This window comes from Panicum virgatum, chromosome 8K (assembly GCF_016808335.1).
Source record: "Panicum virgatum strain AP13 chromosome 8K, P.virgatum_v5, whole genome shotgun sequence".
Taxonomy (NCBI): Eukaryota; Viridiplantae; Streptophyta; class Magnoliopsida; order Poales; family Poaceae; genus Panicum; species Panicum virgatum.
The window spans coordinates 52,665,110-52,735,265 of record NC_053143.1 but is presented as its reverse complement, the minus strand read 5'-3'; the positions used below and the strand labels follow the sequence as shown (position 1 = coordinate 52,735,265).

Sequence of the window (70,156 nt, the reverse complement as noted above, 5' to 3'; positions counted from 1 at the left end):
GCAGGGGGTATACACAAATGACTCGAAAACTCCCTGATTCAGTTTGATGGGGTGCAAAATACTGGGGTCTTTGAGGTGTTGAAGTGGTACGGCACTCCTATATGTATTCACTAGGTTCGTGCTCTTGTGTTGTTACGGCCTATAAAAAGATTAATGTATCCACAAAGCATATCTATATATATAGCATGGTATGAATCTTAACAATATACTATTTTAAGGCAAATTGAGATCAGTAGGAAAGATAGGAATGTAGCACACACAAAGATAGTTAATCAAGTTGGCTACCCCATGCCAGATCCTCCCCTTGCTGGCCATTGGCCCGGGGAGAACCACCCCTCACTCCTGATCACGCCACGGCCACCAGCCAGGCCTTGGGATGGCCGGAGCATAGTGCTTCGCGGCGGCTCCCATGGCCATGGCACAGCTGCGGCGACGCCCGCTCGTTCCAGCCATCCGGGCACGCAACAGGCCGGCAGACGACGGCCACTACACCATCATGACCTAAACCACGCAAGGCACCGGGATGTCCTTGCTCACCGGCGCCCGCCTTCTCCCATGGCTTGCGGCAGACTGGGGAGGATGGTGATGGTGTCCGGTGACGGCGAATGGCTCTGCTTGCATATGGTACAAACGGATTGCTAGGTTGTTGATGATTGTGTGGGTGCGAGGAATTGACAGGAAACGGCCAGGCGACGACGAATTTCTTTTTTTTATAGTAAATTATTTGGCTCTTTATTAACTTACCTCGGGATCAGTAATGCCACAAACCAACACCATAGTTACAAAATCAGGGAGGGGGTGCATCCAAACAGCAGGATGATCCGGGTCCCGACCTCGGCCTAATCGGGCCAATTCATGAGCCACACAATGACAAGAACGAGGGGCATGTACAACTGCCACAGAATTGAAGTTAATCGCCATGATAAATTTAGCTTCTCGGAAGAGCATCCCACCACGTGCACGATCATACATATCAGATTGCAAAGCCATCTGTGAATCGGTCTGAAGTATAACATTCTGAAGTCCCTAATCAGCCGCAGCCTGAAGAGCTGCTAAACAAGCATGCGACTCCGCAGTCTGCGCGTCACAAACCGTCTCCAGGGAACCAGCTCCTGCCATAGTTGCAGGCCCCAGCTCATCACGCACAACAAAGCCCCACGCTCCCTTCTTCTCTTGCTCCCAAAAAGCACCATCAATATTAATCTTCCATGTTCCCTAAGGTGGAGGCTTCCATCGCTGACAAGACCCTCCTAGACCAGGAAGCTTAACAGTTGGAACAACATCACCCACATCAGCAACAGACCGGGCCTTGTACACAATAGCATTCACTGGCTTGAGTTGTTCACCAGCATTAACTTTATTTCGTGCATCCCACCACGCCCACAGCACAAGGCCATCAGTTTCTCTTCTTCTTTCAGAGTCAAAATATGTTCAATAACTTGCATGGCTGATGCCTGAACAGAAATTTGCCTATTTGAGAGTACAAATAATCAGGGTTGCTCATTTGACATCAAAACTTCAGATCTTACCTATATGCCCCCAACTCAAAATTGTGTTGCCAATTTGACACTTCTGTCACTTCTATTAGCGTGCACCATTAACTGTGTGGGCCAGGCAGCGGGAAAAGACAAAAATGCCCTTTGAGTCAAAAAGAAGGGGAGAAGTCTTATCTGCACGAGGCCAGTACTCGCCCAGCCCTTCCTCTCGGCCTCCCCATCGCGGCTCCTCTGCGTAACCCTAGGCAGCGGCGCATCCATGGAGGGGGGCGGCACGGCCGCCGGGATGGCAGGCGTGGCCATGGAGGCGCCCTACGCAGGCACGGAGGAGGGCAACGCCACAAAGGCAGTCCGCCCGGGCAGGGAGGTGCCCCGCGCAGCCACGAGATCTGGTGGCGCGGGCAGGGAGGCGCCCCGCGCAAGCTCGGAGGCGGGCCGCATTGGCAGGGAGGCGCCCCGCGGGGCCTCGGAGGCCGGCGGCGCTGACAGGGATCCACCCCGCGCAGGGGACACGGGATCCGCCGCCGCCAGAACAGAGGTGGCCTGCGCGGCCTCAGGGGTGCCCTGCGCGGCCGAGGAGATCTGGCGGCACGGGCAAGGAGGCGCCCCGCGCAAGCTCGGAGGCGGGCGGCGTTGGCAGGGAGGCGCCCCGCGGGGCCTCGCAGGCGGGCGGCGCTGGCAGGGATCCACCCCGCACAGGGGACACGGGATCCGCCGCCGCCAGAACAGAGGTGCCCCGCGCGGCCGAGGAGGCACCCGGGGACGCGGCCGGCGCGCCCAAGGCAGGTCGACACGTGGCCAAGCTGAGGGGTAGCATGGCATCGCTGGTGAGGCGGCCGGCCAAGCAGGCGCCAGTCAAGCAGGGCCCACCCAAGCAGTGGAGCCAGCCAGCCACGCAGCCAGCGCAGCCAAAGAGACAGGGTATGTTTGGTGATGTCCTTGTCCTCCATAGCTTCACCATTGCAACCATAGTTTCATGCCATTGTTATTGTGCTCTTACAGGATGGATTCAGCTAGTTGTTATCTATTGAAAATTCATTTGCTTGGCAATCACAAAAAGGCTAGAAAGGATGTCAAATGTTTTACTTTCAAGATGGTTGTTGATTCAGATTTGTCGAATTATAAGGATTTCATAGAATCAGTTACAGGCAAGTACCCTGTAGATTACTTGGAAGTTGCACATGTCCAGTACTATGATATTGTTCTTAAGAATTTTTCAGAAGTAAAATCAAACCATGATTTGATGTCTATGTTTGATATACACTGTAAGGAGAAAGTTGTGCAGATGTTCGTCTCTTATTGTGATCCCTCTAAGACATTTGAGCCTATCACTGAGTGGGAGTTTGTTGGTGAAGGGCAGCCTGAAAACACAGTGTAGAATGAGGATGATTACCCAGAGGATGAACGTGTTGGTGTTCACGAGGAGACCATGTACTTGACATTGCCCCTGGATGTTCTGAGAAAGGGAAGGAAATTGTACCAGTGGAGACTAATCCTACAGAGGCTGAGGATGACTCAGAAGATGAGTTTGAGGATAACTCAGAGGATGACTCAGAGGAAGAGGCATATGAAGAAGTAAATCCGCACCAATTCTTGATTTTGATCAAGAAGATCCTCCTATGGAAGTATGCAGTACTTATCGTGACATGTCAGAATTCAAGTTAGCTCTTTGTCAACATGCAATCAAACATGAGTTTGAATTTAAGACCAAAAAAAGTTCAAGAAGGAGGTTCTGAGCCTATTGTGCAAGGAAATTGGAGGATAATTGTCCATGGAGGCTTCATGCATCTACAACAGTGGACAAGTGGTAAGGACAATTTCTTAATTGGTACTACAAGTTCAAGTACAATGTTTGTTGCTGTTTTGTAGGTGAAGATCTCTACTAAATATCTACGTTACTGTTTTGTAGGTGAAGAGGAATAATTTTTCTCATGCTTGTTCTAGCAGTAGAAGGAAAAAAGACCGTACGAAATGCTGCCAAACATTGGATATGTTGGAAGATGAAGGATTTTCTGATACAAGAGCCTACTTTGGGAGCAAGAGCTTTGCAAAAGAAACTTAAAGAGCACCACAAGGTGAGCATTCCCTATCACAGGGTATATAAGGGTCAACAACTTGCATTGAAACGACTTTATGGTGATTGGGACAGCAGCTTCGATAACTTGTTTAGTTTGAAAGCAGAAATTGAGAGACCTTGTCCTGGTAGCTCAGTCATTATTGATCATTATACAGTAAATGGGAAAATCAGATTCAGGAGATTTTTCTTTGCCAGAAACCTTGTATAGATGGGTTCCTCAATGGTTGTAGACCTTACTTGGCAATAGACAGCACATTCCTGACAGGCAAGTTCAAAGGGCAATTGGCTAGTGCTTCTGCAATTCCTGACACGCACATATATGCTAAGCATCACCAATCAAGCATGGTGTATACACAAATGCTTCACGTTCACCACAATTGTAGGTACCTCCTGCCAGGTTTATGTCTCCTAAATACTGAACCTTTGAGCTGTTCAAACAACAAGCCATGGCCGCGGACCCTCCGTGACACAGGAAGATAACCTCCTTGTACGGATGAAATCCGAGGAATTCGACATACCACCAGGAACCCTTCTCTTCATCGTCCGAAGCGTCGACGGTGCTGCCATCGTCGACGTCCGAGTTCCAGCAAGCATCTTGTTGCACGGATGATGCCACCTCTTGGCTCCTCTTCTTATTACGAATATCCAAGATCCATGACGCATTCAGCTCGTCACATTTCTGCTCATGCAACCACCAAGAGTATGTATTGAGTTTGCTGTGATACCTTGACACCCACCCTGTCTGATCACTGGATTCACTGAGGACCCATACACAAAGTATTCTCTCCGTTCCAAAATATAGGTCGTTTTGACATTTCTAGATTCATATATTTTACTATGTTTCTAGACATATATTATATCTAGGTGCTTAGCAAACACTATTAATCTAAAAAAGCCAAAACGACCTGCATTTTGGAATGAAGGGAGTATGTCCATAGGATAAATAGCTGCAAAGTACACCCCCTTCTCTGATCTCCCTAGAAAAGACCGTACATCATCGCTCTTGCACTCAGCGAGGTCTATTGGCGATTTGATCACCTTGTACTTACCATCCTGCAAGGAAAACCTGTAAAACCACATTTTTTTATACATCCATGGATCAACAACATATATTAAGAAAACTATCCAAAAATAAAATAAAGGGAAAGTCCTAATTACACACTCGAACTATCGCAAAAGTCTAATTTTCAACTTTCAACTACAAAACCAGATAACACAAGCCATCCAACTGTCGAAACCGGGCAAATTTGGCCCCCGGTGGTTTTCAATGTGGTTTTGTATTTTTTAGAAAAATAAAAAATTCTAGTTAGATCTAAAAAGTCAAAACTAATTCATTTTAAATCAGAAAAAAATGAAACTAGCATCATTTTTTTCTAAAAATGTAATCTATCTATTATTGCTCTATTTTGGTCTTAGTTATTCAAAATAATATATATATAACTAAAAGCAACCAGATATTATGAAAATAAAAAAAATAGATCTAAATACTGAAAAGTATCGTGCCAATAGATATGTTATATTTTTAGAAAACTTTTGATACCCATTTCGTATTTTTTTTTCCATTTAAAATGAATTACTTATGATTTTAGATTAAATTTGAATATTTTAATTCTCACAAAATGGAAAACCACCTAAGATGCCAAATTTGTCCGGTTTCAATATTTGGATGGCCTTTGTTATCCGGTTTTGCAGTTCAAGGTTGAGAATCGAATTTTTGTGATAGTTGAAAGGTGTAAACCGGACTTCCTCCTAAAATAAAATACTTATGAAGAAAACCCCTTTTGAAAAAAAAAACTTATCAAGAAAACTTGCAACATGTTGTTGGAAAGCTAACAAGTGTGGATTCTCATCAACAAGGTTTGACAATTTAGTAACTTACCTTGAAACAAATTCACCACTGCAATGTATGTAGAGTGCTCCCTGCCAGTAGGCGGCGAAGCGCCATCGGGGCTCTAACTGGTAGTCCAACGAATTCAGCAGCGACCACAAGTCCCCAACCGTCCCCTCCGCCTCGCCGTCCGGGACGAACACCTTCTCCTCCCACCTCCCGGTCTCCGATGAGAACTCCTGCCATGCCCACGCTGCCGGCGGCCACTCCATCAGGCTCGACGGGCTCGGGCTCTAGCAGCACCTTGTAGTGCGCCGTCGATGCGGCGGGGTCAAACACGAGGAACGCGCGGCTGCGGCAGTAAGAGTAGACGGGGCACGGCGCACTACCGGAATTGGCTAATTCACCGTGTGCACCAAGCACATGGCAAAGGCTTAGTAGGCACATGGCGAAGTCTTCGCCGTCGGTGGCCGACGGCGAACACCCGACGGCAGCGCTAGGCACGGCAAAGGCCTAGTTTGCTGTGTGCCATTTATCGGGCACACGGCAAATACATTCGCCGTGTGTATCCAAGGGTACACGGCAAAAAAAAAGGCATTGACATCGTGACAACGGCCTAACGACATGACAGAAGACTCGCCGTGTGCCAGGAAGTAGGCACACGGCGAAATTTCCCACTTTGTCGTGCGCCACTTGGATAGGCACATGGCGAACTTGGTCACGCGGGGCCCAGCAGCAGAGCTCTTCGCCATGTGTCCTGGGTTTTGGCACACGACAAAGTGTTTAGGTTCGCCGTGTGCCTTTTTTCTGGCACACGGCGAACAATGGTCAGTTCGCCGTGTGTCCGGTCTTGGCACACGGCAAACTTGCTGTCCAGGGCTGGCCATATGGTCACTTTGCCGTGTGCCTAGTCCCTGGCACACGGCAAAGTGACCAAACAAATCTTTTTTTTTGTTTTTCACGTATAAAGGACTACATATCACAACATATATATCACAAGCATTACATATCACATATATATCACAACAAACATCACAGGCACTATATATCACAACTAGCCACAAATAACTTCAAACACATCCAGAAGTCCAATGCAAAGTCCTGCAAGTTCACAACATATCCAGAAGTTCACAAATACATATCTAGAAGTTCACAAGTCCATAAATATTGAAATAAACTAGTTTATGGCTGCGGTGGGCCGTCGAACGGTGGTGGGCCGCCGAACTGAGGTGGGAACAACTGCTGTGGGAGCGTCGGTGAGATGCCCGGCGACAAGTCTGGCGTATTCGATGCCGCCGATAGATTCTGCAAAAAATGTAAGACAGTAAATTGCAGGTGAGACAAAAACCAAGTTCTCAAGTTATAATATAAACAAGTCTAAATATGTAGGTCCCCTAAATCGTAAAGTGAGTAATATAAGTCACAATCTCTAAAGTCTAAAGTTCTTTAAGTATCTAATACTTCAAAAGAAACTAAAGGGTTTTCAAGATACTCACCGGAGGAGTAATAGGAGCAGGAACCACAGGGAAGACTGGGATGGGATTACCCATTTGGACAGAAAGACTTCGAATGTAGTTGTACATCTGGGCCATCTCGGCCGCCTGCTTCTGCTCGTTCTCTTCTCGTAATCTCCTCTCTTCGGCCAACGCCGCCTCGTACGCCGCCTTTTGCGCTAGCATTTGGTTCTACAATATTTAATGACAATGTTACAATGCAAATCAAATATATGTACAAAATGAACGAACTATGAATAAATAAGAAATAATCTGAATTTCCTGCACTTGGAGCTGCGACGCGGACAGCCGTGGGCATATGGCCGGGCTATTGGTCGTGCTCCTCGCTCGAATCTGGGAGAGGGTGGGAATGCTGGCCATGTCTACAAGGCAATCGCCAATGTAGTAGCACCCATGTTTCTTGCCTCCTCCCACCCTCATAATGACTTCTCCATCAAGGGGCTGGGTCCTCGGATCCCAGTCTGGCCTATGGACCTGTCTTCCCATCTCTGTGTATGCCTGGATACGACTGTGGACGGACGGGTTGCTGTATGCCGAGGGCGGGTCGTCAGGGTTGTAGGTGACGTTGGATGTCGCCTTGCCCTTGCGGGCCAGAGCTCATCGCACGAACGGGTTGCACTCCTAGCCTTCATGTGAGGACGACTGCGAAAAAGGAAGAAGTTGATTACAAATTATGCTGAATTGAATGTTAGATTAGAGAAATAAGTCTGTGTAGTGTGTACCCATCTAGCCCTGTACTCGTCGTTGTTGAGGCTGCCTTGATGGTGCGCTGGACCTGGCATCAGCAATCGCCACTGCCGGCCAGCGTCATGCAAAGCCTGCCACTCGGGGTTGAACCACTTGTCCACTATGCGCTCCCAGCACACGGTGTCATTACGACACCACCACGCAGGAACCTACACGTGATCAAATGCATGACATGTAAGAAGAGAGACATTTAACGATGTTTTTCATCTTACAATAAATTTGAACTTACCTGTAAATATTGCTCTCGGGTCAGCTTCAAATCACTCGCCTCAGTCTTCCCGATCTTCTGCTTTAGGAAATGTGCACAATAGTTGATGACGCACTGGACTTGCGCCTCATAATGCATGTCCTTCACGAGTTTAACGCATCGATTGTGAGCCACAATCGCCGCCCGCTCCTCGTATCCCTCGTCACACTTGTAAAAATCCCGCATATAAAGACGATGGATCATGTCATTATTAACAAAATGTTCAATGAATGTGATGTATTGACTATTTTTTGCCGGGGAAAACTTACCCAGAGCTCGGCCTTTACCCGCTCCGCCTTGTTCTCAAAGGCTCTGCCGCTCCGATCCAACTGATCGTTGTTGGCGGCGATGTAGTGGTCCCACATCCAGGCCGGCTCGTACCGTCCTTGATAGTGGACCAGGCCTGGGAAGTGCTCCCTGCACAAAAGACCCAGGATGTCGTTGACCTTGTGTTTGTGAGCACCGCCACTGAGGACAGTCCAACTCCTGCAAAAGTGATTAAGAGAAAATATTAGTTTGTACTGTGATTTCCGAGTTAGGAAATGAAAAAGTAGTAATAACATGTCAAATTACTTACATATCCCCGCTCGGTCGAATCAGCGGGCGCAAGGCAACAGGTATCGGCCTATCTGGGAATCGCGAAGGACCTCGTAACCAAACAGCCGGCGTAGAGGTATCCTCGGCCGTGTCCTCCTCAGACGACTCCCCCTCCTCCTCCTGCGCGTCCGCCTGCCACTCCTCCTCCTCCCGCTCCTGCTCCTGGTCATGGGCAGGCTCCTCCTCCTCCTCCTCCTCCTCCTCCTGAGAAGGCGGTACAGGCGAAGGCTCTCGACGCCTCCTGCCTCCACCCTTCCCTCGACCCCTCTTGGGTCCACCCTTCCCTTGACCCTTGCCTCGCCCCAACCTGGAACTCCTATCGGAGCCCTCACTAGCATCCGAGTGTGGCATCATTCTTCTGTACAGTGAGGCGACCGATCATTGAAGTCCGCCGCCCAGCATCTTTCTTCAATCACCTGCAATTAAAAATAGTAAACCAATCAGCACATATATACAAAACGATCTTATAAAGAGAAAAAAAATAAATGTGACATCATTAGAAAGTAACATTAATAAATCAATTAGTACGGATCATACATGTATTAGAAATAATCATCTTCATCGGGATTAGCTAGATCATATGTCTCATCATCACTATCACGCAAGTCGAGAAGTTCAAGCCCGTGCTCTAACGGTGGAATTTCATCCTCATTGTCATTGCCTAATTGTAATCGCTCAAGTAATTCTAGGTCCTTCGCATTACGAACCTCCTCACCAGCGTCCTCGTCATCAACCATTTCATCATCGTGTACTTCCATTTCGATCACTCCGGTTAAGTCTATCTCAAAATGTCCTTCAAGCCCATCTTCTTGAAAGAATTCCCCGTCATATGTGTTTGGGTCTATGTTGTAATCCTCATTATTTGGAATAGGTACTTTACCGTGTGGTGATACCTTATACACAACGTCCCAACCCATAAGGCGATCGTCAGTTTTGCACGGATATGAGAGATAATACAATATACACATCGTCTCCTGGATACACTGATGACTGGCGAATTTCGACTAGGCCGAGATGAGGGGTCCGTCGCACTTCGTTAGGATCAAACCAATGGCATTTGAATATGACAGGCTTAAGAGGTTTGCAACCATGAAATGTGAGTTCATAGATTTCTTCAATTATGCCATAATACTCGACCCCATCAAGGGCTGTCGTACAAACTCCGGAATTTGTTGTTCTTCGATTGGGCCGACTCTACTCGTGGCTTCTTGTGTGAAAGCGATATCCATTAACGTCATAACCGGAATATGACAAGACCCTATAGGCACAACCGTTGGCAACCTGTCTCAACTCGGGACACATAGACGTGTCATTTTGGGCCTGCAGGTAGAAGCATGATGATTTGTCATACTATTCGCACGGATAAGAAACTTCAAATGTCTAACAAGCATGATGGTTTGTTATACCTTGTGCTTGAACCAAGAAATGAAATCGGGGGCTCTTTGTCCCGCACCGGATTTAAGAAGGACGTCAACTTCCTGCGGAGTTGGATCTCTTCAGCGACGCCAGAATTATTGAGTAAATTCCCTATATAAACGAGAGGTAAAGGGGGTTGGATGCAGAACAGTTAATACTCGAGGAAATAGTTTGTTGAGAACTTACTGTATGTACGGCACGACTTCCACTAGGTTCGTCAACACATACATCATGATAGTGCGCAACTCTTCATTGAGCAAGGCCTTAGGAGTCGCACCACTTGCACTTTCAAGTTGCCCTTTGAATAGGCTAAGGTTCGTTTTATTTTCGGCTTCATTGTAACGAGTGAGTGGATTGTGCACGCTTGGAAGAGTTTCACTATAGTATTTTGTTGTGTAGTTCGAGACCTCATCCAGAATGTATGCTTCTGCAATGGAAGCTTCTATTTTGCATTTATTTTTGCATTTGGTTCGAAGGATTTTTTGTTGTCTCTCGATCGAGTAGCACCAACGTCCCTGAACAGTCCCCCCATCCGTGCCTCATACGGGAGGTGCAAAATCATATGCTGCATCGGATTGAAGAAGCCGGGTGGAAAGATTTTCTCCAACTTACAAAGCAACACAGGGGCCAATTTTTCCATTTGTTCAACTACAGCCCGAGACAACTCCTTAGCACATAGCTGGTGGAAGAAATTGCTTAACTCCGCTAGCACTTGCCAGACATGGTCAGGGAGATAGCCTCGAACCATCACCGGAAGAAGCCGCTCAATCCATATGTGGTAGTCATGACTCTTCAGCCCATTGATTCGCATAGTAGATAAGTTCACCCCTTTCATTAGATTCGCTGCATACCCATTGGGGAACATTGAAGTCTGGAACCATTCTAGTACTTCTTACCTTTGGTGCTTCTTCAGGACGAAATCAGCTGCAGGATTTTTCCATTTCTTACCATCTTTGGGTGGCGGAATATTCAGTTTTGGTCTATCGCATAAACTAGCTTGATCCACTCGGGCCTTAACATTGTCCTTTGTTTTATCAAGAATGTCCATGATTGTACCCCAGAGTGCCTCAGCAATATTTTTCCGAGTGCATCATATCAATGTTATGAGGAAGAAGATCATCCATGTAGGGGAGCCTCCACAGGCCCGACTTCTGAGTCCATGCATGTTCATCGCCATAACCCACAAAACCACCACCTTCTTTAACCCTCAGCGACTGTAACCACTCACGGACCGCGACACCTGACATCATCTGCGGTGGAGGTTCATCAACCACGACACCTTTCGTAAAGTTGTTGATGTCATGTCGGAATGGATGGTAAATAGGGAGGAATTGTCGGTGCTTGTCGAACGAAGAATACTTGCCACCCTTCGCCAACCAGATGAACCTCATAGCTGTTTTGCATACTGGGCAAGGGAACTTCTCGTGCACACACCAGCTGCAGAATATCGCATACGCTGGCAAGTCATGCAGGGAGTACATGTACCACACTCGCATTTTGAACTTTGTCTTTGTAGCTCGGTCATATGTCCATACACCTTCCTCCCAAGCATGGAGCAAATCGTCAATAAGAGGCTCCATATACACACTCATATTATCGCCCGGATATCCAGGAATTATCAACGACAAGAATATGTTCTGCCGTTGAAAGATAACTCCAGGGGGGAGGTTGAGGGGGATAACAAATACGGGCCAACAACTGTACGGGGCAGCCGTCATTCCATAAGGATTGAATCCATCTGTTTCAACGCAACATGTACATTTCGAGCCTCCAGAGCTTTCATTGTGTGACACCTGTCAAAATGTTTCCATGCTTCACCATCGGATGGATGTATCATCTTCTCAGGACGGTAGCGTTTGCCGTTTTTGTGTCATCTCATCTGTTGTGCTGAATCCTCGGTCATGAACAGACGTTGGATTCTCGGTATGAATGGAAGGTACCGTACGATTTTAACGGGGATTTTGAGCTGTTTCTTTTGACCATCACCAGAATCTACCTCCAGCCACCGAGATGATTTACATTTTGTACAGTAATTTGTGTCTGCATGTTCTTTCCTAAACAATATGCATCCCTTCTGACAAACATGTATCTTCTCATATGGCATCTTAAGACTACGAAGAAGTTTTTGTGCCTCGTACATGCTCTTTGGAAGAATGTGTCCTTCCGAAAGCAGACTACCAAAAACCGTCAACATTTTGTCGAAGCCATCTCGACTAATGCCACACTCAGACTTTAGGGCCAGTACGCGTGCAATAGCATCGAACTGAGAAACATTGGTATGCTGGTGAAGTGGTTTCTGTGCCGCAGACAACATGTCGTAATACTGCTTTGCCGTAGGCTCTGGCGGTTCCTCTCTAGGTCCTTCTTCGAAGTGTGCTTCATGAAAGTCTGCTAACATGTCTGCGCAACTAGCATCAGCATCATAATCATCGATGCGTTGTCTGACTACCTCTTCTCTCGCACGATGGGTTTCACCATGGCAGTTCCACCGGGTATAGTTTTCCACAAACCCATTTGGGATAATATGTTTACACATAGTGAGTTGTGATTGATGTATCCTATTTTGACACTTGGTGTATGGACACGGCATTCTACTCTGTCCTCTATCAAATGCCTTTTCCAAAAAGTCATTGACCTTTAGAGCAAACTCAATATACACTTGTTCGCTCTGCCAGCCCTTGTACATCCACTCACGGTCATCCATCCTTTAACATACGAGCAAGAAATTTAAAAATCGATTATGTCTAACAAACTCTAATAGGTGAAGATAAGTCCTAATCCCACCCCAGGATGCGTACTTATGGTTGGTTTCCATGATCCACTCCTAGCCGAGACAGAATTTCGGCAGCACCTCCCCGCTGCTCTCCAAATACACGTCCTGTCAAGGAGATTGTGTATCTGGAGAACAACAGGGAGGTGATGCCAAAACTCTGGCACGGATCAGAGTAGATCATGAAAACTAACCATATCTACACACACTTGGGCTGTCCAAATAGCGTGGACAATTCGAAACAGATACGGATATAGATATGCAAAGATTTGCATATTCCGTACCTATCTCTTTCGAACGGGAGACGCCTAAGTTACGTCAGCTACGAACATAATACGAAAAGCAAGGGTTGCTTATGCTTCTCACCTATGGGCTCGACGGCGTGCGCGGCGTGGCCTCCTCCTCGTCGTCGTCCTCCCTCCTCCTTGTCCCAATCTAATTAACAAAATTGTGTCAATTGAAAATTTCAATATCGCCACTCGAATTACTTCAATACATCACAGTGGGGACAGTGAGTTCGACCGGTTACTAATTGTGGCAAAGCAAAATTTCAATATTTCAGGAGCTATTTATTTTTGTTGATCAAAGTTTGAGCCATGGAAGTAAACAGTAGGATAAGCAGTTTGCTTAAGCTTAGCAATGCAAAATGATGGAGCACAGTAGCGAGTCTCTGATTACTATATTAAAGTATGATCTTGATCCCATGTTTAGTAGAGTACTAAATCTTTAAATCTTTAAAGAGCTCTATTTGTATTAACACCGGCCCATGCATGCATGGTCCCGAGTCCTTCTGGTATCAGAGTTAGTTTTCCAATTACTCTCAACAGTAGTAAAATGGAGTACGCTAAAGAAAACACACACAACATCAATGCTTCGCTGCTATATTTGTTTCAGATACTGCATTTCTTTCTGACAAGGCATTGGAGACTGGACTTTACTAATTAACCAAAGGGAATCGATAGATAATTATCAGCAAATAAATCTTCCATGGTCTACGCGCTGGTGCAGTGTGCACTACAAATGCAATGTGGCCTGCACTTTCGAATTCGCAGTCGGCAAGCATCACCATGCATGTAGCGATTTTCTTCTATCTTCCTAATTAACTCTGACACCAAAAAGATCAAGCAAAAAATCTGACCTAGCAGGGGCGGAGCTCGGCAGGGGCAGGCTCCGCGGCCGAGGGCGTCGTGGCGGGGGGCTCGGCTGCGCGTCGGGCCGGAGCCCGCCGGCCGGGCGCGTCGGGCGGCCGAGGGCGGAGCTTGACGGCCGAGGGCGGAGCTCGGCGGCCGGGGGCGTGTGCGGCCGGGGGCGTTGGGCGGCGGCGCGTTGACTGGGTGAGCTCGAGGGCGAGAGAGTGTGAGAGTGTGAGCGGACGCAGACCGAAAACGGCTAAGTGCCCGATAGTTCGCCGTGTGTCGGATCTAGGACACACGGCGAACAAGGGGGCACACGCGAAATGAGTGTTCGCCGTGTGTCCTGGATGTGTCCTGGATCTGGGCACACGGCAATCTTTTTTTTATTTTCAATTTCAAATGATTCTTTGCAAAAAAAAAACACGGCACAACCACTACTTTGCCGTGTGTCAAGTTGGCACACGACAAACCTTATTTCTTTTCATCCATTAATTCAACTAATTTGATTTCCAAACATGTTTCACTAAATTTAACGAAATATACATTGCAAAGTATTATCAAATTAACTAAACATATCACTAGAAGTGTTTATTTCAAAATTTTATATTTTTCTATGCATGTATATCTCAATTTGAATATTCCGACTTTAATTCTAATAGTACTAAAAAATTTAAAAATTGGCAAACAAATTCAGAAAATTATCATGATTGAACATGAACTACTTTTATGTGGTGTATTGCCCATATAAAAAGTTTAGAACTCAAATTAATACTTGCAAATCATTACGCATACACACGTAACTTAAATCTTTAAAAGTATATGGATCTTTTCCGGAGAAACAACAGATTGTAAGCAGCGTTTGTGAAAAAAGTTAATAAATCCAACCATATTTTTACCAGAGACTCCATATATGATGACATGATATCATGACAAATTTCATAATTTTTAGTTCACGTTTCGAATTTATATAATTTATAAACATTTATCCATAATATTTGTATTCATGAGCTAGTTCAGTGGGTTCGAACTGTTACTTTTATTTTGTCGTGTGCAAAAGGGTAAGCACACGGCAAAATCTAATGTTTGCCGTGTGCCTTACCCTAGCACACGGCAAACTCTTACCTTTGCCGTGTGCCTTACTCCAGCACACGGCAAAGGACACGTCGTCCACGAGCCGTTAGGAATGGGTTAACGGGGCCATCACGTCGCCGTGTGCTGCCCCGAGGCACACGGCAAAGAGCTAGGTTCGCTGTGTGCTAGCCTCTGGCACACGGCGAAAATTAACGGCGTTGAGCTGCAGCCCACGGCCGTTAACATCGGCGCACGTGGAGCCCGCTTCGCCGTGTGTCGTGGCTGTGGCACACGGCGAACTGTGGCTTCGCCGTGTGCCTGTCCAGGAGCACACAGCGAACTGTGGCTTCGCCGTGTGCTTTTGGTTCGCCGTGTGTTTAGTTTATACGCACGGCAAATTGGCTATTCGCCGTGTGCCCGGTGTGCCCGATGAATAGCACACGGCAAACCTTAGGCGAACTCGCGGTTTCCGGTAGTGGCGGCGGCAGGCGAGCCCACCGCCGCGTCGCGGGGTTGCACACGTACAGCACCTCGACAGTGTAATCCTGGTTTTGTGAGGTAAATCACCCTGTAAAAACTATCAGAAAGAAAGGGTAAAGAAGGCATGACATTAGCTCTCAAATAAACACAAGGCTACATATAGAGTTGTGGCAGTGGAGGTACCATGGAGTGAACACATACAGGGCAAGGGCAGAGTACAAGGGATGGATAATTGAACAGAATATGTTAAACAGTGACAATTGTAGTGAACCTTTCGCTTTGTTCATTTGTATCTTTGCTACTCCAACGCTTTGTGTCGATATACAGTTAAGCTGTCCAGACGCATATTCACAGATACTGCTTCAGAAGAGCTCTTCGGAATTGAATTTGTTCCATGCCTCCTGTTAAACAAAAAGGTAGTCAAAGATTTAAGTAAAAATGTCACAAGGGCAATCACATTGACAACAGAAATACCCTTAAGAGAATCAAACAAGATGTAAGAATGGATATCCAGAACTTGGCCGTAAATGCACTATCTATAATGTAATCGCATTAACCTTAGTAGTTACAAAAGCTAAATACCACTTCATTCCTTCAGAGCTCTTTGGTTTGTTTACAATGAAACACAAACATGTAGTAGTTCAGGAAAACTTATGTCAGCATATATGTTGTTTAACAAATTATTAGTAAGCAACAGTGATAATTCTCCTATATGGCTGTATAGCTGAACCTAACTTAGGTTTCATATGAAATTAGAGGAGTTGATACACACCTTAAGGATATCAAAGACTTTCTCGGCAATATATTTCTGCTGAAGAGTTGCACCCTTCTGTTGCACCTTATCAGGATGAATGCACAATGTCGCCTTCCTGTACTGCTTTTTAACAGCAGCACCAGTAATCAAATCAGTCAAGGATACAGCTTGCCACCCAGATTCTGGCCAAAGTATCTGCTCAGAAAAAAGGTTTCAATTAGTAAATGAAATATTTTTATGTAACTTACAGTCATCCAGCTATTTTGTAAGAAGTATTGAACCAAATGAACTGAGCTTATGAGGCATTCATTATTTATTTTTTAGCAATAATAATTGTGAAGTTAATGTTAGATTTACGGGACTTGAATCGACTGAGCAATTAGATCCGCATCAGAGACTACTGATAAATGAAATAAACAATTCACCAATAGAGAAAGTTTAGCAAATCCACCAATATTACTATTATCTGTGGACCATCAAGGATTTTCTTAATAGAGAGCTTACTTTTTATTGGGAGGTAAACTTTGCTTTCATTACTGTTCCAAGGTTGAAAGGTGAATATGTTCTTTAGTACAAACACGGAATATTATATTACAGTTCTAAGGCACATACAAATGAGGTTAGTATTAACTGGTATCAAGATATTGGCAGCATTAACCAAAACTAAAAGCCAAGCAAGCCAAATCTCTGCAGTGTTGAATCAATATGTAATGAATGATATTTGTAGCACAAAATGAAATATTTAAATAATCAAAAAGAATATTAGCACCAAAACACATGCAGTATAACTTCACACTTCGCAGTGGCAAAACCGCAAAAGTACCGCCAACTCACATATTGTAAAGTTGACAATAAAGCACGCAAGTTGCCCTCTTTTCCAGCAGACCACCTCTTAATTTCAGAATCAAGTGTGTCACCAATTCTCTGGAAATTCAGAAAGTACAAAGAAAACAAATGGAGTATCAGCAACCAAAAAGGTGTAGTTAGAGGGGGCCAGATGCACTGTGAGCATGTGAACTAAGAAACGCCACCAGGATTATGAAGTGAAATAGATTGACAAAAGCGGCACAATGAAGACTGTTGAGTGTTGACATCAACTAATACACAGAATCAAGTGCTACATATATTGGCAGCATAGCACTTACATCTCTCTCTGCCTGCTCCCTCTGAACCTGCATATCTCGTTCATTCTTCTCAGCCAGAGCTTTTGCCTGGAGATTACAGTATTGACAAAACGATAAATAGTAAGAGAGGACGAAAACTACATTTATTTATAACAAGAAAAAGGTAGGCTTATACAACATGGAAGAAGCCGACCGCATTATTGGAACAAATAATCATTGATAGCAAGAATAAAGACTATTCTTTTCTTTCTAATTTGAAATTAAAGAACATTACCGCTCGTTCATGGGTCCTCTGGTGACGTTCTAGCCTAGCACGCCTTCGTTCTTCACTCTCCCCCTCAACTTCTTGGAATACATCAGATGATGCAGGGGCTGAAAAGACGAAATATGATATAAAGAATCACAGAGACAGAAAATTTAGGAATATGATACTACAGAAAATTTATCGAACTAATAATTTCGGAAGAGTAGTACCTCCAAATAAGTCAGACAAATCATCCCCAAAAAGTGAGGCTGATGATGCTTTTCTTACAGATGCCGAGGTTGATGCTGCCCTCTGTGATCCATTAGCAGTTCCCCTAACTTGAGCTCCAGAACCGAACATAGAATCCTATGACATCAAATATTAGCAAAAGGTAACAGAATAACTGCTCTGCAAACAGTTTTTTACATGTGAACATTTTGATAGATGCACTTACCACTGTTGGGGTTGGAGCCCTCTGCTTCGGTGCACTACTGGCACGAGCATCCGCACCAAAGAATGATTCAAGATCATCTGGTGTGCTCTGTTTTTCTCTTGCCTGTTTTTCTCTTGCAGCAGCAGCTGCTGCTGCTGCCTGCCTTTCTCGAGCCTCAGCAGCAGCTCTTTCCACTGCAGCTCTTTCAGCTCTCCTCCTTGCTTCTTGCTGAGCTCTCTCAGCAGCAGCTCTTTCAGCTGCAGCCCTCTCCCTAGCAGCAGCCCATTCCCTCTCCTTAGCTTCAGCGGCGGCCCTCTCCTTCACCTCAGCAGCAGCCCTCTCCTTTGCTTCGGCAGCAGCCCTCTCCTTGGCTTCAGCAGCAACCCTAGCTGCTCTTTCTTTGGCCTCGGTCGCAGCTCTCTCACGGGCTTCCTGTTGAACCCTTTGCACAGCAGCACGCTGTGCACGCTGGCGGGCCTCTCTTTCAGCTTTTGCACGAGCTTCAGTGGCTGCTCTCTCCCGTGCCTCTTTTGTAGCCCTCTCCACTGCTTGTCTTTCTATCTCTCTTTCTCTTTGTTGTTCCATCTGTCTCTCCTTTTCAAGTCTTCTCCGCTCTCTCTCCATTTCCTCCCTCAGTCTCATTTCCCTTTCTTGTTCCAACCTTTCTTGCCTATCTTTCTCTTCACGATCAGATGAACTTATTTCAAAATCTTCATCAAAAACATTTTTATCATAAGCAGGCATTTGAGGTTTGCCCATGGCAAAACCTTCCAGGTCATCTACTGAAGAAACCTCTGGTTGCTTTGGCAAATCAGTGTAATGGTTGTGATTTTGACTCGACCGACGAACATGCCCATTCTCCTTTCCATTTGCATTCGCTCCCACTGTTTTTTGCTTAAGAAGAGGTGGTGATCGGGAAGGTGGCGGAGCAGTAGTTGGTTGTGTGAAAAGGGGAATCTCAGAAACTGTAAGCCATATATCATCTTCAGATTCAGTAGATCTTGGTGATTGATCCTCCATATCATTACCATGAATATCAGAATACCTTGCAGACTGTGACTTAGGCATGACGTTACCAAGGTCATCCATAGAAGATTGACGTGCTGGATTTCTATCCATTGAATGACTGGAATCTCGGTCTATGCTTGATGGGTTCCTGTCCTTGGCATGACCATTGATTTCAGAAGTAAACAAAGGATCTGATTTTGGGGCCTGGTCAAAAGCAACTGGTTCCTCAAATAAACTATCAGCAGCAGCCTTGCCTTCAGAGTTTGCAGGCTTATCCAGATCTTCCAAGGGATCTGCAGATCTTCCTGGGGATGTATACGCAGAACCTGAAGCAGAGGCTGTTTCTAGAACAACAAATGGGTCATCTACCATGCTAGCTGTCGATTTAGAAGTTGGAACTGGTGGCTTCATTTTGTTATCATCATTAGCGTTCCTGAAAAGTAAAGTAACCATGAGAAATTGTCAGGAGTAAAACACATTGGTTTAGAACAATTTGGAAAGTTATTGCAGCTAACTTTAAGAGAGAGGAAAAGATGTCACTGATTTCACAATCCATTCATTCAATAATACTGCAATAGATGTGCATACACACAAGAGAGTTCAAGGGCCAAAATGTGAGATACCACAGGGAATGTGGAATTATACTACCTGAATGATATGTAACAAATGAAAGACAACATTTTCTATTGAACAAGTATGTAAACCTGTTTTACCATTCAAGCATTTCAACGGTTACTTTAGTAAGGAAGCCTCCTCAAGTTCTCTGATCAATATAGAACTTTCATGTGGCGTCAGCAGGAGTTGAGCATATCAGTATTGAATCTAAAGCTACCAGACATTATGGTATGGCACATTAGAAAAGCTTTAGCAATGGATTGCAGACACATGGCAACTGGGGCAAAAATGTAATGGAACATAATTAAGATGGATTGTATTTCACAACATCAGCACAAAGCATGCAACAAAGGAATACTGCTAAAGCTGCTCAACTTAATCACCTACTTAGCACGAGCTTCTCGCACTGTAAATGGTAATTCGAGGCATAATTGGATCTAGCATTCTAGCTTGCACATTTCGCTTCAATCAATCCAACTTCACATTGCCCGAGAGCTCCGACCAAACTGAGTTATCACCCATGCCAAATGCAGATCCACATGACGAAAGGTTCGATCTTGCTCACCTGCTCCTCGGCGGGCTGCTCCCCGCGAACCTCGGGATCAGATCATCGAACCCGGCGCCCCCGGTCACCTCCTCTTCCACAGGCGCCGGCTTCCTCCCGAACCCCCCGAGCAGGTCGTCCCCCTCGTCGTCAACCGCAACCGGCCTCCTCTTCTCCTCGGCCCGTGGCGCGCTCGCGAACCCCCCGAGGAGGTTGTCGTCGTCGTCGTAGGCGGGCGGCGGCGCGGCGCGGGTGCCGGCAGCGAACACGTCGTCGTACGCCGGGGCCGCGGCCCCGAACACGCTGTCGTCGTACCGCGCGGAGGAGTTGGAGGAGGGCCGCAGCCCTGGGACCGCGTCGAAGATGTCGTCGTCGAAGACCGGGGCCGAGGAAGGCGCCGGCTTGGCCCTCGCCGCGCTGGTGGTGGTGGCGGGGCCCTTGAACGAGTCGAAGAGCGAGTGGAGGGAGGAAGCCGAGGAGGGGGCGGGGGCGCCGAAGAGGTCGTCGTAGGACGGCGCCGCGGAGGATGCCGGGGCGGATCTGCCGGGATTGGACGACCACGCGGCGGCGCCGGCGGCGGCAGATCCGGCGGCGGGGCGCGAGGCGGCGCCGGCCATGGGCGCCGCCTTGCCCTGCGGCCGCACGCCGAAGTCGCGGGCCAGGAGCCCCTCGATGCCGTCCATGGGAGCTGGAGCGGCGGCCCCGCCGGCCGCCGGCCGCCGGCGAGGTAGGGGAACGGGGGAAACGGGGAGGCCGACGCGGTGGGAGATCAGGAGAGAGAAAGCACCAACGCGGTGGGAAGAAGGGAGGGGGTGGTGTGGTGATGTGTCTTTTCTCCCTTCTTCGCTGGCTGCCTCGTTGGGTGTTTGTCGGTGGGACCCACCGGAGGTTGGCATGGAGATTTTCAAAAAAAAAGAATACATTTTTTTCTTTTGGGGCTTCAAGATTTGAAATTGTAATTTTAAACTTACGGGGTCACTGAATTAGTATCAAATCTGTTAGGCTACCTCCAGCGGTGCCCTCTATACGTCCCCCCACCCCACGTAGGGGGAGTTTGGGGGGAATCCGATTCAACAGTTCCCCGAAAGTTCCCCATATATGCGGGGGGAGTTGAAACTCCCCCTCGTATATAGGGTGAGTTCCAACTCCCTCTATATCTCTAATCACACCGTTTTTCGCGATATTAATTTTATTTGAGCCCCGTAACATGATGATAATGTGTATTATGACAGTACAAATATTGTATGATTTTTTTAAAATTCAAAAACAATAAATAAATAGTTAGTTAATGAGTGATAGTATATAGGGGGAATAGATATGGGAGGAATGGTTGGAGAGAAGGAGTTATAGGAGGAGGAATCTTTTGGAGGGAGGTAGTAAAATATAGTAGAAAGTACATATAGGGGGAGTTGGATGGGGGAATGGTTGGAAATAGCCTTAGGCCATGTTTAGTTCCAAAAAAATTCCAACAGTACATGTCATATCGAATCGTTGAACATATGTATAGAGCGTTAAATGCAATTGAAATATAGCTCATTACACAGTTTAACTGTAAATGACGAGACGAGTCTTTTAAGCCTAATTAGTCCATAATTAGACATCAATTGTCAAATAACGACGAAAGTGGTACTAAAATTCAAAAAATTTCGCAAACTAAATAAGTCCTTACTGGCCGGGAGATCGAATTTGGAAGTGGTTCAGTCGTTCAGGTTAAAGTGAGTAGTTAATATGAGCATAAAAAAAGCCAAGCTCACATGCTCGCTTCATTTTTGTATTGCCAATTGCGCCATCTTGGGGATACTTGCTGGCGTTTCTGGGAATTCGGGTTGATTCCAGCCAAGAAAATCAATTGGTCAGAGCATGTAGCATGACCTTGGTAGATCGCGTGGGAAAATTTTTTTTGCTATTATCCTAATCACTTAATTTTTCTCGAACATGGCAGCAATTATAGTAAACTAATCATGATGATTATGCCTGTCAGTTTTCTTACCCAAACTTAAGAATTATGGAGATTAACTAGCTTACGCAAACTCGGACACCAATTCTCATGACCATTTGTCCAATGGATTCCTTTGTATTGGACTAGGAAAACATGGCAAATTGGAGAGAGAGAAAAACTCAAGAGAAAAGGCGATGTCAGTTGTACACGTCTGCAAGAACTGGGGGGCATACTAGTGCCAAGTGGAAACTATAACAATGCAGAGAACACACAACCTTTTTTCTCTTTTTTGTGACCGACACTCACCAAATGAAGTTCAGGTCGACAGCAAAGAGTATTCAGTACTACTTTTGTGTGCAAAGTACTGTATGTACCATATGGAGAGCTAGGCCTAATGTTAGACTGTTCGTTCGAGTGTCATCCAAGAGATTGGGCTCTTTTCCATCCCAAAGTGATATCATTCAATAGCATGTGAGCAGGAATGCAGGACAGATTGGGCACAACCCGGTACAGATAGAAAAATAACCGAGCAATCTTTGTTAGAGTGCTGGAAGATAGAATTGAACTATTAGCAGCTTTACCAAATTTCCAGTCTTTGTTAGTGCCTTTGATTTGTTACTCCAAAGTAACAATGCGAGCTTGGAAATTTTGCATCTTTTTTTTATTTGTAAGCAAGCATCAGAAGGACAGGTGGGTGCTCTTTTCAGAGTAAAGCGTGTTCAGCCTTGTGGAACTGCAGAATGCTACACTCTGATCAGACAAGGCCTGGCCATGTACTGCGTGCGTATGTGACTACGCAAGCTATGGATTTTGCGACGCTGTTCAATATCTTTATGAAACATTTTTTAAAACAAACATCCCTAAGATAGAGCTTGGCGAGTTGCATCAAATACATCGTTATTCCTACATGCAGTCATTGTACAGTATGTTAAGGTTCAGACAAGGACATCTAAATGAGGCCCTGATGATTACAAAAGGGGCCCGACCAAGTAGGTTAATGGGCAAACTAATTGAATAGTGCGACGATGTTTATCTCAGAATGCAGTACTCCTCTGATCAAATGCAGAATTGGAATTGTGAGAAATGTGTTTTGTTCCCCCTACAGTCATTGTGCAGTTTGCTGGTGTTCAGACAACTACAGCGAAATCAATTATCTCATTCAGGTAATTGATTTCAGAAAACCAAGGATATCCAGAATAATGGGCCGTCACCAACCGAGCACTTTGAAGAGTGGAAAGGTGAGGTTAAGCCTCGGATCTGGTAACTCAGTCAGTAGTCTCCAGCAGTGAAGTGAAAAAATGGCACAAGTACAGAGTTCCACATGCTTCTTTTTTTTCGCGACTGTGCCTGAGCACATTTTTCATTAAGAAGGGAAGAAAAAAGTTTACAAAGGGCTGGTTACAGAGAAGTGGAACCAACCCCGGACTTAGCGCTGAACGATTACAAAATAACCGTGTTGCGACCTGGGGACCGACCTAAGGCACTAGCCACCATATCTAAATGCCTAAAACCTGCTTGAACCCAAAGAACAATTTCATCAGCCACCTTGAGTACTACATCCTGAATTGTCCGCACCCGCCGGTCGAAAGTCCTGTTGTTCCTTTCTTTCCAAAAAAGCCAGCAAACGAGAACCACCATAGAATCAAAACCGTTGCGACCAATCTTTGGAACGTCTTTCCTTGCAGCCAGCCACCAATCAGATAGATTGGTCGTGTGAGTGGAGGGGGCGACCATTTCCCAACCTAGCCACCGTAGCACTTTAAACCAAATCTCACGTGAAAAAGGACAGCCCACAAGCAAGTGATCGATGGTCTCCGGCAACTGAGAGCACAAGACGCATGTGTCATCACTCTGTAGCCCATGACGTTTACGACGATCAGCAGTCCAGCATCTATCGTGGAGCGCAAGCCACATGAAGAACTTGCACTTACCTGGAGCCCGTGTTTTGTGGAGGATCTTTGCTCCCTTAATTGGGTGCTGGGCCATGAAGAAGGATCTGTAAGCAGATGCAGTAGTAAAGACCTTATCAGGTGTCCACATCCAACAAACACGGTCGCTCCGATCTATGTCCAGGTGAACCTCCCTGGTTAGGTCCCAAATGCGCAAGTAATCCAAGAGAACTTGCACAGTCAAAGCCCCTGAAATGTCCTGAGTCCATCGATCCTCATGCAGGCCTTGTGCTACTGTTCTCGATTGTCTAGCACGTGTAGTAACAGCATTAAAGAGGCACGGTGCAAGGTCTTCGATGGATTGCCCCTGTATCCACCGATCCGTCCAGAAAAGGGCCCTTTGCCCATTGCCAATCTCAACGTAGATGGAGGCGGTGAACATTGCCTGGACGACATGCTTCTTCAGTGTACACTGCTAACGCACATAGTCGTAAACACGCCGCCGAGCTACCATCAGGCTTGCAAAACTTTTGTCCCGCTGCAGCAAACAAACAAAAGCAGCTTCAGAAAAATGACTCAGGGGATACTATAGCACATGATGCATTAGTCTCAATGATTACTCAACAGAAAAGGAGGCATTACTGAATTCATGACAGATCAAGCCAATAACGGACCAGCTTATTCCATTCTTCTAACCAGAGAAAAAAAAAGAATGACGAGTAAGTTGGGACAAAGCAACGCATTGCTCAAAAACAACAAATGCAACTGCAGGTATGAATGCATCTGTGTCACTGTCAGCCCCCCCCCCCCCCCCCCCCAAAAAAAAAAAAGAGATATGAAGGCCTCCTAATAGCAGTCAAAGACAAGATTTCCTATAATTCAGAAAAACAACATTGTCAATTAAATATCATATTTTCTCAAGATCACCTACAATAAGACCCAGCGTAGCCAGCCTCCAAAACATATTACTGGAATCATAAACAATCCATCTAAAAGATGCGAACAGACTAACCGCTGAAACCCATCACAATTTTTCTTGCATCAAAGATTCAGAGTTGCATCCATGTTCATTTTAAATTTAGTAGTACTTCTATACCTGTACATTCTTCTACAGAGAAACTGCTAATATATTCAACTGATAAGAGAACTGATCACCTGCAGAATAAGAGCCCAATGGCTCACAGCAAGTGACGATGAAGCCACTCGGATCACTTACAACAAGACCCAGAGTAGCCAGCCTCCAAAACCTATTACTGGAATCATAAACAAATCCATCCAAAAGATACAAATACACTAACCGCTGAAGCCCATCACAATTTTTCTTGCATCAAAGATTCAGAGTTGCATCCATGTTCAATTTAAATTGTTTAGTAGTACTTCTATACCTGTACATTGTTTTACAGAGAAACTGCTAATGTATTCATCTGATCAGAGAACTAATTACCTGCACAATCAGAGCCCAGTGGCTCACAGCAAGTGACGATGAAGCCACTTGGAGCCTTTCTTTTGTCACAGTGGTAAATCTCAGCGAAGAAAAGCTGTTCCCGCGAATCCTCCTTGCTGGACCTTGCGGTGAAGTTGATGTGTGTGTAACAGCATCGTGGCTCGGGTATGCTGATCACAGGCTTGACATTCAGGAGCTCAAATTTGACCTGGGCACAAGAAATTAACAAAGGTCATGCCAATGCAAATCACCAATCCAACATAGATAACATGCTCTTTTCTTGTGCCTCGATCAAGTGAATAAATTGTGTAGCACACCTTCTTGTTTCTGTTATAATGCTCCAAGACACCAGTCGCAAACCTCTTGTCCTGCGCAAGCTGAACTTTTGGATTGGCCCGAAGGTCGTGTGGATCTTTTCTCCGAGGAGCCCTGAACCCAGCAGCACACATATTTAATAGTATCAAACCAAAGTTTGCGAGCTGCAATCTTACTCCATCTGCATTTGGGTTACCAGTGTGCAAACCAATCTTATCCAAGACGAAGAACGAATTGAAAACAGACTAAGGTCATTAGGTCTCCATCCTGATCAGATTCCATCAAACTTGCCCTTCTTACCGAGCAGGCAGCGGCGGCGGTGGGAGGGTGCGGAGGCCGCCGCCGCGCGAGGCCGTGCACGGTGCCGAGCGCCTGCCGCGGCCGCCGCCTCCGTCCTGGGCTCCGTCTGGCGCCGCTGCTCAAGGCCGGCATGAACTGCGCTCCTTGCCCGTGGCCATGGCCGCCGGTGCGATTCGAGCTGCTGTAATCACGCGGTAGCGAATGAGGGGGGACCTGCACGGAAGGGGCGGCGGTCCTGGGGGCGCCGCGGAGCTCCGGCGTGATGATCAGGGCTCAGGGGCGGACGGCGATTTGAAACACCGCCTACCCCTGCAGGCCCTGCCGTCCGTTAGATTAGGCACGAGCGGCCCAGATCGGGCATTGACTACGGTCAGCGGCTCGGTCGTCCTCGTCAGGTGGGCGCAGGAGCGCGGCGCGGTGTCGCCCGGCTCGGGCTCGTCGGCGAGCGCCCGCCGGCCATCGAGAACCCCGGGAACAATGCCAGAGCTCTACGCGCGATCCGTTCTGGGCGAAATCTTCTGCTGGCCTGCGGAGGCGACGCCCCGGCGGCCGGCAAGCTTCAATTTCGAGCGGTGCGTGCCGCCTGCCGTGTCGCCGCCGCCGCCGCCGCTTGGCTTCCCGAGACTGCCATTGAGTTCTCCTTGTGTCGGCTTTGACTTGACTGCCTCACACTTTGTGAAGAACCGCACAACTGCTACGGATTGGAGAAGAGCCTGGCTCCGTCCGGCAGGCGATTCTATGCGCGGCCGTGGCCATGGCCGGTGCCACGCGAGTTGTTGTCGTCTCCGGAGAAGGGGGTCCTGGACGAAGGGGTGGGAGAAGGGGATGAACCATCAACTCCCGGGCGCGGCACAGGGCTCCGGCGAGCAGTGGCGCCGGCCGCCTCCTCCACGCGACGAACAGGGTGGACTTGGTGGCCGACCGGGGGTGGACGGTATTTGATATACCGTCCACCCCTAGCGTCCCTCCGAGCTGTTGGATCAAAGACATGCTGCCCAGATCGGGCGTGGGCTCCCGTCGGCGACTCGGTCGTCGTCGTTAGCGCTGCGGCGAGCGACGCCCCGGGGGGTCCCGGGATGCGGCAGCAGCGCTACTAAGAAGATCTTGTGCAGATTCTGTCTGTGCCAGCTTACATTGCTTGATTGCTTCGATCGATCATTTCAAAGTCAAAGTTAAATAAACAGTTGAATGAATATTGGAATAAGCTTTAACACAACATTGGTAAAAGTTTCAGAGCTTGAAAACTGTCCTGATCCAAGCTTGCCTGTTTGGCTGCTTCTTCCTGATCGACCGTAGTCAATGTCAGGCAGGCTCGTCGTCCATAGATTGGGGGAGAGCGAGGCAAGCGACGGCCATCAGAACCGTCGTCGTCCAGCAGCGCTCCGGCGAGATGCACTCTCGTCGCCATGCTCGCCTGTCGCGACAGCAGCAGCAGGAACTCCCAGCGCCGCCGAGCGTCTGCCGCGGCCGCCTCCGTCCTGCGTTGCTCCGTCTGGCGCCGCTGCTGAAGGCCGGCATGAGCTCCGTTCATTCCTCCTCGCCTTGTGCCCGCGGCCATGGCCGGAGCGATCCGAGTTGGTGTCGCCACGCAGTTACGGAAGGAGGGGACCTGGACGGGAGGGGCGGTCCTGGCCTCCTGGGGCGCCGCGGAGCTCCGGCGTGACGATGAGGAGCGGACATCCAGGGGGTGGACGGTATTTGAAACACCGTCCACCCCTGGGGGCCCTGCCATCCGTTGGATATAACATGAGCGGTCCAGATCGGGCGTGGACCGCGGTCAGCGGCTCGGTCGTCACCGTCAGGCGGACGCGGGAGCGCGGCGCGGCGTCGCTCGGGCTCATCGGCGAGCGCCCGCCGGCCGTCGAGGACCCCGGAAACCTCGCCGGAGCTCTCGCGCTCCGTTCTGGGCGAAACCGTGTGCTTGCCTGGGAGAGACGCCCCGGGGCCGGGGGACAGCAAGCTTCGAGATGTGCGTGCCGCCATCGTCGCCGCCGCCACTGCCATTGAGTTCTCCTTATGTCGGCTTTGATTTGCTTGCCTGACACTTTGTGAAGAACCGCACAACTGCTACGGATCGGCGAAGAGCTGCACAGATGCCGCCTCCTGGGCTCCGTCCGGCAGGCGATTCTATCCCGCGGCCGTGGCCATGGCCGGTCGCCGGTGCCACGCGAGTTGCTGTCGTCTCCGGAGAAGGGGACCTGGAAGAAGGGGTGGGAGGGAAGGGGATGAACCATCGACTCCCGGGCGCGGCGCAGGGCTCCAGCGAGCAGTGGCGCCGGCGGCGGCCTCCTCGCGACGAACAGGATGGACGGGGCCGCGACCGGGAGTGGACGGTATTTGAGATACCGTCCACCCCTAACGTCCCTCCGATCTGTTGGATCAAAGACGTGCGGCCCAGATCGGGTGTGGGCTCCCGTCGGCGACTCGGTCGTCCTCGTTAGCGCTGCGGCGAGCGACGCCCCGGGGGGTGGGTCCCGGGATGCGGCAGCGCTCCGGTGCCGGGGACGAGGCCAGAGCACGACGCAGCAGCACCTGAGTTCGCCGGGCCCGTCCACGGAGGCGGCAGCGCGGCGAAGACGAAGGCGCGCTTGGTCCGTGGCCACGGGCTCACGGCGCACGCACGCTGGCGGGCTGCTCGTGTCGACGGCCGTCCAGCTGCGGGGAACAGCCGCGCGGACTCCGTGCCCGCGAGGGCGGCGACGAGGTAGAGCTCGCGTCGCGGAGGTGAGTCGTCGGAGTAGGAGCTCAACTGCTCAACTAGGAGATGCGTGCACCAGAGCATCGCAGTTGCAGAATCAGCTTCTCAAAAAGATCGCAGAGTATGTTCCGCAGGTTCAGACTTCAGATCGGCGATGCACGAGTCTGATCGTTTCGGCAGTGGGCTGCGGTCGAGATCTTCAAGATTGAGGACAGAAATCTCTGCTAGAGTACGTAATGTCTACTCCGAAATAAATCACCGAGTCAGAGTTAGGGCCTTAGGTGCCGGAGCGACATCAGCAACAAGGTGAAGGAGGTACCGAACAATTACAGGACAAAACTGAATTCGTGTGTTGTAATCTGAACTGAGGGGTTCGTATTGATCTTGCCAGCAGCAGCATGAACGGCAGAGTACGCGTGTCTCGCAGGTTGATCTCGACGGTGGACTGAAACTGCTATTGCGCACAGCGTCCGTGTTTGCCTCGTGGTTCGTATTAGTTCTCCCTGGCGGAAGAAACATGCAGCTCCAGCTACCTCTCTGATTTATGGATCGGAAGGCACTGAACGAAATGTGATGACTGATGAACAGCCACCGCACTTGTGCTAACCAAGTGGATCGAAGTGGCTAGCTGTTCATCGATCCACACGCATGGATCAGCTAACCAAGAAACTTGTGCTTGCCATGGCTACCTAGCTAGCAGCTGCTAGAGAAACCACAATTCAGAAGATGCAACCTGTTACTAGTTGGTTCACTACTAAAAAAACATAAACCATGACCTTTTCAAAACCCCTCAGAGGCGGGCACAATTATGAACCGTCTCGGTTAATGCCTCGGATTAATCTAGGCGGTCATTTTTTTTGTTAACCGAGACAGATAGAAATAACCGCCTCCTGAAATCAATTAATAACCGAGACGGTCAGTGTAATATAACCGCCTCGGTTAATTCCTATTTACCGAGGCGGTCATTGTTAGACTGTTAGTTGGAGTGTCATCCAAGAGATTGGGCCCTTTTTCATCCCAAAGTGATATCATTCAATTCCGAAGAGCTCTTGTTGATTTGTACCGTAAGAGATGCGTACCGTACAAGATGTACTATTGTCGATTTGAAATGTGATTTGGTTTACTCAAATCTTGACATGTATCTCCTTGATTGACTCCGTGCTGTCGATTTGGGCTGCCGCCGCCGACCCCTGTGCTATTGCGCCGCTGCCGCTGGCGAAAGTCTTGGTTCCGCTTGCGGACCGATGACGACGCCGCCCGCGGGCGCCGTTTACCTTCTTGAAGGCGTCATCCTTCCACCCTTTTCCTCCCTCTCTAGCTTACCTTCCGGGTGAAAACCTAGACCTTGTTGGTCGGACGACGACGGCGCCTGTGGCGTTGTTTCCTTTCTGGAGGTGTTGTCTTGGAAGCTGTGCTGGTGGTGGTCTTCCGCTCTTCTCGGAGAGTTTCTGCTTATGCGCCTGCCTTCGCCTCATCTCATCTGCATTGTCCGGGTCGCGCTTGGTCGTCGGTTCTCTTCACTGGCGGATGCTTTGCCGCTGTTCCGGTCTGGCGGATACTTTGCCGCCGCCACTGTCGTGTTGGTTGAAGTTTGCCTCGGGCAGATGCTTTGCCGCCGTGGATGGTCATTCGGGTGGATGCTTTGCCACCCTTTGTTAGGCCGTTGACCTTTGTGCCCTGGACGTTGTTGTTTCTGTTAGCAGGTTCAGTTGTAAAGTTCTGACTTGTGATGTGGGTCGTGCCCTTTGTCATCCCCGTGTTGCTTTGCTGTTGTTCGTGGTGTCTTTGTGTTTTCTTGTCTGTGTGTATGTTTTTTTCAGTGTTTTTCTATTTTTAGTCCTTTGTGTTCTTGTGTTGGTCAAGCTCTGTTTGGCCGCATCAAGATTGTGCCTGTAACTGCTTTCTTCTTAATGAAAAACGTGCTCAGGCACGATCGCGAAAAATTAATTCTAGCTCTTGAAATAAAGGTAGATGTAAAATAAATGTTGTTGGTCCTGTACAACAAAATGAACTGATGAGAAAGTAGAACTTAGCACACTCAGGTTGTGCCTCGCTTGCTTGCTTAGTTAGCACACGGCATAGCATCCCGACTACCGACACCACATTACGTTGACAAAAGAACTCAGATCATTATAACCGTACGTACTTGCGCCAGGGAAAGTCATGTGTTTTTTGAAACGAGTGACTATGAGACTAGCATGCAGTACACACTGCACAGGAGTCACGAAAAAGTAACTGGGATGCTGCTTGCTTTTGTGGCCCTTTTGACCATGCATCATCGTACATTCGTTCGTCCTCGATCGATCGTCGACCAATGCGCTGACACACACACACAGAGACTATGTATGAGACTAGCAGTACACACTGCACAGGAGTCACGAGAAACTAACTGGGATGCTGCTTGCTTACATTCGTTTCGTGGCCTTTTTGACCATGCGGCCATGCATGCATCATCATGTATTCGTTCGTCCTCGATCGATCGTACGTCGACCAATGCATGCTCTGACGATGGCCGACCACGATGGTGGCAGCTCCGGCGACGACGATGCCAACAGGTAAGTGTATGCATATTCCACGACACCGTACCGTACGTAACTTGCTGAAATGCAAGCAACAAGCAGCAGCTACATGAGTACTTTGACAAATAATTATTCTTGTTTTCTTTTTCGTTTTATGATCGATCGATAGCTACTTTGACAAGTTGAGCGGCAGTTTCCTTGGCCACTGGGAAGCCTTGGAGGAGAACCCGAACGACGACGACGGCAAGAAGCGCCGGCCGCTCGACAAGGACAGGTATTTGGAGGAGGATGAGGGCGAGCAATCCAACACGTGCTCAAGGCTGGCGGTTCAGTTCTACAACCAGCAGCCGGTAAGTGCGTGCTCGATCCATGATCCATCCATATATAGCAATAGCATCATCGATCGATCTTACGAGCGCGTGTGCAGGGAAACTCGCCCATCAGCTTGCTCTACGCAAAAGACAGCCACAAGTTCAGGTGGCCTACTACCACGTCAACTTCAAGGCGGCGTTGCGCGGAGACGGCCGACCTTACACCTTCTTCGCGGAGGTCACTGGCGAAGAGGAGCCCGCCGCCGTCACCACGGTCGCCCTGCTCATCACCAAAGGTTTGTACGTCGTCGAACGATCGAGCTGCCATCAATTATTGTTCCCCAACCGTACGTACATACTACAGTGGTTGAGATTGCAGAGGAACGCAAGACTCGGGACAACTGCCTCTACTGCACCGGCCTCAGGCATCCCAAGGAGGGAGGCTTTGTTGGCCACCAGCCGCCGCCAGAAGAAGCAGGCAAGAATTAATCGTCTCGTCTATATATATCATGCACACTGCTGCTTGTTGCCTTATATTCCTAGCTGCTAAGAGCAGTACATTATCGGACTATCGGGGGTACACTGTTGGCCGGTTGCAGCGAACATAATGAATAATTTATTTGGTGGTGGTGCACGATATAATAATGTACATGTCTAGTTTGTGAGCAAACTGTCCATTTTACCTAGATAGTCAGAATAAGCCGCTTGGAAGATTTTTTTTCTTCCCATTATATGGTACCAGTAGTGTGCACTATATGGGGAAGCTCAGTGGCTTCGCCGCCGCTGTCAGCAAACTATAGGTCGTTTTGATGATGTGAGAGACGGAGGTGCTACTCCTTTCGTTTCAAATTATAGATCGTTTGATTTTTTTATCTCAAATTTGACCACTCATCTTATTCAAAAATTTGTGCAAAATATCACTTCTTTTGTTGTGGGTTGTTTTATCGATACAAGATCTTCAAGAATAACTTAAATTTGACAATGTTTGCACAAATTTTTTTGAATAAGACGAGTGATCAAACTTAGGGTAAAAAAAATCAAAATACTACAATTTGAAATGGAGTTAGTAAATGTTAACATTTCTTCTTCTATAAAAAAATCATAAGAGTTATTACAAAAATCATAGTCAGTCAATCTGTCTGATTTTATTTCCATGCTACGCAGATTCTGACGCCGACAACAACGACGGCCAGTAGGGACGAGACCACCATTGTCCGGACGAAGGTGGTGAACGATGATTTTCCAGCAAGCAGATAAGCTTGCACTCATGCTAAATAATGCAAGCATTTAGCTGCTGCTAATAAATTAACTACTTCTGCTACTGCTAGTCAACTAGCTCACGATCTATCGCTCCCTCTTACTAGCTTGTTGTGTATGCGTGTTAAAACTATGAAACATTTACGTCCATGCAAGCAGTGCATCTGCAACTAACTCTGTCCGTCTCCTATTCATGTTTAATTCGCTCGTCGTGCTTGGATACTCTTTTCCGGACCATAAGTAGTATATATATACTTGCTATTCGTCATGGATACAAGGACCGTACAATGACAGTATAGGTACCCAAACCATTCATTATATAGCCTCCTGAGTCCTGTCCTCTCCCACCCTGGACCAAATGACTCAAATATTTGCTTCCATTACATTAGCAGCTTAACAAAATGAGTAACACATTGTCACGAGAAGCAATAGCACAAGTACAGAGTTCCAAATGCTCCTTCGACTAGATCTACCCCCCCCCCCCCCCCCCCCAAAAAAAAAAAAAGGTATGTACAAACTACTAGCGCACATAGTCATAAACACGAGGGATGTTGCAGTGCCCTGCAACATAGTTTTCGCCTCTCGGATGCAGCATCCTCTCGGTGCAGGCAAAACAGTGCGTAAAATCAGTATTCTTCCTCACGGCCGAGGAACCATCAAGCTTGCAGAACTTTTGTCCCACTGCAGCAAACAAATAGCAGCAGCTTCAGAAAAAAGGACTTGGGGATACTATTAACACCATGATACATTAATCCCAATGATTACTCGGCAGAAATAGAGGCAGAGTAGTTTGAGTTTGGCATAGCCAACTGAGACATTCAAATTATGTGGAATTTTATTTGGAACTTGGTGGAACTTTTATCCTAACCTCCCACAGCATGCAAGCTGTACAAAGCTACACATGATAGATAGCACCACTAAAACATGAAAAATTATTTCAAAGGGGATAAACGGCATTACCAGAAAAAAATTCAATAATGTGTGTTTGGTTTGAGGAGTCAACACAGCCTAATGAGAAAATATGGCTAAAATCCATATTTCTCTAGCTAAATTTTTCATGAATGATCAAGCCAGTGATGGACCAGTTTATTCCATTCTTCAAACAAGATAAAAAAAGCATGAGGAATAAGTTTGGTACTAAGAAACACATTCCTAAAAACAACACATGCAGCTGTGGGTCTGAATGGCATCTATATCACTATCAGTCCCCACCCACAAGAAAAATACGAAGGCCTCGTAAATCGTAATACTATTCAGATGTGATTTCCAATTTGGTCAAACAACATACTCAATCAAAGATCAAGTTCAACAACAACAACAACATAGCCTATTTTCCCAAGCAAGTTGGGGTAGGCTAGAGATGAAACCCGAAAGAAATAAGTTCAATCAAAGATCAAGTTCAAGATCAGTAATATATAGTACATCTCTACCTGTACATTCTTTTACAGAGAAACTGTTAATCTTCAACTAATAAGAAAGAAAACTCACCTTTAAAATCAGGGCCCAATGGCTCACAGCATGTGACGATAAAGCCACTTGGAGACCGCTTTTTGCGACAGTGGTAAATCTCAGCAAAGAAAAGTTGCTCCTCTGAATCCTCCTTGCTGGACCTGGCGGTGAAGTTAATGTGTGTGTAACAACAGCGTGGCTCGGGTATACTGATGACAGGCTTGGCATCCAAGAGCTCAAATTTAATCTGGAGACAATAAATTAAAAAAGTCATAACAATGGAAATCACCAATCCAATATAGATAATATGTTCTTATCTAGAGAGTAGATAAATTGTATAGTGCACCTTCTTGTTTTTGTTGTAGTGGTCCAAGACACCCGTTGCAAACCTCTTGGCCTGTGCAAGCTGAACTTTTGGATTGGCTCGAAGGTCGAGCGGACCTTTTCTCTGAGGAAGCCTGCACGTAACGTCACACAAATAGAATCGTACGATCGTATCAAATCAAAATGTTCAGAAAAAAATATAAAGAAAACAATAACAATCAAGTATCAACATGCAACAATACATCTGTAAAGTAAAAATAAAAGCATATAACTCCACATTCAAATAAGTTAAAGGCCAGTCGACCATGACAGTTAAATGTAATGTAATCCTATTATGGACAGTAACGAGTCCTGTTACAGGTGTTTGTTTGTGGTGGCCTGTAATCAAGTAACGCTGTAATCAGATCCTTTTGGGGATGTATCTTTTGTCATTCAATCGACTCATATCTGTTTTTGCAAAAGGAATGCTATCTAACAAGTTTACCTCACTTGCAACCAAACAATGAGGGTAATCATCCATTCCATCAGTAAATGAACTGCAACCTAATCAACATTTGCATTCAGGTTACCATTGAACGAACCAAACACTGTCTAGGTATCACTGCAATACCTTTAAGAGAAACTGCACAATTTACTTGGACAGTATATACCAGTTTACATTTGTCGATAGACTTGGATACTGAAAAGTGGGATACACATTTGACCTAAGTGGATGTCAGCTATTTCCATGCCTATAAATGTATGTCAGATAATTGGGCTAGGGTGTTTGCAATGTGGATAATGCATCAGATTACGCTATCACCAATACAGTGATTTTTCGCTTTGATTAAACAACATGCTGCTATATGATCAAAAGTCCTAGCTACAAGTACATGATGAAATATAATAACATACGGTTCCACTTTCCAGCATTTAACTAGCTATGATCACAATCCAATGCACAAATCAACTGCCTCTCTTGCTAAGACATCATAACTTGCTAACTTTATCAAATCACATCATCAAGACCTGAATCTCAAATGCTGCTACTAATTTGAGGTGCGCATATGGTGATTAACTGATTATGCACACAGCACAACTGCATGCCCAGTACTAAAAAAATATTGTGCAAAGAGCTAGCTAGTGCCAGTTTGTAAATAAGGTGGTTCAAGGTGCTTTTATATATACCATAATTGGTGCTTTATACCAGACGTGTACATAAACATAGATAGTCCTATGTACAGAACGAAGGGAGATATAGTGCCGAACTATAAATATAGCAGAAAGAATGGTAACTTTTGACACTTTGGACCTTTTAAACTGTTTGCAATTTTGTTCCCCATCAGGCATCTAAAATGATATATATGTTCCCTAGGTCATTTGACGTTTTTGGGTACCCAAGCCATTGCAATTAGATAGATGACCAAAAATTTTCCATGGTGGCATTGCAATGCACAGCATTCCTATTTTCTTGAAACAATAGCATTCCTTTCCCATCTCTTACATCACAAACGAGCAGATTTGGTAATTACACCAGAATTAGCACAGTGGCACAAAACAAAAGTCATACGCACAGAATAAAAACACAAATGAGTATATACAAACCAATGCACCTTGTGTAGAAACTAGGGTGTAGTAACAAATTACTAGTTAGTGATTCTAATGGCTATGTTTATTTCAAGTTTAGCACTTGAGATTTTTTATCAAGCAAGCCATATCTGTTTTTAAGTTATTATCCAAGGTTCCTTGTCAAAGCTAGCATTGTTAATCAGAAATATAAGAATCCAACCGAAATGCCTATCAACTAACTGCAGAGCTACTAATTATAAGCATCCTCTGGCATTGTCCATTAGGTTCCATTGATATATGGCAGTTGACGTACTACTCCCAATGGCCATTAATTCATGACATTGATACTGTATCTGGAATGCAACTTTGGCCACCGATCTCTATTATATGAAATCTGAAATCATTTGGGTAGAACAAAAAAGTACTCCCTCTGCTTGAAATTACAAGGCAACCTATGTGTCTAATCTAGGTCTATGAAAAAAAAAGATGGGGAATTTCAAGAGGAAGGACGAATTAAAAACTGGCTGGTACCGATGACCAAAGTAAAGAATCCAATTAAATAGAATTGCTGCATGAGTTTCAGCGCTCACTCAGTCCATCCTGATCGGGACGAGGAGAAAGCAAATCAATTAACAGAAGGCATCAAACTTGCTCTTCTTACCGGGCAGGGGCAGGGGCAGGCGGAGGCGGAGGCGGAGGCGGAACCGAGGAGCCGGAGGGCGGCTCAACTGTGGCAGGGTCGGAGAGACGGTCGCTCGGGAAACATGCGAGATATCCCCACTCGCAGGGAGGAGCCGCCGTGGCCATCGACATCGTCGCCACAGCGAGATCGCCGCCCCAGGAGCAAACCCTAGTAGGACTCGGTGGAAATTGGATTCGGGGGGTGCGTCTGCTCTGTGCGCGTGAGAGAGGGGGAAGAAGAGGCACGAGAATTCGGGCCGGGCCGGGCCGGGCCGAGCCGGGCGGGCGATAACCTCCTCTTTTGCGATGAGGATGCTGCTATAAATGTTGAAAAGTCCATAAAACAATTACAATATTAAATTTCGAATCTACTAAAACAGGGAAACAAAAATAGTAACATGCACAGCTCATATCAGGTCAATATACCATACATACATATTGCAATTTTAGTTTTTGCGGATAGATTAGTGCTGGCGTGAAAATACTCTTTTGCCTTTATTTATTGGCCTCTTTGGCACTAAATCAAATCTTAGGTTTGAGATGAGATTTTTATTCAAATCCAACGCCCTGTTTAGTTCTCAAAAAAATTTCTACAGTACCCACCACATCGACTGTTCGGACACATGTATGGAGCATTAAATACAGTTGAAAAAAAATAACTAATTACGCAGTCTAACTGATTAGCACGAGATTAATCTTTTAAGCCTAATTAGTCTATAATTGGACATTATTTGTCAAGTAACAACGAAATGTGTTACAGTACCAAAACCAACAACTTTTCGCCAACTAAACAGGACCTAAAATTGCACTTTTTATAGAATAGAGGGAGTGAATATTATTCTTTTTTTAAAAAAAGTTGATCAGAACACAACATATGCCATATATGCCATGATTTGGGATGAAGTAAACTATGGTGAAGCCACAGCAACTTTGAAGGAGGCAAAACCTACATTCTAAAGATTACTTTAGAAAATCTAAACCTAAGAGACTCCCTGCAGTTTATGTTGTAACTTTTTCACGAGAGAGGTGGCCGGTATGTATATGGAGGAAAACCTTTCACCTTCAAATCAATTAGCAGTACTAATATGAGGCTAAGAGATGGTGTACCTATCTAATGCTACAAGTTGAGATTTATTAAGAACTATTTATAGAAGTTCGGTCCATACATTTATTTAACAATAAAGGATTAACATGTTCATCAACCAGACTGAGTCAGGTTAGGCGCTGAAAACTCCAAAAAAAAAAATATGTGCAGAAATTGGAGAACTACGACCATTCAGTAAACTTGAAGGCCTTACTCAGTGAAAAATTGATGTTCATAAAGGGTCACCAACAACACAAGCCCAAAGAACAAGTAACAACATATTGCAGAAACCAGGGATCAACAGGTGTACGCACACTTGTATTCACTAAGCAGTACAAGCAAAGGTTTGTTCATAATAGACAGGTATATTGCTCACATCCTGTGCATAATTCCATCCAGCAGAGGACATACTATGGAGCTGCAATCTCACACAAGCACCCAATTCATGATGAGATACAAATAAGCCCACAATGGGAGACCATCAAGTTCTTGACCTAGCTCAACTTCAGTACTTCATAGGCATCTGACATCTGTCCATGAACTTCACAAAAGTTGGCAGAATGTACATTATGCCTCCAAAATTACAAAGACACTGAAGCACAACTTACGTAAGTGCATCTAGTCAACAACAACATCAAATGCGTAGAGAGCAATTATGCTACTGGGTAATATCCTACCAAAACCATTTTTGCCAAAAGTCTTACCATTGCAATCTAAAAATTCAAAATAGGGAACCTTCTCCTCAAATCCAAAACCAGTTATAACTGCCATGTGTGTGAAAATCTGTTCTGACCCGGCATCTCCTCCAAATACAGGATCATCTTCATCATACTCGTAGATGTTCTCTACTCCATCTTCTAGATCATAGTAGTTGTGGCTTATTGGAAATGTTGCAACCATAACTGTCTTGCTAAGATAATTGTTTATGGCCCCCTTGATATTGTGGCAGTCCAAGCCATTGCTTATGTCACAAAATTGAGCTATCTTGAATCGCTTTCCATTAATATTGCCCTGTCAACACAATATAAGATGTCAAAACTAAAAGTTAAATGATGAAAACAATATAGCTTCTGAAAATAGCATGTGGTACAAGATGCCAGGATCAAATACACAAATGTGCAAGTTAAAAAAAAATGCGGCAGCATACCTTCTTGTAATCAGCTTCACGTCTAATTCCACGATACTTCAGGACTCGAAGGGAAGCACGGACACGAAATTGATTATCTTGATCGACCATGTCATACAAATCCTCCCATGAGAGCTTATCAATGTCCACTCCACAGGCACGATATGCTGCCTCAAGGGCGGTGGCCAGGGAGTAAAAGACACAACTGCCTATAATTACAAAATATTATTACATGCATCATCATGAGTATTAAAGAGCTTAAGAAATAAAACAAACCTGGAACATTGATGGTTTTATCCTTGACTCGATCCCTTGGGCGTGACAAGATCTTAAAACCTTTTCTCTTCTTAGGATCAACATGAGTATGGAGTACGCCTCTCCACGTAAATCTTTCATGCGACCGCTCATAATGGTTAACCATTGCTCCTGACATGTTAACAAGACATCCTATGATTTGTTGAAAATGAGCCATATAAATTGTTGAACATGTAACTAGTATTGCAATAGGAAAATATCAATAATCCACATTTATTTACAGCCATAACATTAGATCTTTCAACAGTTTATTCCAGGGTGTCAGGGTATGTGGAAGTAGAACCAATCAGAAGTAAAAAAACACCAGAATGTGATATAAAATAAGTCAAATCAATGATACACAGTATAGTAAGATTTCAGTACGCTAACTTTGAAATTAATCCATTTTTAAGACTCCTAGGTTGCAGTAACAAAACATGCAAAAATAAATATTCTTAGCTCAAACGAAAAGATGTATTCTGAATGAGCGGTTGCTAGGTAATTACTCCCTCCAGACCATTTTATTTTAGGCGCCAGCATGTTTTGCTATTTGGCCATAATGTAGGGTGCTGATCGGCTCACGAGGCAGGTCATTAAGAGTGCTAAGTAAAAACGAACCGTTTTATATGGCTGGATGTTGGTGAGGAGGTGCACCACGCATGCATGCAAAACGTGGGCACTCAGCCAATCCCCATCAACACGACGCGGCACCCAGTACCGGAATTAAACTTGCACAGGCTCCTAACTACTCGTCTTAGCTCTTGTACTTCACTCGCTGACACCTAAAAAAAACAGCCCGGAGGGAGTATGCGGAACAAGACCAAAATTATGGAGGATACCCATCGTAAGATTAGCTATGATTCTGCAAAAATATGCCTATGCAACACACAACACAAGATTTGCAACCAGTAAATTTCTTGAGGCCATTTTTTCCTAGTACACTGAGGAAAATCAAACACAAGAGAAAAAAAATCCAGTGCAGCAGTCCGTAAACAAAGACAAAACTTACCATATCAGCATTGTACAATGGAATAGTGTATAAACTTGCATAAGAATTGTGAAAGATTTCAAGGAAACAATAGGTGTATTGTGAAAGTTAAGGAATCCATGAAATACTTAATCTCTAACCAAGCAACCACTACCAGAAACAGGCAATAAAAAAAAAAGCTGTTTAGGATCTCATCAACATCTAAAAGGTCCTATAAGTCACAGTGGAAGGTATATAAAATTTCCTCATAACTTATTTCAGCTAGTATGTTAGCTCACAATGTTGCGAGTGAAATAAACATCTATCCTCCAGTTGTTGACATGCTTCCATATCAACAAATGTTCATGAGAAAATTGTAAGAAGCAAAACACAAACATTTTTCCATACTAACATGTCAGCCGAATTGCATGCTCTTTAAGTGAAATGAAACTTGCAATAAACTTGACAATTTTATTTCTAATGTTTGAACACAGAATGGGACATGAATGGTCCATTCTATAACTGTTAGAAAGGGCCTACGAACGATGAATGAATGAAAGCATGAAGGTTAATGGATGAAAAATTATGGACGATGGCACGAAATAACTATTTTGGAAGGCACAGAAAACGTTATGTACAGATTACAGGTCAATGGGGTTATTGGTTGCCAGGTGTACTCCAAATGACAGGCAAGTCATCATGATTCATGAGTGACAGGACGGAAACAAATTAAGAGGTACCTAAAATTTTAGAGACTTAGCACAAACTAAGATGAAACAGATGATCTTGAGCAAAATTGAACCACCCCAATTCTACAAATTATTACATTGCATAGACTAGGGATATCACAAATATCTGGAAAACATCTAGGAGATATCATTCAGGAAGTCTCTGCAGCACAACACATGAATAAAAGTCTTTACATTTCAGTATAAATAAAAGTCTTTACATTTCAGAAATAGGTAAGGAAAGAAAATGGGACGACATCAGTAAAAAGAATCAAACAATATGATACCTAGGTCATTAAATTTTGTATCCAAATTAAAACCAAAGTTTGTGCTACACTTCCATGTATAGATAGCCTGCACACTGCACAAACCCATGGATAGCAAGAGATATCGGAAGCAGCTAACGTTGTTAATCAGGAATATATTCTCCCACGCACATTCCGTTTGGCAAATGAAACACGAGCATCCGAGGAAAATTAGCACTCGAGAATCAGGGGTAGGATTGTAGGAAGGCTGTGACTTGATTCGCACAGAAGAACACAAGCAGCAGGAACAAATATCGCTGAAAGTTAATCAAACGCGGATGAATAGATTCCTCTCGCCTCTGAACGTGGGATGGCTTTAGGGCCCTGGGAACGCACGCAGATGGTCCCTTGGGGATTGGCGTGTTGCGGCGGTGTAGCACGGGGCGAAGGCGACTTTGGTTTCACCATCACAAGAAGAAGGGCGAAAAAATGCAAGAACGTAAGGAAGCGCAAGAAATGGCTAGCTTGCCGCAATCAGGGGCCGGGACCTACCGATCCGGGTTCGCGAGAGCGAGGAGAAACGAGGGAGGATGGAAGGCGGCGGCGGCGGCGGCGCGGCGCCGAGTCAGAGCGTTCTCTTCTCTTGTCGAGACCAAGGTTAACCTAACCGGTGGGAACCGGTCCGGTTTGACCGGTTACCGATCAAACCGGTCCGGTCCGGTTCCGGTTCCGGCCGGTACCCAACCGGCCAAAATTCAAATTTTAAATTTGAATTCAAAAAATGAAAAATTCCCAAAAAAATTCCTAAAAATACTTCAAGGTGTGATGAATCTAATGGTGTCAAATTTTCTCAAAAATTCATTCATTTAGTATAGTTTGTGGGAATTTAAAGTTAAATCAAAAAAGAAAAAGAAAAAAATGGGCCGGCCCATGAAGGCCCACCGATCAAACCGGCCGGTAAACCGGTAAAACCGGTCGGTAAACCGGTAAAACCGGCCGGTAAACCGGTTGTACGGGAGCGTTTGAATTTCAAACCGGTCAAACCGACCGGTAAACCGGTAAAACCGGCCGGTAAACCGGTCAAACCGGCCGGTAAACCGGTCGGAACCGGTTGCACGGGAAAATTTGAATTTATTTGAATTTGGATTTGAATTCAACCGGTTTCCACCGGTTACCGGCCTAACCGGTCCGGTAAACCGGTACCGGAGGGCGGCGGTAACCGGTTTCCGGTTGGGAAATAAAACCCTGGTCGAGACTCGAGACTCGATAAGGGCAAGGCAAGGGTGAAGGGTCTTTCTTTGTGTTGGGCGGCGGCGGAAAATCCCAAATGCTAGGGTTTTGCCTTGTCATCTCCGTAACCGTAAAGCCGCCCCATCCACCCTGAATTTATGTTAATTCTATTTTTAAATTTTACACTAGTACTTGTTTCATTCGTCAAATCAAAACGAATGCGAAAAATAATCCCATGTGGCGGTGATCAGTAAACCTCACTCGTTAGCCCTCCTAATGGATTGAGTTGGAATGTGTTTATAGGGTGGGTTGAAACAGATACTCTATGCAAAGCAGTATAACTGTGTATAAATGTGGGTCCCATATTGAGAGTCGGGTCCTAAAATTAAAATCCACGCGTTCACACCATAAAATTTTATCGAATTTGAATGAAATTTGTTGGAGATGACTCAGTATGACTGGCAGCTACTCTGTGCAAAACTGGGTGGCTAGAACTACATGTGGGCTCCACGTCAAGAGTCGGACCCTAGAAATAAAACCTCGCTTTCACATTATAAAATTTTATTGAAATTAACGGAAATTTGTTAGAGATGACTCAATATGAATGACCGCTACTCTAGGTAAAGCTGGATGGCTAGAACTACATGTGGGCCCCACGTCAAGAGCCGGACCCTGGAAATAAAATCTCGCGTTCACACTATAAAATTTTATCCAAATTGACTGAAATTTGTTGGAAATGACTCAGTATGACTGGCAGCTACTCTATGCAAAGTTGGGTGGCTAGAACTATATGTGGACCCCACGCCAAGAGCCGGATCCTGGAAATAAAACCTCACGTTCACACTGTAAAATTTTATCCAAATTGACTGGAATTTGTTGGAAATAACTCAACATGACTGGCAGCTACTCTATGCAAAATAGTGTAGCTAGATGTACATGTGGGTCCCATATCAAGAGCAGAGCCATTAAATTTATAAATATAGTAGAACTCATGGATTTTTACGGGTTACCCACTTATAATGGAGTGGGTTGGTTAGAGTTGAAAAATTAACAAATTGGGTTGAATTGGGTTGGGTACATAAGTATATTACTTTTGAGTTGAGTTGGGTATGGTGCGGGTTTCAACCCATTAGCAGGGCTATGACACTCGTAGAGTTAAACATTTTCAAAATATTTCTAGCATTCTTCTTTTTTTTTAACCAGAACAGAGCCTGTTTTTATAGAAAGCCATATAACGTTGGCTGCAAAGATTGCTGGGGTTACAAGCTCTGACAAAGCAACTATGGGGTTGTTTGGTTCGGAGAACTAAACTTTAGACCATGTCACATCAAAAAAAATCTTAACATTTAGAAGTATTAAATGAAGTCTAATTAAAAAACTAATTGCAGAATTCTGGGACTAAACTATGAGACAAATCTAATGAGGTATATTAATCTATAATTAGAGAATTGTTACTGTAGTATCACTGTAACAAATCATGAATTAATTAGACACATTATATTCGTCTCGCGAATTAGCACTTATCTGTTAAAAAAATTATAAATATATTTTATTTAATACTTCTAAATGGTAAAATTCTTTTTGATGTGATAGGGCAGCCCCAGGAAACAAACAGCACTATATACTCAAGAAAGAAAACAAAGGCTATCACGACCCAAAGGGAAAACGAAATGGTAAGGCCACCTGTTCACCTCCGAGAAAAAAAAAACGACAGTCTTCCAGATCAGTAAAGCTATCCCAAGAAGAGAAACTCCCCCAAAACAAAAGAGAAAAAAAAAAGAGGCCGTGTCAACTAGTCTTCTTTACGCAGCAGTATCCCTCATCTCTGCAACATCATATCAATTTTTTGCAGCACATTAATTGGAGTAGAAGAATCTTTTCAAAAAAATGATCGGAGTAGAAGGAAACTTGTTTTCAATTGTAATTTTATTTCTGTTAGTCCACGGCCCTCAAACAACTACTGCAAAGTGAAACATTTTTAAGTTAAAATCCCGACAGCATAGAGGCACCCAGCCTCCCAAGAAGTCAGCCACATGATTGGGATCCTCTCCCACCCTAGAACCTCTCTGAAACAACCCCATACAAATTTGGCCATCACACGTTCAAAGAAAATGTGATCAACCGTTTATATACACCCACAAATAAGGCAGCTCATCTCCTTTGCAACGCCTTCTTTTCAGACCCCCCCTGTTTGAAGTCAGTTTTGAAAGGCCAACCAAAGAAAGATTTTCAGTTTGAGAGGCATCTTATTTTTTTCTATAGTTTCTTCAATCTTTCACAGTTGATACTCCTAAGGGCAAGCATTCGGTACATCGACTTTGTAGAGTAAGCTCCAGAGCTCTCCAATTTCCATTTGACCACATCTTTTTCTTCTTGTTGTATGGACACACAGCATATATCACCCTCATCAGAGCATCCCGGTCAGCCAATTCATCTGCCCCAAAAGATCTTCTGAAGCTTATCCTCCACTCCCCATGCACAAAACATTGGTGAACCTAAATATTTTTTTTTGCTATAGCAACCATATAGTTTGGGAAAAACCACGCTTAGGGGAGTTTATTTAATCTAGCAGTCTTCCCAAAATTCTGCCAATCTCCCATTTTGAACCTCAAAGACTGCTCTCTTACCAAAGTTCTTCTTGATCTTATTAATCCCTCTCCAAAATTGGGATCCTTTGTCCCCTTTACAGCTTGCAAAACTTTTCCTCTTAAGGTAGTTTGCTTTCAGTAACTCACACACTTGGTCTCCACTTCTGTCGTTAACTCATTATACATTACATCCTCCACACCCACTTCATAAGGAGAGCTTCACTGAATTTTCTAGTCTCCAGAATGGCTAAGCCTCTAAAATCTTTTGGCAAGCACCCACTTAAAAATATGGTACTTAAACTTTTCAACATCACCTCTCCAAAAGAATTTGGATCGTATAGAGTCCATCCGTTGGTGATTCGTTTCAAACAGGGAGAACATCCTATATGTTGGAATGCTGGAAAGGGAAGAGTTAGTTAGAATCAGCCTGCCACCTGATGATAGATTTTTCCCCTTCCATGGCTGGAGTTTGTTTCTCATTTTCTCTAGAATCCTCTCAAAACCCTTCACCCCCACCGTTTTGTGATAGGTCATAGGCAGAGTTCCCACTTGATAATTAAGCATATTAGCCGTTCTATCTTGCTCTTCCTTGCTGACTCCAAACACTAACACCTCACTTTTGTGATAAATTGATTTTTAAACCAGACATCCATTCAAAATAGTAGAGAAGGAATTTTATGTTTATGATGGACTCATCATCATATTTCACCATGATTATCGTGTCATCTGCATATTGATTGTGGGTCAGCCCCTCTAGGATAATGTGAGGAGCAGAGGAGTCACCCCCTTAATGTGCCCTTTGTTCTTAGCCTCCTCCAGGATATGATCCAAAAGCATCAGCAACCAAGTTGAAAAGGAGTGGGGATAAAGGGTTCCCTGTCAATGCCAAGGAACAGCGCAAGTGATTGGTGGAGACGCTCGTCCGCCACGTCACAAGAAACTACCTTCGTCCCTAAGGACACACTCTGGCAGCTCTCAGAGCAGGCAGCACTAATTAGCTCCTACATGAGTGCAGGTGGATGACCTGCACCCATACATGCTCCACGATAACATAAGACAAGACCGAGGAGAACTTTTCTACGAGAATACATGCACGAGATCCTAAGGTGTGGTCCCCACAGATAAGACAAGACATGCAAGCAAATGGATGGACCTTGGGGTACATGCACATTAAACACCTGTCTCCCTCTCTCTTGCCCACTTGATGCACAGGATCCAAGGTGAGAGGGGGACTCTTGCCACACGCATGCATGCATAAAGGGCTGTGTGCATGCATGCATTAGCCGCATGTAACCCTTAACCCTAAGTTAACATATTGAAACAAATGTCAGGTGATGCTTATGTTATCAATCGGGGATAGCACTAACTTCTTCCAATGCTACATCTGCCTCTCAACACCAAGATATTGTACACAATGCAGTTCATTTCTAAGTAAGTACCATAAGCTCATATGGTAACTATCCAATACCAAATTATCTTTTAGCACGGTAGGTTAGTATTTGTACAAAGTAAAGAAAACTACAAAATTGCAATAAATCTGTGCACCTAAATAATGAGTAGACAGTTGGTCTCCGATGCTCAAATGGCCACCAAACAAATGCTAGCTCTGTAAAAACATCAAATTCACATTTTAGAGTAAAATAAAATGAAATAATAGACTCACAATGTAGTCGTGAGATTTCGCATCATATAATTGTAGGAAACGTGATTCACTTAATTTCAGTGTATGCAAGAATATAATTCATACATTTAACTAATTGGAGAACGAGATTAATGACAAACCTTTATGGAGATGCAACACCCCTGGACACTGCTTTTTAGCAGCTGGCTTTCGATTTGCAGCTGATGCATCATCATTCTTCTGGCCTTTTATCTTAAAAAAGTTTATGATTTTCACAAAAAAACTAATCAGTTATGAGTCTACAAATATAAATAAGCATGGCTTAACTTCATCTGAATTTTCCTGTAACTGATAGGGATCATAATCCCAAATTCCCACCAAGGTTCAAACAAGAAGCACAACATGGAACTTATTCAGCACACACATGGTCTTTATCTGTCTGCAGAAACAATCATCCCCTTATCCCACCTAGGTTGTTCATGCACAACTAACGAGTGTCTTCAGCAGCTTATCATATGATCAATAGGTCAGCGGCACAGCAAGGCAACTAAGAAGAACTGGTTCTACTAAGAAGCACAAGGCCAATATGTTAAAGAGTAAACAGGCAGGTAAACACCTTTACACTTCTACATAGATCTCTTACCAATTGTGCTCACACACTGTTGCACTCACAATTTCTGCTATCAAGATTTGGATCTCCAAATGAACAGAATATAGATATTGTAATCTTATTTGATACAGAACCACCATATTCTTTATAATACATGATGCATTAGTCTCAATGATTACTCAACAAAAAAAGAGGCATTACTGAGTTCATCACAGATCAAGCCGGTGACGGACCAGCTTATTTCATTCTTCTAACCCGAGAAAAGAAAAACATGACGAATAAGTTGGTACTAAGCGGCGCATTCCTCAAAAACAACACATGCAACTGTAGGTATGAATGCATCTATGTCACTGTCAGCCCCCCACCCATAAAAAATATGTGAAGGCCTCCTACAGTCAAAGATGAGATTTCCAATAATTTAGCAAAAACAACATTGTCAATTAAATATCATATTTTCTCAAGATCACCTTCAGTAAGACCCACAGAGTAGCCAACTTCCAAAACCTGTTACTGCAAGTCTGCAATCATAAACAAATCCATCGAAAAGATGCGAACACACCAACTGCTGAAACCCATCACAATTTTTCTTGCAAAATAAAGATTCAGAGTTGCATCCATGTTCATTTTGAATTGAGTAGTACTTCTATACCTGTACATTCTTTTACAAAACTGCTAATACTATAATACATGATGCATTAGTCTCAATGGTTACTCAACAGAAAAGGAGGCATTATTGTGTGCATGACAGACAAAGCTGGTGATGGACCAGCTTATTTCATTCTTCTAACCAGACAGAAAAAAAGCATGACGAATAGGTTGGTACTAAGCGATGCATTCCTCCAAAACAATCTGCATGCAACCTTAGGTATGAATGCATCTGTGTTACTGTCAGTCTCCCAACCACATACAAGAAAGATATGAAGGCATCCTAATAGCAGTCAAATACGAAATTTCCAATAATTTAGCCAAACAACATTGTCAATTAATAAATAACATGTTTTCTCAAGATCACCAACAATAAGACCTTGAGCAGCCAACCTCCAAAACCTATTACTGGAATCATAAAAAAATCCATCTAAAGATGCGAACACACTAACCACTGAAACCCATCACAATTTTTCTTGCAACAAAGATTCAGAGTTGCATCCAGGTTCATTTTAAATTAGTAGTACTTCTATACCTGTAAATTGTTTTAGAGACAAACTGCTAATATATTCAACTGATAAGAGAACTGATCACCTGCAGAATCAGAGCCCAATGGCTCACAGCAAGTGACGATGAAGCCACTCGGAGCCCGCCTTTTGCGATAGTGGTAAATCTCAGCGAAGAAAAGCTGTTCCTGCGAATCCTCCTTGCTGGACCTTGCGGTGAAGTTGATGTGCGTGTAACAGCATCGTGGCTCGGGTATGCTGATCACAGGCTTGGCATCCAGGAGCTCAAATTTGACCTGGGCACAAGAAATTAAGAAAGGTCATGACAGTGCAAATCGCCAATCCAATATAGATAACATGTTCTTTTTGTAGAACAAGTAAATAGATTGTATAGCTCACCTTCTTGTTTCTGTTATAGTGCTCCAAGACACCCGTTGCAAACCTCTTGGCCTGCGCAAGCTGAACTTTTGGATTAGCCCGAAGATCGTGCGGGCCTTTTCTCTCGGGAGGCCTGCACCCAGCAGCACACATACTTAATTATACTACTATCAAATCGAAGTTTGTGAACTGCAATCTTACTCCATCTGCATTTAGGTTACCGGCCAGCGTGCAAACCAATATTATCCAAGAGGAAGAACGAATTGAAAACAGCCTAGCTAATGGTGCAAATTTGTCTTTTGGAAGGCTAATGGTGCGGTAACCAAAGGACACATTCGATCAAACGATTGCAGCATGAGTTTCTCCAGAGTCCAGAGCCCAGGCTAAGGTCGTTAGGTCTCCATTCGACCATCCTGATCAGGACAAGGAGGGAACGAACCAAGCTAGCAATTTACAGAGGGGATTCCATCAAACTTGCCCTTCTTACCGAGCAGGCTGCGGCGGCGGCGAAGGAGGGAGGGTGTGGATGTGCGGCGGGGGAGGGCATGGCGGCTCAGATCGTCCAGCTTCTCCAGGCTGCATCGGCACGACGACGTCCGCGCCGTCGTCCTGCTCCTGCGTCACCGCGGACGACGTCGGCATCATCGCACGGCCGGCAAGATCGCCGGCGGCGCCAGGGCAGCCCTAGCTCGGGCGTGCAGCGGAGGCGGACGGGACGATCAGGGAGGACGGCGAAGGGAACACCGACCAGGGGGCGGACGGTATTTCAATTACCATCCGCCCCTGGGGTCCATGACGTCCGTCAGATCGAACACGAGCGGCCCAGATGCGGCGTCGACTTGGTCAGCGACTCGGTTTGTCCTCCGTCCCTCGTCAGGCAGGCGTGGGAGCTTGGCGCCGCGTTGCTCGGGCCTCGCCGGCCGTCGACGACCCCGGAGACCTTTCCGGCTCATCATCGTTACTGAGCGGCGGAGGCCGCCGTCGCGCGCGGCCGTGCACGGTGCCGATCGCCTGCCGCGGCCGACGCCTCCGTCCCGGGCCGCTCGGTCTGGCGCCGCTGCTGAAGGCCGGGCGGCCGGCATGAACTCCGCTCCTTGTTCCTTGCCTGCTGTCCGTGGCCATGGAAGAAGATGCGATCGGAGCTGGTGCCATCAGGCGGTCACATGAGGAGGGGACCTGGACGGAAGGGACGGCGGTCCTGGAGGCGCCGCGGAGCTCCGGCGTGACGACCAGGGGCGGACGGCGAGTGGAACAACGTCCAGGGGGTGGACGGTATTTGGAACACCGTCCACCCCTGGAGGCCCTGCCAGCCGTCGGATCGAACACGAGCGTCGCAGATCGCGTGTGGACCGCGGTCAGCGGCTGGGCGTCCTCGTCAGGCGGGCGCGGGAGCGCGGCGCGGCGTCGCTCGGGCTCGTCGGCGAGCGCCAGCCGGCCGTCGAGGACCCCGGAAACCTTGCCAGAGCTCTCGAAATACGTCCGGCGAGGTGCCCAGCTCCTGCCGTGACCGCCTCGCCTCCCGGGCCGGAGTTCCATCCGGCGAGGCGAGTCGGCTCGCCGCTGCTGAACGGCGGCGTATCGGCATGCACGCTGGCGGGCTCCATGCCCGCGATGGCGGCGTCGCGGAGGCAAGTCGTCGCCTCGTCGGAGCTGGTGCAAATTTGATCAGGACCGATGGATCAGATCAGGCAGCCGCTAACTGCAGAGTTTTCCGCACGTTCAGACTTCAGATTGTTTTATGTATTGGAGCACTGCAGTTGCAGCATCATGCATTCCTTTTCTGAATACCAGACAATACATTGCTTTGCAATTTGCAAGTGCATACTTTTTTTTTTGAAACCTTGGCGGGAGCACCGCTATGTCATTTAAGGAGAAGAAGCATGCGAGTTCTTACAAGATTACTATTACATAAAAAGAGGAAAACTCAAGCTCAAGAAGAGAACAACTAATCATTAAAACTAGAAAGCTCCGGCGCCCCCCAGGCCAAATTCCTGTAATTTGCCTCTTGCTTGATCTCGTGCATGACATCTGCTGGCGACACTAGCTTGTTCTCAAACACACATCTGTCAAGTGCATACTTTAGATGGCTGCTTAACGAGATTGTTAGCAGCAACTCTGATCTGGGAGACCTGAGACTAGTATTTTTATTTTTTTTGCCTGAGGTTGAGGTCTGAGACCTGCCTGCATGGATTGAGCGCAGAAATCTCAGAAAGTGGGATATTGTTTGAGCGCAGAAATCTCAGCAAGGGAACAGCCAATGCTGCTGTTATGATCTGAATGTTGGGGCTATCGTATCTCCATTGTGTCTGCGATCTGAATTGTGTAGGTATCCTACTCATTTTGTTGCTAAAGGATTGATAGGAGACAGTCGTGACACTACCTAGTACACATCCACTGTGGTGTGCTGCTCCTGCAGCAAGGACTACAGCACCGGACAACATGGACACACCGAGCACGCCCGTCATCACTTCACCGCAGCAGGCAACAGAGCTGCAGAACTACCAGCACCAGAGCCTACAAACAAGGCCACACAATGGCCAAACCGAAACATGACGGAACAGCCATTAGCCCTACAGATAAAATCATCCAGCAGCGCGGGGAATACGAGGAAAACACACAGATTGTTCCAACATGATCCAATCTTCCAACAGTCATTTCCAAAACACGCTTGTCAGCATACCACGAAGAAGAAACCTGACGGTGACCGAATAATTAGATGAGATGCAGCACCAGAGGAAGTTGGTGGCCATCGACCACGTCCCGGCCCGGAGGCTCGATCTCGTCGCCGTGCTCCCCTGTCGCGGCGGAGCGCGACGGCAGCAGCAAGTCGCCGACCACCCCCTGCACGCCAGCCCGCGCGCAGCCCGTTTCTCCCTGCTCTTGGCGGACAATTATTGCGCCGTGCACGGTGCTGATGAGCTCCTGCCGCGGCCGCCGCGTCCGTCCTAGGCCGCTCCGTCTGGCGCCGCGCTGCTGAACGCCGGCATGAGCTCCGCTCCTTGCTCCTTGCCTGCTGGCTGCTGCCCGTGGCCATGGCCGCCGGCGCGATCCGAGCTGTTGTATTCACGCGGTCACGGGAGGGTGGGGGGACCTGGACGGAAGGGGCGGCGGTCCTCGGGGCGCCGCGGAGCTCTGGCGTGCAGCGGAGGCGGACGACCACGGCGGACGGTGAGCGAAACAACGTCCAGGGGAGGACGGTATTTCAAATACCGTCCACCCCTGGGTGCCTGCGCGCCGTCGGATCGAACACGAGCGTTCCTGATCGAGCGTTGACTCCGGTCAGCGGTCGTCCGCGTCACGCGAGCGGGAGCGCGGCGCGGCGTCGCTTGGGCTCGTCGGCGAGCGCCCGGCGGCCGTGAAGGACCCCGGGAACCTCGCCGGAGCTCTCGCGATCCGTTCTGGGCGAAAGAGTCTGCTGGCCTGAGGAGACGACGCCCCAGCGGCCGAGCAAGCTTTCGACTTGGAGGGGTGCGTGGCGCCTGGCGTGTCGCCGTCTTCGCCGCCGCTGTCGCCACCTCCCGGGGCGGCCTCCGCAGAAAGTCGCGCCGCTCGTCTCACCCTGCGCGCGAGGCCGGGCCGGGCGTGGTGCCGCCGAGCGCCTGCTGCGGCCGCCTCGCCGCCCGGGGTTTTGTCCGGCGAGAGGTGAGTCGGCGCGCCGCTGCTAGTGGCCTGGGCTCTGTTTCTTGCTTGGTGATTCGAGCTGGTGGCGTCGCGAGCTGTGGGGGAGGGAGCCTGGACGAAGGGGACGGCAGCAATCGAGACCCCGCGGCGCGCGGCGGAGCTCCTGCGTGCGGGGGTGGACGGGGCCGCGAGGGCCAGGTGGACGGGGGGTGGACGGTATTTCAAATACCGTCCACCCCTGGTCCCCTGTAGCCGTCCGATCGAACACATGCGGCTCAGATCGGGCCTGGGCTGCGGTCAACGATGCGGTCCTTCAGGCCAGGCACGCCGCGCGGCGCGACGCGGTGCTGCGGCGTTTCTGGTGCCGGAGCTCGCCGCCGGTCGAGGACGCGGGACGGCTCTCTGCATCAGCGTTCCAGACTAGAGGGAGCTCGCGGGAATCGAAGGAGACGGCCACGGCCAGGCGGCAGGCTTCAGGCCGGGGGATAGATGCCCGCGCGCGGCGGCGCGGCCGCCCGCCGGGCGCCGACGATCCAAGTTTCATCAGAGAGAGTCGGCTGCTCATCCACCTGAATCAAAACGACCAATCTCAGGACACTGCGTGCTTGACAACGCTGCTGGCTAGGTCTTGTTCGGCACTCCGGCGAGCGCTGCTCGCCGTCCGGTGACTTGTTCCTCTGATGCCCCCCTTGCCTTTCACCGGCTACTAGCTAGCTTTCCGAGACCGCCACTGCACCGGGCCATCATGGACTTATCGTGCAGGAGCAGAAGGCGCATCCGTTCGGTCTTCTGAACGGGGCAACGCAGCCTGTCCGATCGTCTGCTCGCGAAGTCGCAACTGAAACCTGCTAGTTGAGTTGGTTTCAGGATTGGATAATTTGGATGTGTGCCTGCCTGACACTTGTGCTGCCGGGCAAAATAGAGAGGTGGTTATCTGCTGCGCTGCGCTACCGTCCCCTGAAATCCTGAATCTGAGCGGGGAGTGTTACCGAGTGGAAAGAGGTTCAGCTGGAGATCAGTAACAGGGCCACTTGTCTGAATGCAGCATTAACGTGGAGAAGCCAAAACTCAGAAGGTTTCCTGTGCCGCCTGCGAAGCACAACCTCTGCTCTCGTTCAGGATGCAAAAGTGAGCAGCAATACGCTCTCACAGACCTATTTACAGAACTGTGCTGCTGTACGGCATTCACGACGCTATGGTTCTCAAAGGCTGTGTTTAGTTCCCAAAAACCTCTCCCAATTTCAAACTTTTCATCACATCGACATCACATCAAAATATTAAATATAGCAAATGATGCATGTATGGAGCATTAAATGTAGGTAAATAAAAAAACTAATTGCATAGTTTTGATGTACACGACGAGATGAATTTTTTGAGCCTAGTTAGGTCATGGTAGAACAACAATTACCACAAACAAACGAAAAGTGATACAGTATGCTACAATGTCCGATGTGACTTTTCTATCTCCTTTTCCCTCAATCTAAACACAATCAAAGGTTAAATGACTGGTAACCACCCTGCGCCGTACCATTCTCACCCTAGCTAGCAGCGAACACGATGCACATGACAGACTCTTTCACTGCTCTTGTTGTCACTTCGATTGGCAGACGAGATAGATGCCCTGGGTCGGAAAGGGGCCGGACCTCACGATACGATGTGGAGTGAATCACTTTCCTTCGCAGCTAAGAGATGGCTGCTGGTCCTACCAATGCACCGTCCTATTTCTGTTCTTGCAGTTGCGGAAACTGGTTTGGATGGAGCCCTCGAGTATTTTCCTAAGTTTAAACAAAACTAGGAGTATAAGAAAACTTAAATGACTTTTCAGAAAACTATTTAAATATGTCTAGAATACCTTATATAAGGATACATTATAGTAGTACTGGCTATGTTGACTCATCCCGAGGCGCATGCTGTGTGGGCGACAATGGTCATGATTAAACTTGGGCTTCAGATGGAATGGACACAATTTTTTTTGATGATGTGGCGCAATGTGAGTTGAGAGAAATAGAAGTTAATAGGTTGTAGTGGGGACCAACTATACAGGGTTTATAGATTCATATTTCTTCTGAATGTGTTGGAAACCAAATAAAGTACAGTACTTTTTCTAATCTAAATTAGTAAGAGCAACTCCAGCAAACCCCTATTAAAAGGCCCCTTCTTTAAATTTAGAGGGTGAAATCCAAAAAATCAACTCCAGCAGGCTCTCTACTTGGGGCCCTAAAATGATAAGGCCTCCAAACCTCCCCATCTAACCCCTGGCCTGGGTATCTAGAGAGCCCTCCATCTGTGGGCCCTATCCATGAGCCCCATCCAACTGCCTCTCTTTTTCCTTCCACGCGCATGCTCCAGCGCACGTTGCCTGCCGCCACCGCATCCACACGTGCGCGTGCGCCTGCCGCCGCCACTGCCGAACCCGCACGTGCGCGCGCTCCTGCCGCCGCCACCGCCGCCGCATCCGCCCTTGTGCGCGCGCGCCTGCCGCCGCCGCCGCTGCATCCGCCCGTGCCTGCGCGCTCCTGCTGCTGCTGTCACCGCTGCCGCCCCCGAGCCTTGCCGTGCCGCCACACGGGCCGACTGCCGCCTGTCGTGGTGTGCAATCCCACAGCCGGGTGGCGTAGTGCACCCGCCTAAACCCAGAGGGTGAGTACTCGGGGGGTTAGCTAGGATTAGTCCAATCTCAAGGAAAGAAACGATGAACACAGAGGGTTTAGAGTGGTTCGGGCCGCCGGAGCGTAATACCCTACATCCACTGTGTGTTGTATTGCTTGCGCTCTCAAGAGGTTGAGAGCCGGGTTGCTCGGAGTGGAAACCGAGCTTGTGTGTATAGAGTCTGGAGAGTGTCTGAGAGTCACTGGCGTTAGCTCCCCCAGTGTGCAGCGAGCGCCTCCCTTTTATATCTCAAGGGAGGCGCATACATGGCCATTGGGTCCCCGACAGGTGGGCCCAGTGATGTAGTATAAAACTACATACTGTACAGACATTATGGCATTGCAGGCGACGGAGATCTCATTCCCGAATTTCCTTCTGCCCGTGAAGATCCTCCGTCCGGCATATCCATGCCATGTCTTGTCGAAACGGCGCCAGGGTGTAGCTTGCGGTGTTGCCTGCGGCATAGCTGAACGGGCAGTATAGCTTGCGGCGTGGACGGTATGATGAAAAGGTGCCGTGCCGTCGTATCCATTTAATGCGGCAGACGGCTCTGTGCGGATGCGGCGCATGCGGCTGCACTGTGTACCTCGGTAATACGCAGTCTACAGTGAGGCCTGACAAAGGCTGCCCCGCGTGCCGCGGCAGCAGAGCACGCCTCAACTACTCGCATTGAATGCGGTGGGTGAACGAGTCTTCTAGCAGAAGACTCGCGCCCGCGCCTGCGGGACACGTGGCGTCCCTGGACCCCGCCGTGGCGGTATGCTAGTTCTACGCGCGTGGGAGGTCCGGACGGACGCGAGGAGGTCCCGGATCCCTATGGGGGGTCCGATCCCTCGGCTGTTGGGTCGGAGCTTCCCCTCCTCAGGGACACGTGGCGTCACCGGACCCGTCCCAGAGCGGGGAGCGGGTCCGGGGCCGTTGGCCCGGTGAGGAAAGAGCCAGACCCGTGGGGCCCGGCTGCTCCGCCCCTTATGGTGTAGTTACGGATGACTACGCGAGTCCTGCCTTACTGCAGTAGGAGTGGGTATCCCTGCTACAGGGTACCGACAGTGGCCCCCGGGCCCATCTCGGGAGAGGTGACGAACCCGCAGGTGGGGCCACTACTGTGATTTGGCTCTGCATAACTTGAAGCCTCAAGCGTTAGACTATGCATATTGCAGGAGTCTTGTCCGGCTTTGACCATTCATCCGGTTTTTCGCTGCCTCATCACATCGCAATGGCTTACTGACTCGTGGCCCCCACGCACAGTGGTACACCTAGTCACGCGAGCGACCCTCGGCATTATTGCGGCCGAAGTAAACAGGATTTTTTACCACCAGCGCAGTTTCCGAAAAGCCTGGTCATGCCAGCGCTTAATGCGCGCACGTCAACTCAGCTTCCGCCTCGCTTCGCGCGCGGGCAACGGTTCAGATCCCATCTTTTCACACCTTTGTTTGTTACCCGCCCTCCCTGACAGGCGGGCCTGGGCCCCCTTGTCATGGACCGGGCGGCTAACACCAGGCGTGAGCGTCGCTTGGCTCCCAGCGACGGTTTCGGAGCGCGCCGGATGGGTCAGGCTGCATAAAGGGCCGAACCGCATACCGTGGTTACCTTTTCGCATTCGCCTTCTTTCTTCCAAACCTTTGCGACCCTTTGCCTTCGAGCCTCCTCGCCCCTTGCTCTTCTGTGTAGATTGCTCCTCGCCTCCATAGCGAGATGGCGTCCCTCGTTTATCCCCGCCGTTTCCAAACCGAGGAGGAACTGAACACGGTGCGCCGCCTGCTTGGGTGGAGTCCACAGGAGACTGCCTGGGGGATTCGAGCAGGCTCGGTTCCCTTCGGCGATCTGTGCGCCGGGGAATTTGTGCTGTTTATCTCGCACATTTCCACCGGCCTGGGGCTGCCAATCTCCTCGTTCTTTCTGCTGCTGCTGGAGGATTTCGGCCTCCAGCTCCAGCATCTCACGCCCTACTCCATCCTCCTGGCGTCAATCTTCGTCCACTTGTGCGAGATGTTTGTGGGGGTGCGGCCCTGCGTCATCCTCTTCTGCCACTTCTTCGTCCTGGTGAAGTCCGGGAGGGCAAGGACAAAGTGGGGGCGTACTACTTCCAGACGAGGAGCGACTTGCGGACGCCCTACATCCCCGGGCTCACAGGCGGAAAGTGGGAGGATTGGCGCAAGAAGTGGGTGGTCGCCACCACCGAAGTCAACGAGCGCCTCATCATGCCGACCGGGGGACCCGCCTCCGACCGCCAATCCTGGAGGGCCAAGCCGTCCCTGCCGTCGGAGTTCGACTCCGTGCTGAGCAAGATCAGGGCGCTGGTGGAGGGCGGCCTCACCTCACTGCACGTGCTCGGGGACTTCTTGATGTGCCGGATCGCCCCTCTGAAGCAGCGGCCGCGTCCTGCCTGGAGCATCACCGGGTCCCAAGACTGCAGCAGGACCCACCGCTGGGAGGACAGCGATCTGACCCAGGAAGCCCTGGAGGTCTTTGTGCGGGCGGCGACGGGGGAGATCTTCATCCCGGAGCACCTGATCCTCCCTTAGGGCGTTGTTCCTCTCTGCGAGGACTCACGCCTCAGGACTGCGGTGCTGGCAACTCTGCCGACCCTCGACGACGGTGGGCTAGCAGCGCGCCAAACTAGAGGTGACCCAGACTGTGGGATCAGGATCCCTGGTGCGTCCGGGGAACAAGCCGTGCCGAGCGCCGCGGTGTCAGGCCCTACTGCCAAGGGCAAGCAGGCCATAGCTGGTAGCTCCGCCGCGAGCGGTCCCAGTCAGGCCCGAAGCAGCTCCGGCGCATCATCGGAGGAAGCGAGCCGGCGCAGGTTGCACTGCGGCGACGGGACCCCAGTTATGGAGCCTGCCGCAAAGTGTCAGAGGACCGCCGAGGACTCGGGCCAGGGTAGCTCCCGGGCCCCCGGCTCTCGCGGGACCCCCGGAGTAGCTGCGCCGCCACCACCACCGCCGGGAGGTGCCTCCCCCCGGTAGCAACAGCAGCAGCAGCCACGAGGTGCGCGTCCACTGCCGCCACGGTAGCCACCACCACCGCCGGGAGGTGTCTCTCCCCGGCAGCAGCAGCAATAGCAGCAGCAGTAGCAGCAGCCTCCACCACCACCGCCACCACCAGGGCAGCAGCAGCAGAAGCTGTCGCCCAGCCTAAGTGGACGCTGGAGACCCAGCGCTTCAGGGTAAGTGTTCTTCCGTTCAATTCCCTTATTCTCTGTGCTTCGCTTTTTGCTGAAGGCTTCTTCTCTTTGTTTGCCAGGGCCTCTCATCCAGGCAGCTCTTCCACCACTGCTGGCTCGTCAGCGGGGGTCCAGGCGACCGGAGCCTCGGCGGCAACGGCAGAAGCGACGACGGATGTGGGGAGCTCGTGTGCGGCGACCTCCGCTAGCCCGATGGCGCCCAACGCGGCGGCGGCAGACGCGCCAGTGCCAGGCGCGGCAATGCCCGACGCGGTGGCCCTCGAGACCCCGGCTACGGCGGCAGTCGCGCCGACACCGGGCTTGGCGACGGCGAGCACAGTGGCAGCAGGCGCAGCAATGGTGAGCACCTCGGTACCCGAGGTCCTGACGTTTGTGCCGGATGTCCCCACCCCCAGCTCTGATCCTGCAGCAGAGGAAGAGATGGAGGTGGTCTCTGGTAGGCGGCTCCTACAGGGTCCCCCAGAGGAGGATGCGGTTCCCCTCCCCCAGGTGCTGGTCCGGGTCCGGCGGACAATCGAAGAGGCGACCTCTACCGCCGAGGCGGCATTCCGGCGGGAGTGGGCAGCTCTAGAGAGCGAGCGTCAGCACCTCGGCGACTGGCATATCCACCTGGAGGAGCGCACGAAGGCCGAAGCCTCTCGTGCCGCCGCCGCCCGGTCCGAACTTGAGGCCGACCAAGAGTCCTACAGGAAAGGGCTCCGGAAGGTTTTCGATCGGGAGTTTGCAGTGTCGAGACGGGAAAAAGCCCTGGCGCTGTGGGAGGAGGCTATTGCCAAGGAGGAGGCCAGCCTCGGGCCCAGCGGTCCGAGTTCGAGTCTCGCAGCTAGGGACTCGAGGTCCGCAAGCTGGAGCTCTACAAGCTCTCCGAGTCTCTGCACCAATGGGGCCAGGAGCTGCAGGAGACCGCTAGCCAGCAGGCCGTTGCCGAGATAGAGCTCGAGGGGGAGAGGAAGTCCCTTGCCCGGCTGGAATCCCTCACCACCACCATGGAGCAAGCCCTTGTGCGCCAGCGCGAGTGTCTTAAGAAACTGAAGGAGACAGTGGCGCAGAAAGAGGCCTCGCTCTAGGAGAAGGCCCGCCAGCTGGAGGCGGCTCAGGTGGCACTGGATGCCCAGGTGCAGGAGGCGGTCCAGGAGTTGCAGGAGGACCAGCGCTTGGGGGCCCAGTGAATCGTTGACTGGGCGAGTGAAGCAAGCTCAGCTCTGGTGCCACTTGTGATGAGTCCAATCCAAGTGGCGGAGCCGCCAGCTTCGATTGTTGACGCCCTCCCAGTGCTGAACTCTGCTTCAGATAGACTCCGGCGTCTGGAGCCGATCCTTGCTAGCCAGCTTGAAGCCGAGGGCCGCGAGCTGTGCTGGATGGTGGCAGAGTACATTTTGACTTGCCTCCGGAGCCACAACCCAGCCATCTCGCTAGCCCCCGTCGTCGATGGTCCAGTGGTGGAGACGGAGGCCGCCGCTGGGGAAAGCGTGCGGGATGTCGTCGACTTCATAGCCGCTTACTTCAAGCGGGAGCCTGCAAATTCCTGAGCTGGACATTGTACTTTTGTTTTTTGTGTTATGTAAAAACTTTGTACTTGTTGAAACTTTAATAAAGGAAAATTTCAACTTAGTTGTTTGTCAGTTGCTCTGGTTTGCGGTATGCAGCACCCCGGCGCCTGGCCCCCTGGTAGATAGGTTCAGTTGTTAGAACCTATCTGCCATTGGAGACGAAGAAGACACTCCGGACCCCCGTATGAGGTTGAGCAAGCGTCCTTGGGCATAGGTGTAGCATAAATTGCAAGTCGAATGAGCGACTTATTCTTTGTATAGCAGGAAAAACTACAGAGAGGAAAATCAAACTCACTGGGATGGTAGTAATGATACTGCAACTTAGCTGTTTAACGCATGCAGAATCGATCCTTGGTGTCTGGCTCAAAGCGAACGCTCCAGGCCCCCTGGGAGACAGGCTCAGTTGTTTTGAGTCTGTCTTCCACTGAGACTGGACCTCGATCTGCATGAAGCCTTAAAGCGGATGCCGGGACCCCCTGGTAGGTAGGCTCAATGGTTTGAGGCTAGCTACCACCAGTCAAGGCCTAACCTGCATACCACTCAAAGTCAAAGCTTAGTAGCAGGCCCGCGGGACTTATCCTGGACTGGCCCCCAAGCTAGAACGAGGTCCGGGGCTCCGGATACGCAGGTCCAGGCAGCTCAATGCTTGTTACAGAGTGGTGGAGTGTGTAGGCTTAGGGTGCGGAACCAGGCTAAGGCGCTACACAGGGCTCCGGAGCACTCCAGGAAGCAAACACGACTTTACCGGACATGGTTCTGACGTTCCGGACCCCTCCCTAGCAGTGGGTGAGGCCATTCTGTCGTACTTGATTTAGGAAGCCAACCCTTGAGTTAGAACGAGGTCCGGGCCCCTAATTACCCAGCTCCGGGTACTAGAGCACTCGTTACAGGGTGGTGGAGCGTGTAGGCTTTGGGTACGGAACCGGCTAAGCGGCTACACGGGACTCCGGACCACCCCAGCAAACAAGCACCCCCTCTCTAGAGCAGGTCCCTAGGGGTCCAGACCCCTCTCCCAGCAGCAAGGGGGTCCGGACCTGTACGGTAGTCCAGCAACTCAATACATATCTTAGCTATAGAGACAAGAGTAGAAATCCACGTGGGGGTTAGAAAGGTAAAAACTCGAGAATCGAAATGCAAAATAAAATTTGACACAAAGACAGAACTGGGGGCAAATCTTTCATTTGCAACTTGATATACATGGCTTGCGCGATGGATGCCAGAGGCCGGGTTTACGAGGACGGACCCCCACCGCTCTGGACCGCATGCTAATTCTATCTTATTACAAAGGTAAAATTCATTTTCCTGCTCTGTCTAAGTGTAAAACTTACGCAGATGCTCTATGTTCCATGGGTTGGGTAGTGGCACCCCTTCTTCTGTGGCAACGCGAACGCATCCGGGCCGACATACTTCTGTAACCTTTTAGGGACCCTCCCAGTTGGGGGAGAGTTTGTGGAGCCCTGCTCGGTTCAGAATCTGCCTTAGGACGAGGTCCCCGGCCCGGAGCACCCTACTGTGCACGAACCGTTGATGATAGCACCTGAGCGCCTGGTTGTAGCGTGCATTTCGTATTGCTACTCGCCACCTTCGTTCGTCAACGAAGTCCACATCGTCACACTGCAGTTGTTCCTGCAAGGATTCGTCAAAAGTCTGCACCCGTGGTGAGCCTAGGTGAATTTCCGGGGGAAGGCATGCTTCAGCCCCGTAGACCAGGAAGAATGGGGTCTCCCCGGTGGCTCGGCTGGGTGTGGTCTGGTTGCCCCATAGTACGCATGGAAGCTCATCAACCCATTTGGCACCATGCTTTTTCAAGCAGTTATAGGTGCGGGTCTTGAGTCCCCTGAGGATCTCTGCATTCGCTCTCTCGACCTGTCCATTGCTGCGGGGATGTGCCACGGACGCAAAGCATAGGTGGATGCCGATGTCCTCACAGTACTCTTGGAAGAGTCTGCTTTTGAATTGGGTCCCGTTGTCCGCGATGATGCGGTTTGGGACGCCAAATCTGCAGACATTGGACTTGAGGAATGCGACTGCTAATTTTTTGGTGATGTTCACCAGAGGGGTAACCTCCTGCCATTTTGTGAATCTGTCAACGGCCCGGGGGAACGGCCCCAGGATATCCATGCCCCATACGGCGAATGGCCATGAGGGTGGGATCATTTGCAGAGCTTGAGCCGGAGTGTGTATTTGCTTTGCATGGAACTGGCATGCTTTGCAGGACCTTACCAGCTCAGCCGCATCCTGGAGTGCTTTCGGCCAGTAGAAGCCATGCCGAAAGGCCTTACCAACAAGCGTGCGAGATGAGAAATGACTTCCACACTCGCCTCCATGGATCTCCGCGAGCAACTCGCGGCCCTCTCCCTGGGAAATGCACCGCATGAGGATACCATTGGCGCCACGGCGGTAGAGATCCCCTTCTACCACCGCGTAGCATTTAGCCAATGGTACTATGCGCTCAGCGGTCGCATCGTCATCAGGAAGGATATTGTCTTTCATGTAGTCCCGGATCTCGGAGATCCATGCATCTGGAGCTCCCTGAGCAGGTGGGAGTGGCTCTATGAGGTCTCCAGGATCCTCAACAGATCACATAACCCAGGGCGGGCACCACAGGTGAAATGCCGCCGGGACCGCTAGCTTCGAGGTGCTAGCTTGATCCCCTTCACCCAGTTCGGTAGGCTGGGCGGTAGGTCTCAGCAACCGTCTTTCGAAGATGCCCTCGGGCACGGATGCCCAGGTAGATGCTCTCGCGGAGAGATCATCTGTTGCTGAGTTGAATTCGCGGGGAACATGTTGCAGTTCCAAGGCATTGAAGTCTTTCTCGAGCTTCCTCACATGAATGAGGTATGCCGCGAGCTGGGGATTGTTGCAGCTGCAATCCCCCCGGACCTGCTTGATGATTAGCTGAGAATCTCCCTTCACCAGGAGCTGCCGGACCCCCAGAGACAGGGCTTGTGTCAGGCCAAAGATCAAAGCTTCGTACTCTGCCATGTTGTTGGTGGCCTTGAACTCAAGGTGCACCATGTACTTCAGCTGATCTCCGTTTGGGTCGATGAGGACCACACCAGCTCCAGCCCACTACTTGCGGATGGACCCATCGAAGAAGAGTGTCCAGTGGGGCCCGGTGAAGACTGGTGTCCTGACTTCCGGCTCTGGGGGTCCGGCGTTGAGGTCCGGACCCCCAGAATTGCTTGGGGAAGGAGTCAATTCTACTACGAAATCAGCCAGGATCTGGCTTTTGACTGCATGGCGGGGCTGGAAGTCCAGCTGGAACTCAGCCAACTCTGCTGCCCACTTGACGATGTTGCCCGTGGTGTTGGAGTTGTGCAGGATCGCTCTCAGCGGGTAAGAGGTCACTACGACAACTCTGTGTGCCTGAAAGTAGTGGCGCAGTTTCCTGGACGCAATAAGTATGGCATAGATAATCTTGTGCGTCTCAAGATACCTGGCCTTTGCCTCGTGGACGACTTCGCTGATGTAGTAGACTGGCTTCTGGATGGTCCAGACCCTGGCCACCGGGTCCGGCTCGCCCTTATCCACCACGTCCAGTTCTGGGTTTCCACTGAGTCGAGGCTCCTTCGGATCCCCATATGCGGGGTCCGGACGTTCAGACAGAGGAGTGGTTGCCGGACCCCCATGTTCGTGGCCCGGCTCACCATCCTTGGCCGGAGGGACCCTGGTGTCCCCCGGGCGTGCTTGCTCCGTCCTCTCGGCGACCAACACCATGCTGACCGCCTCTGCAAACGCAGCAAGATACAAAAACAACATCTCACCTGGCTCTGGAGCCACCAATACTGGCAGTGAGGTGATGCTTTAGTTCTTGGAAGGCTTGTTCAGCCTCTTCAGTCTAAGAGAATGGACCGGACCTCCTCAATAGCTTGAAGAAGGGGAGGGCCCTCTCAGCCAACCTCGAATGAAGCGGCTAAGAGCGGCCAGAGATCCAGTAAGCTTCTGGACGTCCTTGATGCGGCCCGGGGGCCTCATCGCCTCGATCGCCTCGATCGCCTTGATCTTGGCTGGGTTTGCCTCGTTGCCAGACCAGGAAACTGTTGTCGACCGAAACCCACCGGCGAGCAACGACGGGCAACACGAAGAGCCGGGAGGTTGCTAGGGCGCTAAAGGCACTGCTCCCTCGTCGACGGCCCGCAATTTCCATCACGCGCCAGGAGGTTTTGTGGAAAACCGGGTGTGCCACCTGACCTATACCCGATCAGGAGGGTGCAGACGTGCTCCGAACAGTTTCCTGCATACAAAGACACGTGTAAACATAAGTCCGAGGCGTGGTCGGCTCCCCGGGACGACTCTTGCATCGGCTTTGAAGAGCCGATCGAGTCCCGGTGTCAGACGGGATCTGATTGTATCCGGATATGATAAATAGAGCAAATTACTATAAAACTGCTTCAGTCAGATCTAATTGATCTAATCCACGATGGTAACAGCTTCACTGCTAGATTGGAACATCCTACACATGATTAGGCCTAGCGAACGTAACAGACAACTAAACCACAACCTAAAACAGAGGCCTAAGAACTAGCAAGAGCCGATTCCCGGAACAATCCCTATCAAGGCTAAGATAAAGCATCTACTACGCCACCGGATCATCCAATCCGTTTGCAAGGCCTAACCTAGCAGATATTATGCCAACTCTTAAGATAAGAGCAAACCATAACAGATCGGATCTACTAAACATGAAAGAAGCAGGGTGTTGTCCCTGTGCGACTAATTCTATGCGATAAGAACTAGCATTGAGATTGGAACGTGATTGCACAGAGACAACATGATATTCGTAGATGATAAGCAACAAAGCACAATGGATCTACTAAAAGCCATGCTACGAACACCATGATAACTAGCACTACTCGCCATCAAAAACGCTTCAGTACGAGTAATACCAAGGTAAAAGCAAGAACAATACTGCCCTGATCGCAAGAAGCGATCAGGGCAGCATGGCACTTACTTGGATGAAACCCTAGGATTAGGGGTGGCGATGCGCCGAGAGTTGTTGTTTGCGAGTCGTGATGATGCTCTCTTTCATGAATAACAAATGGTACATATTTATAGTCCGGAGACTTGGGAAACAATCTAAACTAATCTTGTCCCGATTGGACTCTATCTCTAATCTCAAACTAAATCTAAGGATACACGGCCAATGTGGCCCTTACGCTCACGCAGGAGCCGATTTACAAGCCTTCCTCATCTTTTGCTTTAAGCCCATCTTGATTTCGGCCCATAAATTAACCCTGTTAGGGTTAATTTATGGCGATAACACATGCCCCCTGGTTTTGGCAATGATAGTTCCAAAACCAATCCGTCGCTTCATCTTCCCGTTAATGCTTATTAACCACATTGCAACCACCAAGGAAGACGCAACATCTCTGCAACTGGCTCCTTGTAGAACGTGAAAACTGCCGATCCGTCTTCCATCTTTTCACTATTTAATCTCACCCGAATCGGCTCTTCTCCACAGCAAACTCCATCTTCTTCCCAAAGCCAGTAGCACAGAAAACCCAATCCTTCACCAGCCATGGCCATCTCCTCTTCCTCCGGCTCCAACTCGTTCGGAGACTCTTCTTCTTCTTCCTCTTCCCCTTCTTCTTCTTCCTCCCTCTCGGCCTCCTCCATCGACTCTATCCCAGAGAGCCGAGAGCCGACCCCTGAGTGGGACCCAACAGCGGCCTATAAGGCGCTGGCTCCTCTGCACTGGGACGCAGAGGAGTTCAACTTCGGGGTCGCCTCCGAGGAGGATGAGCCCACAACTGAGGGAGAGGAAGACCTCCAGTTCCTGTTCCAGGAGGAACTGGAGAGCGGTGAAGACGACGCCTTCTCCTGGGAAGGAGCCGACTCCTCCGAAGAGATCGGCTCTTCTTCCAGTGACGATACGGCGGCAGGGGAAAACCCCCTTCAGTTCCTCAAAGCCCCCATGGAGGGAAGCGAAGAGGGAAGCAGCAGCAGCGGCGGGCGAAGCAGCAGCAGCAGCACCGAGGACGATGGCAGCAGCAGCGGCGACGACGACGATGATGACGACGACGATGGTGGAGACGCACCGTCGCGAAGCCCGAAGCGCCGTAGGCGTTCAGACACCTACGACTGGTAGATGTAGGTAGCATCGTAGGAATAGGACCTCAAAGCCGAAGGATTAATTCCTTTGTAAAATCGGCTTTCCTTGTAATGAACCTTCCTTTTAATGAAATCGAGTTTCCCCAATTTCGTGTGTCTTTGTTTTACCTTCCAAAAAGCCGATGGCAATGCATCAGGCTTCCATAAATATCCAAGAGCCGACGAAATTCAAACTAGAAGCAACCCGCAGAAGAATAATACTTCCAGCCTGAACCGAACTCGACGAACCCTCAAATTCGAGTGCAATTCGAAAACCAAGCTCTACAAATCCGAGCAAGAATTCTTCAAGCAGCCGGAATTCGAATCAGAGCTCACAACAAGCAAACCCTAAGCTAACAGATCTGTACCATGGCAGATTCTGCAACTCGGACGACAAGCTCTGCAACCGATGATACGGCAACTTGCGGCCTGAAGGCAATATTCGGCCTAAACCTTTAGTTTTCTTCAGCTTACCAAGTTTCTGAAACTGAAACTCTGAAACATGACACCATACGCTATTTCTGAACTTCTGAACTTCAGGTGTCAGACATCCTCTTGCCGCATCCCTCTAATCCAAAATCTTTCTGTCTTGGCCCACGAACTCATGAAAACCCCACAGATTTGATCTCTTGTGAAGCAAATAGGATCCATTTTGTGAGTCAAAACATCGATCTGAACCTCTGGGCCGACTGCTTAAGAGCCTGGCCTAATCCACCTGAGAGCTGGATAACATGGTATAACAGAGTAGCAAAAGCTCACATGCCCTTATGGCAGGATTTGAACATAGCCGATGCACTTAGTCTATCACTGTCACCCCTTGACAAAGATGAAAATCTTCTGAAAACCATCGGTTATTTCTGGTCTGATGCTCTGAATTGTTTCCTCTTTGGTCATGGACCCATGACTCCTACTCTGCTAGATGTTGTCATGATCACTGGACTAGACATTAGCTCCCCAAATCCTGCTGCTCACAAAATGACAGAAGTCCCCTTTAAACTTTCTTCCAAAGTCAACTGCACAAATTGGGGTACTTACATGGATCAGCACATGAAAACAAAAGGTCCAGTGACTGAGAAGGAACACACAGCCTTCTTAAATCTTTGGCTAGAGCACTTTATCTTCTGTGGCCCTTCCTTAGCTCCAACTAAGAACTATCTCCCCTTGGCCTATCACCTGGCCCATGGTAATCACACCGGCCTAGGCAAACTTTTTCTTGGAGAAACATACAGATATCTCCATCTGATGACATCTAACTTGCTCAACCACAAGAAACTGAGAACTGGAGGCCCTTGGTGGTTTATCCAGTTGTGGGCACAACTGTACTTCCAGCACCATATTCCCAACTTCCAAAGCCTAACCAAGAACTCCTTTCCTGATGAAAATGGCAAACCAATCAGATGTACTAGTTATGGCCAAACTTTATTCAGTCTCCCTGGCAGTAAACTGAATTCGGCAGATGCAGCAAACTGGTTCAGGGTCTTCTACAAAGGATTAGATAATCCCCTCTACTTCCCTTTTACTGAATCTGAATCCTTTGAGAACCCAACTGCCTTCAGATTAGATAACTTTGCCGATGATGACAGCACTCGACATCTATATTCTCTAATGATTCGACCTAGCTTCCTTCCTGTTGGCATCAGCACTTCTAACAGAATTATCAAGCCAGGCTATGAATCTTACCAGCCAGTCATAGCAGCTCGGCAATTTGGCCTAGGACAGGTCCCTCCCCACTTCCATATTTACCACTTGGTGGAGAGCAGAGCCGATCTGCCTGATGGTCTCACCGGCTCGAGATGCTACAGCATGTTTGACAATCTCCACATTTCAATACCAGCCGATTTGTGTTTCACCTCCTCATCAATCGGCTTCGATACTTGGTGGAACATGTGGAAAACTCATGTTTTCAGAAAAGCTCTAGGTCCTCGACTGCAGCAAATTGATCCTGAATATGTAATCCTCGAGGAAGAGGTACTGGATTTATGCATTTTATTTTTCCTAAGTCATCTATCCCTTCCTCTTGGCTGAACCTGCTCATCCTGTCAGCAGCAACAAGATGGTCCAGAACCCATGACCAGCACTGGGGAGCCATTTCACTTCCTTCCAACTGCTCCTAATGTACTTTTCTGCAAAGGATCACCACCAATGAAGAAAGTGATAATGTCTGTTCAGCCAGACTTACTTCAGTCGGCTTTCAAACGAAGACAAGCCTCTGCAGTAGTTGCCCCCCGAGTCTTGACCAAGAAAAGGAAGATGATCACAAGGCGAGTGATCAAGAAACCAGTACCAGCATCTCCGAGTCCATCAGAGTTCAACACCAACCAGGTAACTCATCTTTCAAAACCTTCTTCTTTATTTTAGACATATATACTCTGGTTGACTATAATTCTATTTCCAGGATGCAGCTGAAGAAACCTCCAATGTAGAAGGCCTGAATCAACACGAGACGGCTGCAACTCCTGATGCACTGATGGATACAAACGAAGAACAAGCTGATACAGTTGATGCTCTTGATGCTAATACCAGCTCTGATGGGACGATTGCTCCTGAACCGACCAATACTTCTTCTCCAGAACAGGTGACATTGCAAAACCAATTCTGAATCAGCCGATAACTTCATAAATGTATATTGTTCTAACTCCAGAGATGTCCATAGAACTTTGACATTTCAGGTTTACATTCCTTCGACCCGGCATCAATGGGTCTGATTGTCCCTGGAGCAGAAACATTATCTCTGCAGCAATCGGCTAACTTGACACATCAGCTTCAACTCATCAAGGATCTTTTATCCGCTCCAATCACCGCTCTGGTTGACGATTCCAGCAAAATAAAGAACATCTTCGAGCAAATAGAACCCCAACTTCCAGAGCCATTGCAAATCAAGCTCTGGTCAGCCAGCAACCTCCCATTCTTTCGGATAGAAGTCAGTAAAGCACAACAAAGGATGGAAGCACGTCGCTCTCAAACTTCTCTGAAAACTGACATTACCCAAAAGTGCAAGGCCCTCAACCAGAAGAAGGCAACTCTAGATATCAAAGCTGACGTGTCTGCCAACGTGAACCGACTCAACCTCCTGAAGAAAGAACTGGCAGAACTCGAAGAAAAGGTCCGCACCACCAAAGAACTCATCCAGGCCGAAGAAACCTCCATCGCAAACTCCAAGCAAGAAACCCAGAAATAGCCAAGCAGATACAAGCAGAGTTTGCAGAAATTAGCACCTTGAGTCGGCAGATAGTCACAGGCGATGACAAGGATGACGAAGCAATCATAGCACGAGCAGATGGCGTCCGTACTGAAGCCATCCATGCCATAGAAGAATTCCTGAACCAGTAGATAGGGTCAAGATAGAATTAGTACCGCCTGTTAACTTGAGATTTGTAACTGTCCGTTAAAAACATCTTAAGTCGATGGTCACACATCGGCTGTTCGCTTTTCATATATTTCACTAGCCAACTCAAAGTGTTGGCCTGTCATGATTTTTTTTCTTCCTTTTTTTTTACCGGCCAACTCAACGTGTTGGCCTTTCATGACTCTTTTTTTTTCTGGCCAACTCAACGTGTTGGCCTGTCGTGATATAGCCAGATGGATGTCATCGGCTTTCATTACTCGCCTTCCCACATGCTCGGGAAATACCTCTTGAGATGCTGACCATTGACAGCAACAGGAAACTTGACACCGTCCAATTCCTCGAGCATGTATGCGTTCCCAGGCAAAACCTGATCAACCTTGTACGGCCCATGCCAAGTTGGAGACCATTTACCAAACTTTTTGTCTTTAGTTCCCAATGGCAATACCGCCTCCCAAACCAAATCTCCAACTCAGAAATCCTTAGTCTTGACCTTCTTGTTGTATGCACGGGCAACTTTAGCTTTGTTCTCTTTGATTTTTTCCAGCGACCAAAGCCTTAGCTCTGTCAGGTCCTCCACATTATCGTTCATCAAGGCCGCATACTATTTGGCAGATAGATCATTCTGAAACTCAACACGCCTTGATCCAGCCGTGATTTCCCATGGTAGCACAGCATCCTGGCCGTAGACTAGATGGTACGGCGATGTCTTGGTGGACCCATGACACGAAATACGATATGCCCACAAAGCTTCTGATAACACCTCATGCCAGCGCCTAGGATATTCATCGATCTTTCTCTTTATGAGCTTGATAAGGCTCTGGTTGGATGCTTCAGCCTGCCCATTAGCTTGGGCATAATACGGAGATGATCTGATCAGCTTAATCCCCATGTCATCGGCAAACTTCCTGAACTCCTCTGA

At 48.2% G+C, this 70,156-nt stretch overlaps 5 protein-coding genes and 1 long non-coding RNA gene across 6 annotated transcripts; 1 reads left to right on the top strand and 5 right to left on the bottom strand.

Annotated features, from left to right (window-relative positions):
- Positions 1-2,064: 2,064 nt before the first annotated feature.
- LOC120646405 lies at positions 2,065-4,172 on the top strand. Its single transcript, XR_005664420.1, has 3 exons — positions 2,065-2,417; positions 2,499-3,303; positions 3,406-4,172. It is a non-coding gene; the product is annotated as an uncharacterized LOC120646405 (long non-coding RNA).
- Positions 4,173-6,449: 2,277 nt separating this feature from the next.
- On the bottom strand, positions 6,450-8,663 carry LOC120645197. Its single transcript, XM_039921969.1, has 5 exons — positions 8,487-8,663; positions 8,179-8,395; positions 7,892-8,077; positions 6,898-7,811; positions 6,450-6,706 (listed from the first exon to the last, which is right to left on the bottom strand). Coding segments are annotated over exons 1-4 (630 nt in total). The 5' UTR covers positions 8,489-8,663; the 3' UTR covers positions 6,450-6,706; positions 6,898-7,586.
- Positions 8,664-15,483: 6,820 nt separating this feature from the next.
- On the bottom strand, positions 15,484-20,920 carry LOC120645196 (auxilin-related protein 2-like). Its single transcript, XM_039921968.1, has 8 exons — positions 20,120-20,920; positions 17,953-19,372; positions 17,729-17,864; positions 17,529-17,626; positions 17,276-17,341; positions 16,965-17,054; positions 16,149-16,325; positions 15,484-15,777 (listed from the first exon to the last, which is right to left on the bottom strand). The coding sequence occupies exons 1-8, from the start codon at positions 20,779-20,781 to the stop codon at positions 15,739-15,741; spliced, it is 2,688 nt and encodes an 895-aa protein (XP_039777902.1). The 5' UTR covers positions 20,782-20,920; the 3' UTR covers positions 15,484-15,738.
- Positions 20,921-22,917: 1,997 nt separating this feature from the next.
- LOC120645195 lies at positions 22,918-25,931 on the bottom strand. Its single transcript, XM_039921967.1, has 4 exons — positions 25,688-25,931; positions 25,371-25,578; positions 24,381-24,464; positions 22,918-23,358 (listed from the first exon to the last, which is right to left on the bottom strand). Exons 1-4 carry the CDS (start codon positions 25,817-25,819, stop codon positions 23,303-23,305), a joined length of 480 nt encoding a protein of 159 aa, XP_039777901.1. The 5' UTR covers positions 25,820-25,931; the 3' UTR covers positions 22,918-23,302.
- Positions 25,932-33,058: 7,127 nt separating this feature from the next.
- Positions 33,059-37,063, bottom strand: LOC120645193. The gene is made up of 4 exons (XM_039921966.1): positions 36,753-37,063; positions 34,566-34,677; positions 34,259-34,466; positions 33,059-33,451 (listed from the first exon to the last, which is right to left on the bottom strand). The coding sequence occupies exons 1-4, from the start codon at positions 36,902-36,904 to the stop codon at positions 33,291-33,293; spliced, it is 633 nt and encodes a 210-aa protein (XP_039777900.1). The 5' UTR covers positions 36,905-37,063; the 3' UTR covers positions 33,059-33,290.
- Positions 37,064-38,118: 1,055 nt separating this feature from the next.
- On the bottom strand, positions 38,119-41,830 carry LOC120645192. Its single transcript, XM_039921965.1, has 4 exons — positions 41,769-41,830; positions 39,259-39,429; positions 39,004-39,191; positions 38,119-38,867 (listed from the first exon to the last, which is right to left on the bottom strand). Exons 2-4 carry the CDS (start codon positions 39,413-39,415, stop codon positions 38,475-38,477), a joined length of 738 nt encoding a protein of 245 aa, XP_039777899.1. The 5' UTR covers positions 39,416-39,429; positions 41,769-41,830; the 3' UTR covers positions 38,119-38,474.
- Positions 41,831-70,156: the final 28,326 nt, after the last annotated feature.

Excerpts from the sequence above, each read along its gene's own strand:
- LOC120645197 (XM_039921969.1), bottom strand. Across the intron at positions 8,078-8,178 it reads GGGTAAAGGCCGAGCTCTGG|TGTGACGAGGGATACGAGGA; the intron begins GTAAGTTTTCCC and ends GATTTTTACAAG. Across the intron at positions 7,812-7,891 it reads CCCGAGAGCAATATTTACAG|GTTCCTGCGTGGTGGTGTCG; the intron begins GTAAGTTCAAAT and ends GATCACGTGTAG.
- LOC120645196 (XM_039921968.1), bottom strand. The coding sequence starts at position 20,781 with ATGGACGGCATCGAGGGGCTCCTGGCCCGCGACTTCGGCGTGCGGCCG. Across the intron at positions 17,342-17,528 it reads AGAGGACCCATGAACGAGCG|GCAAAAGCTCTGGCTGAGAA; the intron begins GTAATGTTCTTT and ends TGTAATCTCCAG. Across the intron at positions 17,055-17,275 it reads GGGAGCAGGCAGAGAGAGAT|AGAATTGGTGACACACTTGA; the intron begins GTAAGTGCTATG and ends CTGAATTTCCAG.
- LOC120645195 (XM_039921967.1), bottom strand. The coding sequence starts at position 25,819 with ATGTGTGCTGCTGGGTTCAGGGCTCCTCGGAGAAAAGATCCACACGAC. Across the intron at positions 25,579-25,687 it reads ATTATAACAGAAACAAGAAG|GTCAAATTTGAGCTCCTGAA; the intron begins GTGTGCTACACA and ends TCTTGTGCCCAG. Across the intron at positions 24,465-25,370 it reads ACTGGGCTCTGATTGTGCAG|CGGGACAAAAGTTTTGCAAG; the intron begins GTAATTAGTTCT and ends TGTTTGCTGCAG.
- LOC120645193 (XM_039921966.1), bottom strand. The coding sequence starts at position 36,904 with ATGTCGATGGCCACGGCGGCTCCTCCCTGCGAGTGGGGATATCTCGCA. Across the intron at positions 34,467-34,565 it reads ACTACAACAAAAACAAGAAG|ATTAAATTTGAGCTCTTGGA; the intron begins GTGCACTATACA and ends TATTGTCTCCAG. Across the intron at positions 33,452-34,258 it reads ATTGGGCCCTGATTTTAAAG|TGGGACAAAAGTTCTGCAAG; the intron begins GTGAGTTTTCTT and ends TGTTTGCTGCAG.
- LOC120645192 (XM_039921965.1), bottom strand. The coding sequence starts at position 39,415 with ATGTCAGGAGCAATGGTTAACCATTATGAGCGGTCGCATGAAAGATTT. Across the intron at positions 39,192-39,258 it reads TAAAACCATCAATGTTCCAG|GCAGTTGTGTCTTTTACTCC; the intron begins GTTTGTTTTATT and ends TTGTAATTATAG. Across the intron at positions 38,868-39,003 it reads GTGAAGCTGATTACAAGAAG|GGCAATATTAATGGAAAGCG; the intron begins GTATGCTGCCGC and ends TTGTGTTGACAG.